Here is a 72,089-nt window from a genome sequence, read left to right on the forward strand (position 1 = left end):
CATTTGACCCATTGTGCCCACTCCACCATTCAATCAGGTCATACCTTAACACCACTTTTCCATGCTATCCCCATATCCCTGATGTTATCGATTTCTGTCTTGAACATGCTCAATGATTGAGCTTCCACAGCCCTCAGGGGTAGAGAATTCCAAAGATTCACCACCCTCTGAGTGAAGAAATTCCTCCTCATCTCAGTCTTAAATGGCCTACCCCTTATCCTGAGAATGTGACCCTGGTTCTAGATTCACTATCCTACCTGCATCTACTCTATCTACCCTGTAAGAATTTTGTAAGTTTAAGCTGGTACCTTTAACCTACCTTGAAGACCAAGCTTTTGGTCACTTATCCTCATCTCCTGGTGTGACCTGGTGCTAAATTGTCTGATAACACTTCTGTGAAACATCCCAAGTCATTTTACTGTGTTAAATGTGCTATATTGTACTAGTTGCTGTTGTTCCACTAGACTGTTGAGTTAGCAATGCCCCTTTTTTGAAAAATCTCTTATCAGGATTCTTGCAGTGACACTACTTTATGCAAGTGATTAGTAAGAGAAAATGAAGCATGTATTGGCAATGGAAAATGAAAACCAAGAACTTGACATTGAACAACACTGGAACGGTTGCATGGGGTCCTGACTGTTTGAGAAGGATGAGAGCAATCATCTTTAATCTCGCTTCACTTACAAGAGTAAGTTTGCTTGACTCTGATCTTGGTGTGGGATTTCAAAAATCAATGGAAACACAGTTTGGAGACTTGGATGCAGCGATTATAAGCCTTGAACTGAGGTGGCCCCCAACTTTCTGGCATCCGATTCTCCAGTCTGCACAGCTGCCGCATGAGTTTCCTTACTGAGAATGCTACAAAACTTACCTCATGGACTTGATGAATAATCATCGTGCATCAATGTTCTATTTTCCTTACTGCTTTGCACTGAACAAAATGACTCATTCAAGGTTACCAATTTGTCAAGTCCTTAACCCTTCTGGAGAATCCTGGACTTCTGAATGTACCCCGAGCTGTCAGTGAACTGGTAAGAACAACGTTTAATGATCTGCAAGAGTGGCAGGTACACTGGACATCTATCTGTTTTTTTAAGCTACACCAAATAGACATTGCATTTATAACAACAACATACATACATATATACATGAAAGGGTTGCCAGAATGATATCAGGACTTCAAAGGGTTAAATTATGAGGACAAGTTGCATAAGCTTAGTTTGTATCCTTTGAGTTTAGTAGGCCAAAAGGTGTTTGTTTAAAATGATAAAAGGATTTGATAAAGTAGATACTGGGAAACTATTTCCGCTGAAGGGAATGCAGAGCAAGAGAACAGAATCTTAAAATTAGAGCCAGGCCGTTTAGGATTAAGTTAGGGAAGCACATTTTCCCAGAAAGTGTAGTGGAAGTCTTGAATTTCCCAAAAGGCTCTTGATGCTGTGGCAATTTAATACGGGAGATCAGAGTTTTGGGTGAGATGGACAAAAGGTGGTGGGGGTGGGGGTGTATATGGAATTGAGGTGCAGATCAGCCATGATCAAATTGAACAGTGGAACATGTTTGAGGGACAGAATGGACTAGTCCTTTCCCCTCAACTGGCCTATTCCTTTTCCTGCCTTAGTCTCGGAACAATGAGGGCCAGGTCTGATGTCACCTAGCGGCACTTTGTTGCGAGGAGGACACACAAAGACTGCAAAGGAACACAGACAGGCTAAATGATTGGGCAAGAATGTGGAAAGTCGAGTATAATGCGAGAAAATTTGAAATGATCCACTTTGGTAGAGAGAATGGAAAAGCAGAATATGCATGAATGTTACTTGCCACTTGTCAGCCCAAGCCTAGATATTGTCCAGGTCTTGCTGCATTTGGACATGGACTGCTTCAGTATCTGAGGAGTTGCAAATGGTGCTGAACATTGTGCAATCGCCAGCAAACATCCCCATTTCTGACCTTATGATGGAAGGAGGGTCATTGTTGAAGCAGCTGAAGATGATTGGGCCCAGGACACTACCCTGAGGAACTCCTGCAGTGATGTCCTGGAACTGAGATGACTGAACTCCAACAACTATCTTCCTTTGTGCTAGGTATGACTCCAACCAGCAGAGAGTTTTCCCCTTTATTTCCATTGATTTCAGTTTTACTAGGGCTCCTTGATATTACACTTGGTCAAATGCTGCCCTGATGTCAAGTGCACTTTGTGCTCCTGCTTCTATTTCTTATGTTCTACTGATACCCTGTCAGGCATCATATAATACAGTAGAGACTAGGCATTAAATTTGTAAGGACTGTCCTATTCTGTTGGCTGTTTACCCACCTTCTCAACCCAATGGTTGACACTTGACAGCCTTATTTATTGTGCCTTCCCAGGAGCCTATTATGATGGCCTTTGCCATTAGCAGAACATTCACACTAACAGCTGTGTTAGCTTGGAGTGCTTTTGGCACAGTATTGGTGCTAAATCTGTCTGGCGTAGACTGGTGTTAAAGCCTAAACTCACTCTCTAGGAAGTGAAGTGGGTGAGACTCCCATTTGTAGGAGGCCTTGCTTCCCTTCTCTCCAGTTTCAGGTTGGCCTCGTTGCTGGTTAGTACAATAACTGCATTGCTGGATAAGAAAGAAAGAACTTAAATTACATAAAGTACCTTTCATCACCTCAGGTTGTCCCAAAATGCTTTCCAGCTAATGAAGTACTTTCAACTGTATTTGGAAATGCTGCAGCCAATTTGCACACAGCAAACTCCCACAAACAGCATTGAGATAATGATCAGATAGTGTTTGTGATGTTGATTGAGGGATAAATATTGGCCAGAATATTGGGAAAACTCCCCTGTTCTTCTTCAAAATAGTGTCACAGGATCTTTTATGTCCACCCAAGAGAGCAGACGTGGCCTCAGTTTAACATTTCATCCAAAAGACACCACCTCTAACAGTGCAGTACTCCCTCAGTGTTACAGAAAATCTAGGCTAGCACAAATGCCTGGAGTGGGGCTTGCACCCATAGCCTTCTGACTCAAAGAGGTGAGTGTTACAACTGAGCCGTGGTTGATACCACAATGGCAGTATAACAGCAGGCCATAGTTAAACAAGCCAAACCTCATAATCTAGAGCTTGTATCAATGCACAAGTCTTCTATGTTAGTCAGTATTAATTGTCTCCCTGAATCCAATGTTGTGTGCCTTTGTGATTGGCTTTTTGTTGGAAGGATAGTTGGCAGCCCTCCTTTGACAGGGGCTGTGTGTGTCTATCTCCACCAGCTCTGAGGAGTGAAAAACAAACAGAGGCACACAGTTCAAAGCACAGTGTACAATGCAGTCATTTAAATGGAAGGTTACACATCCAACTATGAAAAACATCTTTTGTCTAAGAAGGATGGCACTAAACACTGAAGTGATGGAAGGGAGAGTAACCAACAAGCACCAATACAGTTCAGAAACCCAATCTTCTGACAAGGCCCAGCCTTCATATGGGCATCTGAATACAATTATGATCCTGCATTGTTTCACGAGGACATTTAATTAAACAAATGAAAAGCATATTTTCTTTCCCTAGCTATTTTGCACAGATAAAACACAAAGAAAACCTGTTGCAGGTTACACAGGATCTGAGTTATATTATATAGCTCCTTAATCTGTTCACCACCTGTATTTGTTTGCTTCTACCACATATTGATTTCAATCATAAATGAGTTCCAAAAGATTCTAGTTTATAACTGAAGCTCAAAATGTGTCATCGACTTTGTTAATAAAATAATCTATGACAGGCGTTGCTTTTAGAGTTTTAAACGAGGAGCAATGAAAGTATAGGCACCAGTTTTAAACCCTCAACAGGGGTGCACACAAACAGCAGTCAGCCTACCAATTAATAGGCATTCAATCTATCTGTTAAATGGATTTCACCTAGAAATTTGAAAATCAGAGCTGCTGCCTAAGTAAGCTCCTCTTACTCATTTCACATACATTTATAAACAATAACTTACATTTATATAGTGCCTTTAACATAGTAAAACGTTCCCAGATGCCTCACAGGAGCATAAACAAACGAAAATTAACACTGAACTAAAGAGGCAGACCTGTGGACAGGCAACCAAAAGCATGGTCAAAGAGGTTTGTTCAAAGGAGTATCTCAAAGGATTGACAGGCAGAGGGGTTCAGGGAGGCAGTTCCAAAGTTTAGGGCCTAGACAGCTGAAGTCAGAAACTCAGTTTGTGAGGCAAAGGAAGTCAGGATGGGTGAAGGCCAGAGTTAGAAGATTGTAGAGATCTGAGAGGATCGTAGGGCTGGAGGAAGTTCCAGAGATAGGGAGACATGAGACCATTGAGGGATTTGAACACAAGGATGAGAATTCTAAAAATCTGGGTGCTGGTAAACTGCAAGCCAATGTGGGTCAGCGAGCACAGGGGTGCTGGGTGCAGGGGACTTAGGGAAAGTTAGCAAATGGATTAATGTCTTTTCCATGTATTTTTGGTTCTTTGCATCACATTGTTACATGTTGCTGCATCACCTATTGAACTACTTGTCAAACCATTATGAAAATGCATTTGGAGAAATGTCAGCATGTGATATTTTCGGTTAATGAATTCAGTGGTCGAGCATTGTACAATGCTTTAAGACATTAAAGATTATTACGTTTGCAGGATATCATGGTTTTTGATATATCCTAAAAGGAGTGCACTTTGAATCAGTTGCGAATTCCAGGCTGACATTTCAATGCAGTACAGTGGGAGTGCTGCAATGCCCAGCTTGTCATATTTCAGATAGAGCATTAAACTGAGGACTCCTCTGGTCTCTCAGGCGGTCACAAAAGAGGAAGAGCATGAAGTTCTCACTGGTGTCCTGACTGGCATTTTATTCCTCAGTCAACAGCACTAAAAAAAGAACAGATCATCTGGTCATTTTCATATTGCTGATTGTGGGATCTTGCTGTGTGCAAATTGTCTGCCCCATTTCCCAACAGTGACTATCCTTCAAAGCTATTTATTAGGATGTTCCAAAGTGCTTCACAGCCAAAGGTCATGCAAGGTGCTATATAACTGCAGGCTCTTTCTTTTCAAACAGATCTCCAGCATGACTCACTGAACACTCTGCACCCAATCCCTTGTCCAGTGATCTTCTGATCTCTGCTGGCCGTGGACCAAGTTAGGTTAGGCTAATTGGGGATGGCTGGAACTCGATTTTTGGCCGACTCGGCGTTAAATGGGGCCGAGCTAGGAACTGAGGAATGCCAGAGTAACTGGTTCCAAGCCTGAGCCGGGACCCACACAAACCCGCAGGTCAAACATAGAGGCTGAAGATTGGTGAGGGAGCTTCCTGGGAGTGAAATGAAGGTGATCGGCCAAAGCCATGTTGGGCCAAACACAAAATGATTCAGGATCATGACCTGCCCCTGACCCAAACCCCACCAACTGGCTTGATGTCAAACAAAGCGGCTGCTCACAAAAAAGGAGGGGGTGAAATCTAGAGAGGCAGACAGCGTTCCCAGGTGGCAGGTTTCAAGAGTGGTTTTGGTAGAAGCTTGGGGGCAGAATTCCTGTTAGCTCTGCCAGACAAGGATGATACTTGGCACAAGCCATCCTAAAGTGATCAGAGAAAATAAAAATATAAAACCAATTCGCCCTCTTTTCCCATGCTATTTGGGCGGCACTGTATATAAATATTTTATAGAAGCTCTTCCTCTTGGCCCACACCCAAACATTGCAATGTCACACAAGTATGTTCAGATTAACTTATGCTGGCTTCTCCAGCACTGATCATGTGAATTGGTGCCCCAGACATTTCCTGATGCCCTCACATATGCCAGAGCTGTTCATCAACCTAGGCTGATATTCCACTTCAGTACTGAGGGATTGCTGCACTATTGGATGTCTCTTGGCATTATTTCTAAGAAGAGCAGAGGAATTATCCCTGTGTCCTGGTCAATTGTTTATCCCTCAACCAACATCACTAAAACAGATGATCTAATCATTATCACATTGCTGTTTATGGGAGCTTGCTATATACAAATTGGTTGCTCTGTTTTCCTGCATTACAACAGTGACTGCCCTGAAGTTGTGAAGAGTGTTATATAAATGCAAGTTCATTATTTCTTTACTATTCTTACTGCAAATCATCTGTTGAACTCTCAGCTCTCTCTCTCCGCTCACTGCACTTGTATATTTTTTTTATTCATTTACGGGATGTGGGCTTCGCTGGCTAGGTCAGCATTTATTGCCCATCCCTCGTTGCCCTTGAGAAGGTGTTAGTGAGCTGCCTTCTTGAACCGCTGCAGTCCATGTGTTGTAGGTACACCCACAGTGCTGTTAGGGAGGCAGTTCCAGGATTTTGATCCAGTGACAGTGAATGCACAATAGTGGATAAATGCCTCCTAAATGTACCACTTTTCTTACTTATTTTATTTAGGTGTCTGGTTTATTCTGAGGAGGTCTTGTGGTGCAGTGGGTAGTGTCCCTGTCTCTAAGCCAGAAGCTCTGGGTTCAAGTCTCACTCCAGGACTTGATGGCCAAGACTAAACAGATTTAGTGTCAACCCGTAAATCCTGTCAATAGCATGTTGTAAGAGCAGGAGAGGTTCCTGGTCAGCCAAGTGATGGAAAGAAAGTTGAAGCCTCTACCATCACTATCCATTGCTCTGGACTACATTGTGCATATAAAAGTGTATGATGCCTCAGCAACTTGGACTCCCTGAGTGAACTGTAACTCACCAGGACCATCTGGTTTCTTCTGCCTATAGCTGCTGATCGATACACCTAATCCTTGATCTTGCATCACCCCCACTAATCCGATATGACATCTCTTGAAGGCTGTTTGTAAAGTTGTCAACATGAGTTCAAATCCTACCATTGGCAGTTTGAGAATCTGAATTTCATGTGTTTATTTAAAATCTGGAAACAAAAAGCTGTCAAAAGTGACTGGGAAACAGTTGGATTGTTATAAAAACCCAACTGCAAGTATTTCTTTAGGGAAGGAAAGCTGTCATCTTTACCCAGTCTGGTCTATATTTGACTCCAGTCCCATGCCAAAGCACCCGAGTTATAACTGGCCTCTAAATTGGACTAGCAACTCACTCAGTTGCATCAACACGCTACTGTGGTTAAAGTAGATAGCACCCTCTCAGCACATCTAACAATGGGCAATAAATGCCAGTCTTACCAGTGACACCTGCTTTCCAAGCACGAATTAAAAGAACAGTCATTTATGTTTTGAGTTCTACAGCTATTCACACTGAGCCCTCTTAGAGTTTCACTCTCTTTGCCATGTTAATTTTCTTAAATTTTCCAGCAGGTTGTGCCAGGCCCATCAGCAACCCTTCCTTCCCATGGCACACAACCACGGTCAAAGTTACCCGGCCCGCAGGAACGTTGGACCCGGAGATAATTTCTCAGGGATTATCATCCTACTTACAGGAGTAAACAGTTTCAGCTGCCTCTGGATACATCGAATAACCAGACTTGAAATTCAGCAGACCCTTGCCACCCACCATAATATAAGCAACCATCAATTGGAAAAGTTCCAGTCCAGGAGCTGCTAGTTTATTTCCTTTAAAGTTGGCTTATCTAACTCATAAATAGGTTCACTGATCTGTCAGTGCTACATGTCCTTTGTAGTAAAGTACTTTGGGATGTTGAGGTCATGAAAGGTGCTATATAAATGCAATTTAAGAGCATAAGTAATAAGAACAGGAGTAGGCCATATAGCCCCTTGAGCCTGCTTCACCATTCAGCGAGACCATGATTGATCTTTGACCTCAAGCCCACTTTTATACCTGATCCCTGCATCCCTCGATTCCCTCAGAGTCCAAAAATTTATCTCAGCCTCAGATATACTCAACAACTGAGCTCCAGGGTCCTCTGGCACAGAGAATTCCAAAAATATTTTTCCTTCACTCGTGTCCTCACTGCAAAGCCTACAAAAAGGAGTGAAACCAGACGGACCACCTCGCACAGAACTAGGCACTGGAAATGACAATGGCAAACCCAGCCCTATCAACACTGCAAAATCCTCCTTACTAATATCTGGTGGTCAGTGCCAAAATTGGGAGAGCTGTCCCACAGATTAGTTAAAGCAGCAGCCCAATACAGTCATACTCAGAATCACACCTTACATACAATGTCCCTGACATCACCATCACCACCCTGGGTATGCCCTGTCCCACTGACAGGACAGAGACAGCAGAGGTGGCAGCACAGTGGTATACACTCGGGAGAGAGTGCTCTCGGGAGTCCTCAACATCGACTCTGGCATCAGGTCAAACATGGGCAAGGAGACCTCCTGCTGGTTACCACCTACCACCTTCCCCCCCCCCCCCCCCCCCCCCCCATCCCCCACCCCCACAGCTGATGAATCAGTGCTCCTCCATGTTGAACAACACTTGGAGGAAGCACTGTGAGTGGCTAGGTCACAGAATACACTCTGGGTGGGGGACTTCAATGTCCATCACCAAGAGTGGCTCGGTAGTACCACTACAGACCGAGCTGGCCGAGACTGGATCTGCGGCAGGTGGTGAACGAACCAACAAGAGGGTAAAATCTACTTTACCTCACCCTCACCAATCTACCTGTCACAGATGCAGCTGTTCGTGACAATGTCGGTAGGAGCGACCACCACACAGTCATTGTGGAGACAAAGTCCCACCTTCACATTGAGGATACCCTCAATTGTGTTGTGTGGCACTAGCACTGTGCTAAATGGAATAGATTTCAAACAAATCTAACAACTCAAAACTGGGCAATCATGAGGTGCTGTGGGCCATTAGCTGCAACAGAATTGTGCTCAACCACAATCTGTAACCTCATGGCCTTGCATATCCCCAATCTACCATTGCCACCCAACTGTGGGATTAACCCTGGTTCAATGAAGAGTGCAGGAGGGCATGACAGGAGCAGCACCAGGCATACCTAAAAATGAGGTGCCAACCTGGTGAAGCTATAACACAGGACTACTTGCGTGCCAAAAAGCATAAGCAGTAAGTGATAGACAGAGCTAAGCAATCTCACAACCATTGGATCAGATCTAAGCTCTGCAGTCCTGCCACATCCAGTCATGAATGGTGATGGACAATTAAACAACTCACTGGAGGAGGAGGCTCCACAAATATTCCCATCCTCAAATGATGGAGGAGCCCAGCACATCAGTGCAAAAGATAAAGCTGAACATCTGCAACAATCTTCAGCCAGAAGTGCCGAGTGGATGATCCACCTTGGCCTCCTCTGGAGGTCCCCAGCATCACAGATGCCAGTCTTCGGCCAATTCAATTCACTCCATGTGACATCAAGAAAGGGCTGAAGGCACTGGATACTGCAAAGGCTATGGGTACTGACATCATGCTGGCAATAGTACTGAAGACCTGTGCTCCAGAACTTGCCACACCCCTAGCCAAGCTGTTCCAGTACAGCTACAACACTGGCATGTACCTGGCTATGTGGAAAATTGTCCAGGTATGTCCTGTACACAAAAAGCAGGACAAATCCAACCCGACCAATTACCGCACCGTCAGTCTACTCTGCATCATCAATAAAGTGATGGAAGGGGTTGCTGACAGTGCTATCAAGTGGCACTTACTCAACAATAACCTGCACATTGATGCTCAGCTCCTGACCTCATTACAACCTTAGTCTAAACATGGACAAAACAGCTGCACTCCCAAGGTGAGATGAGAGTGACTGCCCCTGATATCAAGGCAGCTTTTCACCGTGTGTGGCATCAAGGAGCCCGAGCCAAACTGGAGTCAATGGGAATCAGGGGAAAACTCCCTCCCTAACAGCACAGTGGATGTACCTACACCTCAGGGACTGCAGTGGTTCAAGGTGGTGGCTCACCCTCACCCTCTCAAGGGCAATTAGGGATGGGTAATAAATGCTGGCCTAGCCAGCGACACCCGCATCCCATGAATGAATATAAAAATAATCCACAATGTGGAAGGGAAATTTCTAAACTGGATCTGTATGGAATAATAAGTTACATTTATCAAACAGTTACTTATTCCAGGGTAGACACTATGTCATCCAATTTTTACATCAGTAAGGCAGCATTTTCCAGTTGTATATGATCAAGAATAGTTTGATTGTCCTTAGTGTGGTCCTGTCCAAATTTCTCCTATCACTATAGTATAGATGACAAGAAGAAAAATAAACGTATTGTACATCCTCTTAATACTCACTGCTTGTTGATGACATTCGACTGTAATCTGACCTGAAATAGAAGCAGTGACAGTTTTAGTACATCATATCAGTCATTTGGAAGCTCTAGGTTACAGGCAAAGAGGTCTTGTGCTGCAGTGGGTAGCGTCCCTACCTCTGGACTAGAAGATCTGGGTTCAAGTCCCCCAGGACCTGTAAGGCTGTGGAAGGTACTTGCATAATGTGGCAAAACAGGTTGATTATCAACCTGTAGATCCTTCCAATATGCCTGATGACAGGCAGTACAAGTGGGAGAGTTTCCTGGTCAGCCATAACTTTTTTTGGGGAAAAATATACTTTATTCATAAAATATTTGAAAGAACATTACAAAACATTTCTAAATGGCCATCACAAAAAGTGCAATCATATTTAACCTTTACACATGGATCACGAGGTGCTTCAATACAATTAATGAACATTACAGACATTTCAATATGGTCAATGCAGACAATCAGACAGTGCAATAGTATTGGAGTTATCAACATACATCATGTTGCACTCTGAGATGCTTCAATACAATTATAATACAATTAGTATTCAATGCAGACATTCATTGTGAGTCATACAGCCCGAGGGGTCTATACCTTTCCCAGCCCCTCGGTGCACTGTAGCAGAAAGGTCTTAGACAGCAACCTTTCCCCATTGTGCCTTTGCAGCGGCTGCCCCAAGCTTTAGTGCGTCCCTCAGCACGTAGTCCTGGACTTTGGAATGTGCCAGTCTGCAACACTTGATCGGGGACAACTCTTTGCACTGGAAGACCAACAAGTTTCGGGCAGACCAAAGAGCGTCTTTCACCGAGCTGATAATCCTCCAGCTGCAGTTGATGTCTGTCTTGGTGTGTGTCCCCAGGAACAGCCCGTAGAGCACAGAGTCCTGTGTCACAGCACTGCTTGGGATGAACCTTGACAGAAACCACTGCATCTCTCTCCAGACCTTCTTTGCAAAGGCACAGTCCACAAGAAGGTGAACAACGGTCTCGTCCCCACCACAGCCACCTCGAGGGCAACGTGCGGAGGGGGTGAGACTCCGGGCGTGTAGGAAGGATCTGTCAGGGAGGGCCTTTCTCACCACCAGCCAAGCTACGTCTTGGTGCTTTTTGGAAAGTTCTGGCGATGAGGCATTCTGCCAAATGACTTTGACAGTCTGCTCGGGGAACCATCCCACAGGATCCACCATCTGTGTTTCCCGCAGGGCCTCTAGGATGTTATGTGCCGACCACTGCCTGATGGACTTGTGGTCAAAGGTGTTTCTCTGCATAAATTTTTCCACGAGGGACAGGTGGTACGGCACGGTCCAACTACTTGGAGCGTTCCGCGGCAGCGTGGCCAGACCCATCCTTCGCAACACCGGGGACAGGTAGAACCTCAGCACACAGTGACACTTGATATTTGTGTACCGAGGGTCTACGCACAGCTTGATGCAGCCGCACACAAGGGGATCAGCCATACTACAGAAGACAACAGCAAACACCTGCAGTACTTTGTCAAGCATAATTGTGGACCAATCCAGCGGAAGGCCATGGTCACCAGCACATCCTAGGACCATGGTACCTGTAGGAGGAAGGGGTGGTTACAGGTACTGCTGAAAGTCAGTTCCTGGAATCCGGGTCAATATGTCAGTGCAAGGGGCAGGGCCTGTTCTGTTGGGTTATTTAAATGATAGCATAATACAGGTGTCAGGCAGTTAAAATACTGCTACTCAAATTAAGCGTAAGCGAGGGATGTTACAAACTGTGAAAAGAAAAGCTGGGGTGGCCAGTGAAGGTCAGCATACCGTTGATGATGGATCACAGTCTTAAACTCGCTCCTTGTCTGTATGTTTTCTTTGATTCTATATAATGAAGCAATGTCTATGTTTTAAATAACCTTGGCCCTATGACTTATAAAAAAAAACAGCTTATGGCTGGGTTTGGGAATGGATTAGGACCACAAGTTTCAGAGTGATACCACTTCTGAAGGCACTGAGCTGACCTCGAGTGCTGCTCTCCTCACAAATTCTCTCTCAAAACCAATGCAGCAAGTTAGTGGGAAACAATATATCCACCTGCATTGTACAATCAGCATGTCAAAACTCTCAACTCAATCAACTGCTATACCCACTGTGTCGCATTATCATTTCTCTCGTCATTTCAGTTCATCATTTCCATTTTTTTTGTTAAATGGACCAGCAAAAACAACGTGCATTTAAATAGCATCGTCAACATTGTAAAGCATCCCAAGGTACTTCACAGAGTGTTTGCAAACAAAATTTCACTCATATAAAGAAATATTACACCAGTAACCAAAGAGGTAGGCTTTAAGGAGTGATTTAAAATGGAGAGTGAGGGGTAGAGAGATGGAGCATTCCAGGGAATTCTGGAGCTTGGGGCCCAAGCAGCTGAAGGCGCAGATGCCAACGGCAAAGTGATTAAAATCGAGAATATGCGAGAGTTCTCAGAGGGTAGTGAGGCTGGAGGAGGTTACAGAGGTAGGGAGGGGCGCAACCATGGAGCGATTTTAACACAAGTATAACAATTTCAATCATTTAGTGAAGTATTAAAATGTTTAAAGTACAACTTATGATTGCCATCAATTGAAGGCATTCATCATATTTAGTATTTTACAAGTACTCAGTTATGCAAGGTAAATTATTTGGTATAGATAACTAACCCTTGATTATATGTACCTATATATGTCCTTCCAAATCCATAGCAGGTAAACATAATGGTGCTATGTTAAACCTGCTGGTCAGGTAATAAAGAATATAAAATACTTAATGACAATTGTCTATCCCTGACCATGAGCAGCTGTCAGGGTAGATGATTTGTAACAGTGCCAAGGGCTTAGGTCAGATATCAAGTCAAATCCTTGCACCAGATCTCAACTTGAAACAAGTCTTGAGGTTCCATTTTTAAGGCAGATACGAAAAAATTTAAGATGTCCTAAGGTTCTTTTTGCCCCTCATTGATCTCAAGGATAATGAAGGGACTGTGTTCAGCAGCTACCGCCAGCACTTGGATCATTAGAAACAGGAGGTGGCCATTCAGTCACTCAAGCCTGTTCTGCCTTTCATTAGATCACAGCTGATCTGTACCTCGATTCCATGTACCTGCCTTTGCTCCATATCCCCTAATACCTTTACTGAATTAAAATCTCACTCTCCAATTGAACCCCAGCATCCGCAGACCTTTGGGGAAAGAGAATTCCAAATTTCCAGTACCCTTTGTGTGGAAGAGCTCTTCCTGCTTTCACTCCTGAATGTCCTGGCTCCAATTTTAAGATTGTGCCCCCTCACTCTGGAATGCCCCATTGAGGGAGTAGCTTCCCGGCATCTATCCAATCAAATCCCTCAAACAGTCGTCCCTCGACTTTCTATATTAAATGGAATGCAAGCCAAATTTATGCAACTTGTCCTCGTAATTTAACCCCTGAAGTGTAAGTGTCAGCTGTGGCTCAGTGCTGTATATCATTTTTCACTCATCCATCTTGCCTCTGAATCAAAGGTCATTGGTTCCAGACCCACTCCAGAAACTTGAGCGTGTAATCCAGGATTGCACTCCAGTGCGGTGCTGAAGGAGTCCTGCACTTTTTTGGGGGGATGGGGTGGGGATGGTGCCGTTGTGGGGATAAGGGTGTCATCTTTCCAATAAGACATTAAACCGAGGGCTGTCTATTCTCTCCGGTGGACATAAAAGATTCCACAATACTATTCAAAGACGACCTGCGGAGATCTCCCCTGGTATTCTGGCTAACACTTATTCCTCAATCAGCATCCCTAAAATAGATTATCTGCTCGTTACTCCATTGCTGCTTGTGGGATCTTTCTGTGTGCAAATGGGTTATGATTTCCCTATATTATCACAGTGACCACACTTCAAAAAGTACTTAATTGATTGTCAAACATATTGGGACATGCTGAGATTGGGGAAAACACCGTGTAAACACAGGTCTTTCCACTTTTTTTTTCATAACTAAGAACTTCATTTTTCAAATTTTTAATGTTAGCCTAGAACCAACCACTCACCACAATCATTAAATTGAATTGGCGTCTGGATGCTGGTGAGAGAGCGCTTCTGTATTGGTGCATGTGGAGTGAACTGGAGGATGTATTAGTTCACTCTGAATTCACTAGAGTGGGTTCAAAAGCTGCAGGGCAGAGGTGCCATGAGAAACCTATAAGCTTAGTGCTTGCTATGTTATTATTATTAAGGAAATAGATACTAGGAAATGAATTCCAAGGATGTAATCTAATTGCTGGGGCTAGATAATGCTTATAGTTGATGTTAGCTTTCCTTCTGACTTATGTCCCCTTATGACATCATCCAAATCCCTTTGTCAGATTCCAACCTTGCACCTCACTCCCAGGTATCCATTATTGTCAGTTTTTTTAAACATTGAACCAACGGGGCTGCTTGCAAACACATACAAATGCATGATCATCAGCTTATTTCATCGGTGCGCCATAAAATGACTCGAGGACAACTTACATTGAGATAGCACCTTTAACATGGTGAAATATCTGAAGGTGCTTAGAAAGTGAGCCAAAGCAGGGGATACAAAAGTTTCGTTAAAGAGGCAGGTTTGTAAGAATTTCTGAATGGAGGAGGAGTGAGAGGTAGAAAGGCAAAGAGGTTTGGGCAAGGAGTTCCAGAGTTACGACATAGATGGGTGAAGGCACGGCCACCAATACTGGGGCAAAGGAAGTATGGGATTCATAAGAGGCCGGAATTGCAGGAACGCAGAGATCTCATGAGGGGTGTAGGGCTGGAGGAAGCTACAGAGACATGAATGGGCGAGGTTTTCCAGGGATTTGAAAATCATGGCACTGGTGGACCCAGGAGCCAATGTCGGTCAGCGAGCACAGAGGTGATTGGTAAATGGGACTTGATGCAGGTTAGGATATGGGCACCATGTGGATGAGCTCACCTTTCTGGAGGTTGGAAGATGGTAAGTCAGCTAGGAGACTACTGGAATATTTTAGAGATAATAAAAACATTGATGCTATTGAACAAAAGCTCCAACATCTACAATAGTTCCATCTCCTTTGTTTTAAGTATGTTGCTTCCTAGTGCCAGGTTACCTTTGAGTTACAGAGCCTGAATTGTGGGGCTCTTATCTGTGAACTGTCGCGGACTACATGTTACCGATTGTATTGTACTCAAGCAGTTGTGCCATTCATTCTTGACAGTGAAATCTAACCCCTATGTTCACTGTGGGCCATCCTGTTTCTCACATAACCATTTAGTCACAGCTTCACTCCATGACATGCTCCAGAGATTACCTAGAGCCCCACACCTGCCAGTGACAGATAGCTGCAATTCTTTTTAACAAGCCTAACTTTTAACAGCTTTCGCAGGCTGGAGGTGTGAGAGACACACTTAGAGAGAGATTTATATAACATATATAAATAAAAACACAAAATCCAATTAAATAAATAAAACTCAAAGACTTTGTTCCCGTGGGCGTGTCGACTGTTATTTACGAGGGAAATGTCTTTCAAGTAGGGACCTCATTTCGTTCACAGCACATGCCCCAGGGACCGGTTAACGTATCGGTTACCAGGACTGGCAATTATTCTGTCTGCTCCTCTCTCTCACTTACAGACACACACACAGTGACAATCTCACAAAGAGACACACAGATACAAACATATAACACTTCCCCCAATTCTAACAGTCTGGCTTTTAGCACAGGCAGACACGCTTACCCTCCGGTCTCTGCTCCCGAGTCCTCCCCTGGATCGTTCCTCTCCATCGCCCCGCTCCCCCTGCGGCCACTCCGCTCGCCTCCCTGCCGCCCCGATCGCCACTCACTGAGGCTCCGCCTCTCCTGGGCTGGGCTGGGCTGGGTTGCGGGGTCTTGAATTGGACGCCCCTGGGGGGGTGGGCTAACCTTGCAAGTCGGGCAATGCCAGAGGAACTGAAGAATAGCGCAGAACAAAAAATAATACAAGTGTTGCATTAAATAAGGACACAACATTGAATTTCTAAGAATCGGAGTTCAGAACTAATTTTTTCACCATTTGGATCCTTTAAGTTAAAGTTGGTAATAAGCTGAAGAGCATTTCATATCACTGGCAGTGACTATTCGACCTCTTGACAAACTAAAAGGCTTCATAGTGCACGGGTATTTCTAAGGAAGAGAAAGTAAGTATTTTTCTCTTCTGTGCACTGAGTTAAAAGTCTAATGATGACCATGGAACCATTGTCAATTGTTGTAAAAACCCATCTGATTCACTAATGCCCCTTTAGGGAAGGAAATCTGTGGTTGACTCTGAAATGGCCTAGCAAGCCACTCAGTTGTAACAAACCTACAAAGACACAAAAAAGGAATGAATCCGGATCGACCACCCGGCATCGACCTAGGCATCGGAAACGACAATGGCGATCTCAGCTCTGTCGACCCTGCAAAATCCTCCTCACTAACATTTAGAGGCCAGTGCCAAAATTGGGAGAGCTGTCTCACAGACTAGTCAAGCAACAGCCTGACATAATCATCCTCATGGAATCATACCTTACAGATAATGTCCCAGACACCCCCATCACCATGTCCCACCAGCAGGACAGGCCCAGCAGAGGTGGTGGCACAGTGGTATACAGTCAGGAGGGAGTTGCCCTGGGAGTCCTCAACATCAACTCCAGACCACATGAACTCTCATGGCATCAGGTCAAACAGGGACAAGGAAACCTCCTGCTGATTACCACATACCGCCCTCCCTCAGCTGATGAATCAGTGCTCCTCCATGTTGAGGAAGCACTGAGGGTGGCAAGGGTGCACAATGTACTCTGGGTGGGGGACAGCAATGTCCATTACCAAGAGTGACTCAGTAGCACCACTACTGACCGAGCTGGCTGAGTACTAAAGGACATAGCTGCTAGACTGGCTCTGCTGCAGGTGGTGGGGAACCAACAAGAGAAGAGGGAAAAACATACGACCTCATCCTCACCAACCTGCCTGCCGCAAATGCATCTATCCATGACAGTATTGGTAGGAGTGACCACCGCACAGTCGTTGTGGAGATGAAGTCCCGCCTTCACATTGAGGATCCCCTCCATCGTGTTGTGTGGCACTATCACTGTGCTAAATGGGATACATTTTGAACAGATCCAGCAAGTCAAGCCTGGGCATCCATGAGGCACTGTGGGCCATCAGCAGCAGCAGAATTGTACTTGAACACAATCTGTAACCTTATGGCCCGGTATATTCCCCACTCTACCATTATCATCAAGTCAGGGGATCAGCCCTGGTTCAATGAAGAGTGCAGGAGGGCATACCAGGAGCAGCACCAGGCATACCTGAAAATGAGGTGTCAACCTGGTGAAGCAATAATGCAGGACCACTTGTATGCCAAACAGCATAAGCAGCAAGCGATAGACAGGGCTAAGCGATCCCACAACCAATAGATCAGATCTAAGCTCTGCAGTCCTGCCACATCCAGTCGTGAATGGTGGTGGACAATTAAACAACTCACTGGAGGAGGAGGCTCCACAAATATTCCCATCCTCAATGATGGAGGAGCCCAGCACAACAGTGCAAAAGATAAGGCTGAAGCATTTGCTACAATCTTCAGTCAGAAGTACCGAGTGAATGATCCATCTTGGCCTCCTCTGGAGGTCCCCAGCATCACAGATGCCAATCTTCAGCCAATTCAATTCACTCCACGTGATATCAAGAAATGGCAGAAGGCACTGGATACTGCAAAGGCTATGGGCCCTGAGAATATTCCGGCAATAGTACTGAAGACTTGTGCTGCAGAACTTGCCGCACCCCTAGCCAAGCTGTTCCAGTACAGCTACAACATTGGCATTTAACCAGCAATGTGGAAAATTGCCCAGGTATGTCCTGTACACAAAAAGCAGGACAAAAAGCCAATTAGCACCCTATCAGTCTACTCTCAAATCATCAGTAAAGTGATGGAAGGGGTCGTCAACAGTGCTATCAAGCGGCATTTGCTTAGCAATAACCTGCTTACCGACGCCTAGTTTGGGTTCCGCCAGGGCCACTCAGCTCCTGATTTCATTTCAGCCTTGGTTCAAACATGGACAAAAGAACTGAACTCCAGAGGTGAGATGAGAGTAACTGCCCTTGACATCAAGTTAGCATTAGACTGACTGTGGCACCAAGGAGCCCTAGCAAAATTAGAGTCAATGGGAATCAGGGGCAAAACTCTCTGCTGGTTGGAATCATACCTAGCACAAAGGGAGATGGCTCTGGTTATTGGAGGTCAGTCATCTAAGTTCCAGGATATCACTGCAGGAGTTCCTCAGGGTAGTGTCCTCAGCCCAACCATCTTCAGTTGCTTCATCAATGACCTTCCTTCCATCATAAGGTCAGAAGTGGGGATGTTCACTGATGATTGCACAATGTTCAACACCATTCACAACTCCTCAGATACTGAAGCAGTCCATGTCCAAATGCAGCAAGACCTGGACAATATCCAGGCTTGGGCTGACAAGTGGCAAGTAACATTCACACCACACAAGTGTCAGGCAATGACCATCTCCAACAAGAGAGAATCCAGCCATCACCCCTTGATATTCAATGGCATTACCATCACTGAATCCCCCACTATCAATATCCTGGGAGTTACCATTGACCAGAAACTGAACTAGGCTAACCATATAAATACTGTAGCTACAAGAGCAGGTCAGAGGCTACAAATCTTGTGATGAGTAACTCACCTCCTGACTCCCCAAAGCCTGTCCACCATCTACAAGGCACAAGTCAGGAGTATGATGGAATACTCCCCACTTGCCTGGAATGAGTGCAGCTCCCACAACACTCAAAAAGCTTGACACCATCCAGGACAAAGCAGCCCACTTGATTGGCACCCCATCCACAAACATTCACTCCTCCACCACCGACACACAGTGACAGCAGTGTGTACCATCTACAAGATGCACTGCAGGAATTCACCAAGCCTCCTTAGACAGCACCTTCCAAACGCACAACCACTACCATCCAGAAGGGCAAGGGCAGCAGATACATGGGAACACCACCACCTGGAATTCCCCCTCCCAGTCACTCAACATCTTGACTTGGAAATATATCGCCATTCCTTCACTGTTGCTGGATCAAAATCCTGGAACTCCCTTCCTAACAGCACTGTGGGTGTACCTACACTACTTGAACTGCAGCGGTTCAAGAAGGCAGCTCACCACCACCTTCTCAAGGGCAACTAGGGATGGACAATAAATGCTAGCCCAGCCAGCGAAGCCCACAACCCATGAATGGATAAAAGAAAAGAATCTGAGGTCACCAAGGAGTTAATTTTCCCTTGCCTTCTGGGGTTAATGTGGCAGTGCCAATGGAAATGGGGTGGCTCATCCTGCTGTCCTGTTACCGATGTGTTAGGCTCCATTTCAAAGAGAGTTGATCACCAGGTGTCCAAAGAGCCCATCCACTTCAGGCAATAGGCCCCTTTTTAATGTGGAAATCAGGGTCCCGTGACACAACTTGGATGATGATTGCCATTTTAGATTGGAACTAGTCAGGGCATGTATGATGTAGGCTTCAACCAGCTCTACAGGCAATGGAAGAAAGAGGGCCAGACAGAGCTGGGCGTTCAATTACTCTTGTGAGCAGTGCTACCCCGGACCCTCCCCCCCTCCCCCCCACCAGCCGGATTCTCAGTCTTCAGTCTGACATGCTGTGTCAGGAACCCTGTTTGGTGCCTGGCCGCTCACCTAGAATATTTAAATGAGGGTCAGGTTCTCAAAATCATGGAGGCCTCTTCTCCACTGAAATGGATGCTTGATCAGTACAGTCCCACTCAGTCACCCAAAGATCATAATAGCTCTATAATAATATTATCCTCTCAACAGGATCAGCCTTTATCATCGCATAATTTTCCAGTCATTGGATCCGCCCAGGACACTGTGTGTTTGCACAGTTTGAACCGACTTAGCCCTGTCCCTGAGAGACACATGATCCACACCCCACTCTCCGCCCTATCACCCATCCACCTCAAACCCTCCCAGTTCACACTGGCACTCATCATATTTTAACGTGGTACTCCTCCAATCCAATCTTATAAGAGTTGGGACTCTCTATTCTTTCTCATAGCTATTTCCTCAGTTCAAACTGACACTCTCTCCCCATCCGATTCAAACTAATACCCTTTCACTCTCAATGTTAGCCCTCTCCTTCCCCACCAACCTCAAAGTTTCTGCCCCTCACTTTCATATCCTCCATTCATTCCCCCTTCATTTTGCCCTTATATAATTTCTCCCCTTCATTAGCATTGTTTTCTTCCTGCCTCTCTCATTTATTACCACCCATTTTCTCATTCCTTTTCAGTGTTATCTGTTCCTCTAGCCCCTCACGTTTATTTCAAGCCATTTTTGTGCTGTCCCAGTGCTGCTCTGAGCTGAGTCCTGGTCGACATTTAACTGACTCCAGCTGTTGCTTGCTGTAGGTGGGAATTTCTGTTCTTGGAAGAATTCTTGCAACAGTATTCCCATCCATCAGCAGCAGTACTGGGTTTGGAACAGGACTGAGGGGGAGGGGGGGCTCTTCTGTGCAGACGTTTTTCCTACTTTTCAATTGGGATACTGTGTCCTTGGTCTCCCAACTCCACTCCTTGTGTAACACCTCACTAGAATTCATGATACAAGGGTGGGCTGTTGATCAGTCTTCAAATGCAGCTTTCCACTGCATGAGTAGTGTGGAATGATTCCCCAGGATATGATGCGGCACCAGTTAAAGTGAACACATAGGGTGAGGAAGAAAGTGCTGTAGATGTTTAGTGCAAATCCTGAGCTGGACCATGTTTTACCTTTATCCTGTGTCCTCTGTGATCCTTCTTTCTTTAGTTTGAGATGCTTTAAAGAAATTGTGAATCCACTCATCACTAAAGGTTGAAACGAGTGTCATTCCAGCCTCCTGTTTTTCCAACGATCAAATATTTCTCCAACAGGGAAAAAGGACTGAGACTGCATTGGGCTGCAGGACTGTTCTAACTGCCTGAGGATTATTGTGGAACCTTTTATGGGTAGAAGGTTTCATTCTGTTGTAGAAATGTTCATTGTTCTGCAGCAAAGCTCCTTCAGAGAGAGGGGGTTAAAGAGGATCAGACAGCAACAGGGAAGCATTGTGATTTCAAAAGGAGGTGCATATGCTGGCTTTTCCACTCACCCCCTGAATGAGAAGGTGTTAATTAATCTATGCTTTATCTTCATCTTGTGCTATAATTGGCAGTGGGGCGTTAACCATTATAAAAACACTCTATTACTGTGCAAATCATATTGTGTATTAACAAGTGAGTGAGGGGAAAGCATGTCATCCTGTACTGTCTGGTAGGTAAATTATCCCTGCTTTTTCTACAAGTAACAGCACTTTGGGACAGCCTGAGGTAATGAAAGGCACTATATAAATGCAAGTCTTTCTTTATATAGTAATGAGAATTGATTTTCTTAAGCAATAGGTGAAGGATTCACGTCATCATCATTGGAGAGGCTGTTTTTTGGATGAGATGTTAAGTCTGAGCCACACAGCTCAGGTGGGTATGAAAGAGCCATGGCCCTATTCATAAAAGATCATTAAGTTTTCGCAGTGTTCTGATTAACAGCCCTCCCTCAGCCAACAAATCGAAAAACAAATTAACCGATTATCCATTCATTGGCTGTTTGTGGGAGCTTGCTATACACAAATTGGCTCTCGTGTTTGTCTACATTACAACATTAACTGTCCTTCAGAGGTACTTCATTGGCTTTAAAGCACTTTGGGGCATTCAGAGGTCATGATAAGGTATAAATATAAATACAAATTCTGTCTTGTTTTCTTCATTACTGAACACAGTCAATGTAGGGGACAAGGAAGTCAACACATTTAGTAAAGACATTGATTTGCTCCCATTTTACTGAACATTCTTTGGTCCCTTGTTTAAAGGACAGATTGCTGTTTGTAAAGAAGCTTAATTTGCAGAATTACTAGTAATAAAGGTGAATTGATAACTTTTACAGTGGTCTTTTTGCACCTATTAATAATCAATAGCATGGATATAAATCTATGAGAATTAGATTCTTTCCACAGTGTGGAAGTTAGAATTAGAGATCTCTGACATGATAAGGGGATCATGTAAGATCAAAAATATTTCATCCAGTGGGGGAATTCAGAAGAAAGGGACATAATTTTAAAAGTAGAGATAAGCCATTTAGGAGTGAAGTCAGGAAACACTTGTTCACAAAAAGGGTAGTGGAAATCTGGAACTCTCCCGCAATAAGGTTATGGATGCTGGGTGTCAATTGAAATATTCATAGATTTTTGTTGGGTAAGGGTATCAGGTTATATGAAGCTAAGGTAGGTAAATAGAGTTGAGATACAGATTAGGTGTGATCTGATAGAGTGGAGGAACAGACTAAAGGGCTGAAGGGTTGAACAAGATCAGAGAATAACTATGGTTCAGTGGTACCATTCTTGCCTCTGAGTCCAAAGGCTGTGGATTCAAATTCCTCTAGGGACCTGAGATCAAAATCCAGGCTGTCACTTTAGCACATTACAGAGGAAGCGCTGTGCTGTCAGAGGTATAGTCTTTCAGATGACAACATTAACATTGTGCCTGCCACCTTGGGTAAAGGATCCCATGGCATTATTTAAAGATTATTTGGCCATCATCACATTGCTTGTTGTGGGAGCTTGCTATGTGCAAATTGGCTGCAGTAATTCTTGCATCACAACAGTGGCCACACCTCAAAATAAATGCATTTCTTTTTCTGTTTACTTCTGTCCTTATGCTCCTAAAATTGAAAGAAACTCAATGTCTCTTAGTGGATCACTGGGGCCCAGGAGCATTTCAGTGAGTAAATTTCTTCGTGCTGCTGGAAAGGTTAATGAGGATGCTAAAGAAAGCAAACATCTCAAACAGAAAAACAATGTTTTCTGGGATGAGGATAAAGACTATCTAGAATGTAAACCTTAAATGCATTGTATCAATGTTGCGTGACATTTGTCAGACATTTGGAATGCAATGATTTAAATATAGTGAGTCCTCAAATAAACACACGGTCTATCAGGTTTCAACTCTTAACCTCATCCACTGAATAACTCTAACCTCTGTGTATTGTGGGACACAGACACAGGCAGCTGTGTTAGTCTGATGCCCCATTCCTTGGATCTTAAAGTAAGTTATCCTATTGTAAGTGAACTAGAAGGTGCTTTTAAGTGCACGACTTTGCTGTATTCTGATCCGTCAACAGGATGGCAAGAAAGATTGAATTCACTCAGCTCTAATATGTTCTTGCAGTCTGGACAGCTAGGCATTTCCCATTATTTGCCTTATCTTCAAATAATGCTGATTTAATAGAAATATATACACTTGATAAGATTTACTGCTGCATTGTCATTGATGTTGGGGCAGCAATCAAGTAGATATATTATATAACACATGAAATCCTGAGGGGTCTTGACAGGATGGATGTTGAAAGGATGTTTCCCCTTGTGGGAGAGACTAGAACTAGGGGACACATTTTAAAAATAAGGGGTCTCCCATTTAAGATGGAGATGAGGAATTTTTTTTCTCTCAGAGGGTAGTGAGTCTTTGGAACTCTTTCCCAGAGAGCAGTGGAGGCAAGGCCATTGAATATATTTAAGACTGAGTTAGATAGATTCTTGACTAATGAGGGAGTCAAAGGTTATCTGGGTTGGTGGGAATATGGAATTAAGGCTACAGTCAGATTAGCCAATATCTTATTGAATGGCCCAGCCCTGCTCCTAATTGGTATGTTTGTAGGAGGGGATGAAACAAAGATTCATGACCATGGCCCAATTTCCTGCCATCATTTCCAATGGGCTGTGGAACTGCCTGTCAATATTTAGAAGTAAGCATGTAAATGAAGTGCTGATGATATGATAAAATCAGATTTCCATCCTTTGTGGTTACCAACTTATTTATATCAGCCTTAATCGCTGAATACATGCCATTCCTTCATCGTCATTGGGCCAAAGTCCTGGAATTCTCTACCTAACAACATTGGGATAGCACCTCCACCACATGGATTACTGCAGTTCAAGAGAAGGCCTGCATAACACCACCTTCTTGAGTACAACCAGAATGGGCACTAAATGCTAGCCTTTCCAGCGATGCATGCTTCATAAGAATAAGTAAAAAAACATTTCCTACTTTAATTCCTTGAGGAATATATCCCATCTGAAGGTTAAATAGCCGCTCATTTTGTGGAGCAAAGCATCAGCTTGGCTCAGTGGTAGCACTCTCATCTCCAAGTCAGTTGGTTATGGGATCAAGACATATATTAGCACATGAGTGACACTCCAGTGCAGTACTGAGGGAATCCTGCAGTGTTGGAGGTGCCATTTTTCAGATGAGATATTAAATCACGTCTGCCTGAGGGGGTGAATGTAAAGATTCCCTCGGCACTTTCTTAAAGGTGAGCAGGAAATGCAGCATTCATCTCTCAACCAACATCACCAAAATTGGTCCTTCTTCTCATTGCTGTTTTTGGGATGACTTTACTGTTATGTTTGCATACCTAACAGCAGCGACAATATTCAATCAGTTGTGAAGCACATCCTGCTCAGAGATGTCCTGATAACATGAAAGGTGCTGGATGAATGATGGGTCTCCCTACTTTCTTTCCTTCCAGTTTCTGCATAGTCATTTTTTTTTAATAACTTCTGTATATATTGAAGTTTGCGTAGGCCCATTTACTATGAGTAGGATCTGTTTACATTACTCTCAGTTAGAATCTGTCCATATTAATCCAGATACTAATTGTGTGGAGGATGAGTTCATTGAATGAGTTCGTGATAATTTTCTAGATCGGTATGTTGAGTTTATTTTAGACACTGTGCAATGAGACAAGGCTATTTAAGAATCTTGCAGTGCCTTTCTTGCAATTTCCCACTATTTCTTGATTTATACCCTATCCTACAGTGTAACCACTGTCAAGAAGTCTATAGACTACTTCCAGCAGTGATTTATTTCCTTTTCTATTTTTTGTCCCCACCCAAACTGATTCTACATTTTGATTCTCCAAACCAAGATCATTTCTCTCTATTAGACTAATCTCATATTTTATTCACAGAGCTAACACACCTCCTTTTCCTTTCTTCCCATCCTTCCAAAATGTCAAATACCCTGGAATATTCAGGTCCCAGCCCTGGTCACTTTGCGACCATGTCTCTGTAATAGCGATCATATCATACTCATTTATTTCTATTTGTGCTATAAATTCACCCATCTTGTTACAAATGCTGTGTGTATTCAGATAAAGAGCCTTTAATTCTGTCTTTTTACCATTTTTTTCTACTCTGACCATATTTGCTGACACACTGTGTGTATGCTCTGTCCCTTCCTCTCATGCTCTGGCATTACCTGTATCGCTCTGTTGCACTCTTGCTTTGTCCTTCCTCTTCAACTTTCCAAATCTTTCCTCAAGTGAGCCCTCCCCCACCCCCAACCCACTAATTAGTTTAAAGCCCTCTCTACAGAACTAGTTATACTGGTCCCAGCATGCTTCAGGTGAAGGACAATCCAATGGTACAGCTCCCACTTTCCCCAGGACTCATGCCAGGGGCCCATAATTTCTCCCACACCAATCTTTGAGCCATGCACTCAACTCTCTGATCTTATTTATCCTATGCCAATTTTCTTGTGGCTCAGGTAGGAATCCAGAGATTATTACTTTTATGGTTCTGCTTTTCAATTTAGCCTGTAGTTGCTCATACTCCTGCAGAAGAACTTCATTTTTAATCCTACCTATATCGTTGGTATCCACGTTGTTATGACTACGTGAGGAGGGGTAAAAAAAATTGTTCGCCCATCCTACCACTCCAGGGCTGACCATAACAACAGGGTTTTTTTTGTGAATTTAGGAAGGATGCGCTTTGCCAATACTGCAGGAGTCCCACCATGTACGTTTTCAGATTGTAAAGAATTAGTCAGACAGGTTTTCTGCGTTTAAATAAAGATACGTTTATTGACACTACTTCACGAATTTAAAAAAACTAGGTAAATCACAACCGCTATTCATACGTCACACACATTCCCCAGGTCCCCACACACAGATGGTAGAGTAAAAGGATAAGCTTAAATGTTTTTAGAGTTTGTGAAGAAGATAAACAAACAAAGGAATATACGGTTGACTGTCCTCTGGCTGGTCTCAATGCATTGATTCCACATTGTGGCCGTTTTGGTTCAGTTGTCTTCCTGGGTGTAGTTGTATGGAGCAGATTTCCACATTTTATTCCCAAAAGATCTCTCTTTGTAGTAGATTGCTCTTCTCAGGATGGCTACTTTGCAAATCCTGTTATATATATATATATATGGAGTTTAACTGGTTATGCTATAAATTCAATAAACTATTTATATCTCTCCAGTATCAGTTTAATCTACTGTCCCAGTTTAGAGAGTGAAAACAAACTTAAAACTCAACAATCAGCTACCTGCTCCTGGCTTCAGCTCTCAGGTCTCGCTGTCTTCAGCTCCCTTTGTTGGAACCACCATTTTTTGTAGAAGACCAGTCTTCCCTCACTACACTGAATTCCCTCACTTACCAAATTCCCAGAGTCAAGCATCTGCCTCACTACGCTGAAAGCTTACTTTGTGCGTCTGCTAAACCTCCAGTATTTATACTAACTGAGATTCAGTGATCTGAGTCAGCTACTTTTGGCTAGGGAACCAGTTCTAACTACCCACCTAATTAATTAACTTTTCAACTGCCTCTCACAGGGGAGTTTGTTTTTCAGCAGGAAATCTTGTTTTCACTGATTAAGCCTGAAAGAAAAGATAAGTTACTGTTACAGTTAACTTCTTCTTGAGTTCTCTGCCTGAAGACAGGGCCAGCCCACAGTGCTGCAATCTCCAGCACGGGTAGGACAAGGCAGTATGCCCTGCATCTACCGCAGCAGGAATAGGAGTTGAACCCCATGCTATTGGCACAAATCTTTGACAGCACCTTCCAAACCCATGAACACAACCATCTGGAAGGACAAGGGCAGCAGACACATGGGAACACCACCATCTGGAATTTCCCCTCCAAGTCAAGCACCATCCCGACTTGGAAATATATCGCTGTTCCTTCACTGTCGCTGGGTCAAAATCCTGGAACACCCTCCCTAACAGCACTATAGGTGTACCTACACCACAAGGACCGCAGGGGTTCAAGAAGGCAGCTCACCACCACCTTTTCAAGGGCAACTAGGGATGGGCAATAAATGCTGGCCCAGCCAGCGACGTCCACATCCCATGAGTAAATTTTTTAAAAACCAATCCACATAGGCCACCCACCGGAGCACCCCACTTCCCCCTCTTTACCCAAGGAAGGGCATAGAGAAAGTGCAATGAAGTTTATCTAGACTGATTGCAGGAATGAGAGGCTGTTCAATGAAAAGAGATTGATGTCTGGTGTCTTGGTCAACGTTCATCCCTCACCAAACACTGTAACAAATAGATTATCTGGCACTTTACTTCATTGCCATTGCTGTGTGCAAACTGGCTGTTGCATTTTCCTATACAACAACAAGGTGTGCAGCACTTCAAAAGCACTTCATTGGCACTTTGGGAAGTCCTGAGGACAGAAAAGATGCTATATAAATCAAATCCTTTCTTTCATTCTAATTTGGTAAGATGCTAAGTGGAGGTGCAACCCTGCGTTAAAAATTCCCTTTGTGATAACCCACCAAGGATTGTGCCAGAGTTCCCCATGGAATAGCCTTTAATGAAACCCCACACAGCATGCTCAAAATAACTTCTCGCTTTGGCTAGAGTCCAGTCTTCTGTTTCCAGAGTTGCAGGACTCCTCAGAAAAGTGAAAATCCTGTTGCTCTTTTCTACTTTTTACAATAAATGAAACCCAGCCCCTTTAGTTCCTGGACTGTGCATTGAGTAACAGGCAGTCCCACACAACGGTAACTTTATCTAATCCCATTCATGATTTAACACTACTGCAGTGCTTTTGAAATGTTCAGTGCTGACATTACCAAGACATAGCTACATCTTATTTCTTTTCAGAATTGGTGCACAGAGTTGTGTTTTTTTCTAAGCCTATTTGATCCAGTATAAAACAGTATGCCACCTCCTGCACCTCTTATCCTTTAATACCTGTCAATATTGATGTTTGAGCTACTCATTACTGTACCAGGCCGTGCCCCCATTTTTCCTAATTGATACTATTTGGATTAATGATATCTGATTGGGTGACATAGGTAAAAGCTTTTGTTTGGGACAGGGAGATACTTGAGCCCAAATGCTCATGTGACAGAGGAGATACTATCAGATTTCAGCTCTCCAGCTTGTGTTACTGGAGAATCAGCTGCCCCCTGGCACTTTACTGAGTTCTACATTGATCCCTACACATGCAGATCTGAGTATATCGGGAGCAGGGACTGTGGAGCACCGTTTTAATGCTGGGCTGCTTCGAGTTCTGTGGGTCTGAATGTCCTTTCAGGACCTTGGTCAGCTCCTGGCCTTTTGTTAAAAATAATAATGGCCAAATATATCTGATCATTGAGGGCTGAAGTTGGAAAAACGATTCCTGGGCGGATGATGTTTTAAATGACCACCTATCCACATTGGGAATGTAAAAAGAAGCCTATTATTAAAAGGCCTGTCGAAATGATAAACCCATCGATGCAAGCGCACTGCCAACTCAGGTTCAGCTACTCCCTGTGAGGATGCCATTGCAGATCAGCCATTGACTCTTCACGCGACAGGGACACTCCAGCAGGACCATGTTGAAGAAACTGAACTCGTTGTTCCGCCCACAAGTGGAAAGAAAACTGGGTGAGTCTCAAGGAAATAAAGAATGGCAAAGAGAAGAGTCTGGCATCAGGTTGGTCCGCAGCACCTCCCTCTACCTGATTGGAGAAAGTCATCAAAACCTGGGCAGCTCTTTGAAACGGAGCCAGAGCGCAGTAAGTGTGGACTCCTCCATCTACCACATCAAGGCTGAAGATCGGGTCTGGATGTTCTCCAGGACACAAGACTGCCTACAATACCTACAGGATCTGATAGTTCTGCGCCAACAATACCGGCCAGTCAGCAACCTCAACAAGCCGAAGGAGAATAGGCCAGATCCATCCTCTGCATCAACAAAACATCTCAAATCTGGCAAGGAAGTGTCAGCCTCCAAACACACCTCCAAAGTAAGTATTTAACATTCCTCCTTACTGAACAAGGATTGAATTTCTAATAACCAATTGAATCCCATCCCAGCTGTTTGAAATTATAATATTGGTTAATAAAATGAGACAGATGGCAAAAAAGAAACTTTGCCATTTTTACCATTTAGCCCTTTTAACATGTACATGAATATTAGATGATCTACATAGAAGGAGATGTACCTGACTCCATCACACTATTCAAAGGGGTCTTCTTCTGGCCAATACAAAACAGACCATCCAGTCATTGCTGGTGTGGGATCTTGTTGTGTACAATTGGTTGCCACATTTTCCTACATTACTACATTGATTAAAAAAAAACTCAATGGGCTGAGTTAGTGAAAGACCTCATATATTGTCACGAAACAATCATATTGTTTATAATATTATTTGTGGGATTTTGTAAAGTAGGCTTGTGTGTGCATATGGTTCTGTGTGTGGCTGATTTCATTAGAGATGGATAGACTGCAAGGTTTAAATTATCAAAAGAGATAGGTGTAAAAGAGCATTTGAAATGCTAATGAGTGAGCTGGGGTTAAAGTCAGCAGATAGGATGTGAATGAAATTTGCATTTTAAGATAAGACATAAGATTTTTACAACTGACAAGATAAATAGGGCAAAGAGATTATGTTGATTTTCCCCAAAAGTGCTGGCCATAATGATAACATAAAAGCTTTTTTATATTATGGGAAAAGTAAATTCCAAAGACATGTTGGTACAATGGTATTTACAGATTAAAGAGGAAGGAATATATTTAAAGAAGGATGGAAGGTTGTGTGTGATGTGGCCATGTAATATCTGAAAGGTACACCGTGTGAAACAGACTTGGAGAAAAGCCTCAAGTCACTTTGCAGAAGTCTGCTGTCTCAGTAACCAAAGTTGTGTTAAAAGCCTTTGGAATTCCACTTCCACGATTGGGTGCTTGTGGTAACCTTGCTGAATTGTCACTATAAATTTAAAATCTATTTTTGTACTGTTGCCTTAAAGGGGTGTATAGTTAGGAGTCTGGTTAATTAGAAATTTTGGGAATTGTTATAATATTAAGCAACTGTAATCTTATGTATGTGCTTTATTCTTTTGTTAATGTTTTAATTTATTTTTAAAAAATTTCTAAAGGTGTTAATGGACTCCTTCTGAGTTCAGTGCACAAGCCTTCTCGTAATAAACACAAATTGCAAAACCATTGTGATAACTTGGCCAAGCTTCCCTTGTGGATTTGGTCAGCCTGGCAAATACCACCTGCCGTATCATAACAATATAAATGCAAGTCCTTCTTTCTTTACTTAACTGGAATTGATGTTGAGTCAGATATGTTTAAAATGTATAGCTGTTTGTCTTTAGGGACTACAGGTTACATGTGCCAAATATTAAAACACTCATTAGTTAGCTTTGTCCTGCAAGATGTATGAGGGTTAAATCACCTTTGCCTAGTGGCTCCATTGATACTTGTGGGTTGCTTCCTTTTCAACCAAATTAAATTACCTTGAGATTTCCAACTGGAAAAAAGTACACACATTTGGAGTGATATCCTGTTTCAGGTCGCTGTGAATATTGGTGCCAATTAAACAACAATGTGAAAAGGACATGAAAAGACCAGCTGCTTCATGGAGTTTGCTCTATCCATCAATTAGAGGAAAAGACAATGGTAAATTTCTTTCCAATGCTCCCAGACAAACAAAGGCCAGGACATCAATGTGACTGTGATCTAGCAACTGCCTATAACAGGAAGGAACTCAGCCATTGGGTAGCACCCTTGTCAACAAGTCAGAATTTTTTGGGTTCAGGCCCCACTGCAGAGACTTGAGCACATAATCCAGACTGATGCTTCAGCGCAGTACTGAGGGAGTGCTGCACCATCAGAGGTGCCTGTTTTTGGGTGCGATGTTAAACTGAGGCCCTGTCTGCCCCCTCAAGTAGGAGCAAAAGATGCATAAGATGCACAGTGGGTTGTGGGGGTGGGAGGGGGTGTGGTCGGGGGGTGGGTGGGGAGGTGGGAGAGCGGATGATGCAAATCAGTAGGCGTAAGCTTTGTCCAGCACTGTGGGTTTACCTACATCAGATAGACTGCAGTGTTTCAAAAAGGCAGCTCACCACCATCTTCTCAAGGGCAATTAGGGGTGAACAAAATTGCTGGTCTAGTCAACGATGCTCACATCCCATGGAAGAATTTAAAAAAATGTCTAGCAGCGCTGCATAGTTCTAATGTGGAGCTAGGAAGAGCATTCCTGTCTTCACATTCAGGTAAATAAGGTTAACCTTAACTGCATCTTTGGGTGGCAGTTCCCAACAGTCCCTTAAGGACACAATAACTTGGCTGCTATGTGCCTGAGGAAAAAGACCACAGCCCACCCAATGCAAGTTGCAGTCAGTCATGAAGCAATATCACAAAGGGGCCTGAAATAGGTGTCAGACCACTGATTTTCCTAGCCAGTGAGTGTAATGCTTGTTTCAGATGAGTGATCTGGATGACTAGAGGCTGCCCTAACCAAAATGGCGTATGAGCCACTTTGGGTATGCCAAATTGAGTTCTGCAGCACCCAACTTTGCCTGAAATTCTAGGCCAAAATCTTTTATTAGATGGTTAAATGTCATTCGGATGTAAAAATAATACAGCTTTCACATTGTAAACTTGGTTTCATTTTAAGGGGTAATTTTGCAAGACTTTGTTCCCAGTATGCAATTTTTCTAAAAGCAAGCACATGTTGAAGATAGCTTTATAATACTATAGGGTCAATCCTGCTACCCACATTCACATTTAGTGAGTTTCGTCACTACGAATGGGGCCGTGTAATATTATTGTTTTGGTTTACAAATCCTTTGCAGCTGCCCTGTATGACCTGGGTCACTGTGTTTCATCTCAGGTGAACTGATTTTAATGTTTGACGTGGTGGTTGACTGTGTCAGGGGAAGCAGTGGCCAGTGGCAGCCTGTGTAGTTTTAATATTGAGTTGACAGGGAGGGACACTCCTGTTCCTCCCAGCTCCATCTTCAAGTATATTTTATTAACCCGATCTTGTCCCTTTAAGAACTGCCCATTAGGCCACATAGAGATCTGATTTCCCTGAGTGCAGCTGGCAGAGGGGCCCTCAAACAGGTTGAGGCTCCTTATTTTGAAGTGTGGAGGGTCTAATGCCTGTTTCAGGCGTGGGCACTCCTCACTGCTTTTTGACTTTTTCACTTCTGCCTTGTAATGAGTATTCATTTCTTGTCCGCCATTTTGGAGCCTCAGGAATCTGTTTAACGCCTGAAAAACAGGCATCTGGATGGCTAATTTCCTGCATCAGAGTTTTCAAAAGTTACATTCTTTAAGATTCATTTCTGGGATATGGGCATTGCTAGCAAGGCCAGAATTTATTTTTTATCTCTAGTAGCTAACAAATACATAACAAATTAAATAGTTCTTATGAATTTATTTCACTTCACATTAGAAAGGGGAAATAGTACATTAAAAGGGATATACTCTATGTATCCAAGCATTTTGTACTTGGCATTGTACACGGAGCACAGTGCTCATAGGGTGCAAGGAAGTGTTCAACATCTCTTTAAGTAGCAAGTTGATTGGTTGTTATTTTAGTAACGGTAATATTAAGGCTAATCAAAAACCACTTTGTTCCAGCTATCTCTTTAAACAAAATATTACTTTTCTAGATTTTTTTGAACAAAAAAATAATCAACGGACAACCATCAATAAAGTAACAAATCAAATCCCAGAATTTTTGTCAACTATCACTGAGTGGGTAGCACTCTTACCTTTGAGTCAGAAAGCTGTGACTTCAAGTTTCACTCCAGACAGCTGAGCACAAAACACAGACTGACACTCCAGTGCAATACTGAAAAACTACTGCACCTTCAGACGAGACATAATTTAGTAAAATCGGACTGGAAACAGCCACTTGAGTGTCAGGGTACTGGGGGAAGGGTGGCAATTGAAGAATGAAATAACGAGGATTCAGAACAAATATGTTCCCACAAGAGAAAACGGTGGGACTCCCAACTCTAGAGCTCCTTGGATGTCAAAAAGCACACAGAGTAGGATAAAAGGAAGCTTATGTCAGATATTGAGAGCTCAATACTGCAGAAAACTTAAAGGAGTACAGAAATTTCAGGTGTGAAATTAAAAAAAAAATATAAAGCAAGGAGAGGGAATGAGTAAATATTGGCAAGTAAAATCAAGAAATATGCAAAAATGTTTTATAAATGCATAAAGAGCAAGAAGGTAACTAAGGAAAGAGTAGGGCCTAGTAGAGACCAAAATGATAACCTGTGTGTGGAGGTGGAATATGTGGGCAGGATTCTTAAAGAATATCTTGAGTCTGACTTCACAAAAGAGAGGGACGGTGCAGAAATTGTAGTAAGGAGGAGGACGATGAAATATTGGATAAGTCAAACGTAATATTAAGGCCTTTATATCTTGAGAAGTATATAAATTGTTAGACCTGAATGAAATGCACCCCAGGCTGGTAAGAGAAGCAGAGAAGAAAATTATGGAGCTCTAACCATCATTTTTCAGTCCTCTCTGGCTACAGGTATGGAGCTGTCATGCTGGAGGACTGTAAGACTGCTAACTTTGTACCATTGTTTATCGAGGGCAAAAGAGATAGATCGAGTAATTACAAATCAGTCAGCCGAACCTTGGTGGTGGGCAAATTATTGAAAAATATAGTGAGAGTATTAGTTGTCATTTAAAAAGACAGATTAATCAAGACAGTCAATGTGGATTTATTAAGGGAAGGTTGTGTCTGACTAACTTGAATGAATCTTTAGCGGCGGTAACCAGGAGGACTGTGAGTCAGCATATTTGATGTATTTTACATGGATTTTAACCAGGCTTTTGACAAGGTGTCACACGGCAGACTGGTCAGGAAATTAAATACTCACAGGATCCAAGAAAAAGTAGCAAATTAGATCTAAAATTGGCTCAGTGGCAGGAAGCAAAGGATAATGGTTGACGGGTGTTTTGTGACTGGGAGATTGTTTCCAGTGGTTTCCATAGTCCTCAGTATAAGGTCACTTTCTTTCCATGGTTTATATCAATGAGTTAGATTTAGGGGCATGATTAAGAAGTTTGTATAAATTGAACGTGTGGTTGATAGCGAGGAGGAAAGCTATAAACAGCAGGAGGCTATCAATGAGAGTCACGGAGTCAGAAAACTGGCAATGGAATTCGTTCTGGAGAAGTGTGAGCTAATGCATTTGGAAAGGGTGAACAGGGCAAGGGAGTACACAATAAGTGATAGGATACTGAGAAGTGTAGAGAAGAAAGGGCCTTGGAATGCATGTCTGCAGATCCCTGTAGGATCTACCCCTAGGTAGATAAGGTGGTATAAGGTAGAAGGGATTCTTTCCTTTATTAGTCGAGGCATAGAATATAAGACCAGGAAAGTTATGCTAGGAATCAATAAAACATAGTTAGGCCACAGTTAGAATAATGTGTATAGTCTGGTAACCAGATCACTGAAAATATGTGGTTACACAGGAAAGGGTGCAGAGGAGGTTTATAAGAACATTGCTAAGACTGGAAAATTTTAGCTGTGAGAAAAGATTGGATAAACTGGGGTTGTTTTTCTTCAGAACAGGCTGAAGGGAGATTTAATAAGTGAGGCCTATAAGTGTATGAGGGGCCTAGATAGAGTGGATAGGAAGGAATTCTTATCCTTAGCAGAGAGATTGATAACTAGGGGACATAGATATAAAACAATTGCCAGAAGGGTTAGAGGGGAATTGGAAAGAGAATTTCTCACCCAGAGGGTGGAATTCACTGCTTGAAAGGATGGTAGAGACACATCACATTTAAAACAAATCATCATCACATTTAAAACAAACATTTGGCTATGCATGCAAAGTGCTATGACCTATAAGGCAAAGACTAACAGCTGTAAGGTGGACAGCTGCCACAAATATGATGGGCTGAATGGCCTCCTTCAGTGCTGTAAATTTCCATGATTTCATGACCCTTTCAGGTGGATGGGAAATAACCCATGGCACTATTTCAAAGAAGAGCAGAGGAGTTCTCCCTCATGTCCTGGTCAATACCCCCCAACCAATGTCACAAAAACAAATTATCTGAGCATGATCACATTGCAGTTTGTGGGAGCTTGCTGTGTGTAAATTGGTTGCTGTGCCTCCTACATTGCAACAGTGACTACACTTCAAAAGTACTGCATTGGCTAAAAAGTGTTTTGGGACAACCTGTGGTTAGGGAAGATGCTATATAAATGCAAATCCTCCCTTCTACTTTATCCCAAAATTTAAAATGTATCAAAACAATCATTAAATCTGAAAGGTCTTTCACCTTTTAATGAGCCCGTCCATTCCAGTGACAGTCTATCCATTACGCACTTCCTGTATACAGTTAGCATTTTTGTTGGCAAAGATGCAATTTTTTCCATACTTATGTCAATAAAGCTGTTATTTATTTATTTAACAGAAACCAAAAGACAAATCTAATCCTGCACCAGTACCAACAGAAGCAGACACACTAGCATACTTTGATTCAGTTATCGCAGATTTTGATCAGGAAAGCAAACTTGAAGTTCAACTTGCAGAGGACACGCACCTTGATGTGGATTTTGTTAGTAAGTATATCTTAGTAGAAAACAAAAGCTACATTACTATGCTTCATAGCCCTATGAATGTGAAGGCCCAAGGAGTCTTGGAGCTGTTCAATAGATCTAAGGCCTCATTTCCAAGTGTATATTAACCCCTTACATGGTGCTACAGTACTAACACAGGAAGGTTTGGTCCATAACATATTATTATGCAATAAGCTTATGAACAATGAAGCTTTAACATGTTTAAGCAAAACAGAGGGAGGAATCATCCTAGATTTGCACGAAATGTGGTAGTGGGCACGCAGAAAGACGTTTTGCCCACTGGCCGTAATAGTGGATTTTTGCACCATGCCTACATGGGAAACATACCGGGTCGCTGGCGGGCAGGCTCCGATTTGCCCACCTCACCGTTACCTTGCCACTTCCTCACTGCAGGTGCCATATTTAAACTGCAGCCGCGTGCACCATGCTTGCAGCCCAGGACTGCTCCAGTGAAGGCACGGTCACAAAAACCAAAAAGAGTGCAGCCGCTCCCACCTCCCCCCCCCCCAATTCAGGGACATGTCCCTGAGACGCCTTTTTGATGCTGTCCTCTACACCCCCATCTGGCTGCAGGAGGCCCATTGGTCTCACCCCTCTGGCTTCAGAGATAGTGGCAGAGGCGGTCAGTGCCAATGCTGCACAGCAAAGGTCGGCCATCCAGTGCAGAAAGAGGATGAATTATCTCATCTGTGCCGCCAGGGTAAGTCAACCATCTCATCACTCTAAACTCACCCACTCACAAGCCCATCACGCATTCACTGGCACCTCACTCACTGCCAGCTCAAGGGATATCACCACGCACTCTCTCAAACACACCCTCACACCTCCATCGGGCCTCATCTCCTCTGGAGACTGCCTCCTCATCCTGTCCATGGCTCCACACAGCACACACGCATGCCTGGCATCCTTCTCCTTTGGCTTGACATGTGCCTTGTTCACACTCTCTCCATCTGTCTTTATGCAGGACAAGATCACATGTAATTGCCGGAAGAGGTCCCAGATCAGGTGTGGAGCGCTGGACAGAGGTCCTCACACTGTTTGAGATTTGAGCGTTGGAGCTGGCTGGAGAGGACGCCGACCGCTCTTGCAGCGATGGTGAGGTTGGCGATGAACGCCCAAGTGAGAATCCTGCACCACAACATCCCTCTCTCAACGCTGCTCTGAGTCCATTTTCCTGTGTGTAATGCGGCTGCCAAACACTAATAATCTCCACTTTCTGTCCTAGGCACATCTGACACATAGCCCTCAGGCAACCTTGACCCCGACCCCAGAGCCGAGAGCGCCTCGGATGAGGACCCTGAGGGCAGCACTGTTGAAGACCCATCACGGTGCTTCCCCACACCCGCCACCAGCACAGAGACACATACCTCTAGGGGTCTAGATGTGGAGCAGCCTCAGGATCACAATCTGGTGAGCACAGCACACAATCTGCTCCACAGCTAGGGGAGGCAGGGACATCCTTGATCACCGGCACTTGGAGGACTGCCGGAGTCAAGGAATCTGCTGAGTCTGAGTCAGATGAGTCAGATGATGAGCCTCTGGACTTGGTCCTCAATCAGTTGTTGGAGCTGCACAGATGATTACAGGAACATCAGGAAGGGATGTCTAGTGTACTCCTCAGATTGCGATGGAGGAGTCCATCTACCTTCAGTCTGAGGTGATAGCGCCGGCATGCCAATGCACCAAGCCAAAACTGGCAGGATGATGTTTCCATTGGAGACCTTGGTCCAGGCCATAGGACTCCATCACTGACACCATAGTTGGCCTCCAGCAGTGTCAATGTGAGAGGGGTAAGGGGTAGCTCAACCTCACTCCAACTTCCCCTTCTCCTCAAGGAGTCAGCCAGGGGCCCTCGGGCACCTAAAAGGAGGAGGACCAGCAGCTCAACACCCCAGGGCCATCCACCCTGGGGTGACTCCGGGAATGTCCGGCCAATCCAAATCCCCTCTTCCTGTGACCTCATCACCTCCAGCTCCACAGGCTCAGGAGGGTGCACCTGGTCCACAGCAGGATACCCAGAGCAGGCCAGGAACGTCCATGTCTTGGCCCTCCAGAGGATGCCCGCCAAAGCCATCAATGGCAACAGGACATAGCAGGCTGCCTCCATCTCCGCTATGGATGTCGGGGGACCACCAAGATGTAGCTGCAGGGTTAGGAAGGTTAAGCAGATGTAACTCTTTTGAGTCAAAACCAAAGAAACTAAATTAACAAAATCAGGGACAAATTAAAAGGCAGCCCCTTAAAGGGAAACTGCAAAAACATCGACAAAATTTAAAGGAAACTTCACCAATATTAATTCAAAATGTGATTAAGGTGGTCATTAACACACCCAAGTCCCCGCAGTGCCCACCAAGCATGGAAGGCCTCGATGGTGCTGGTGGACACCGCATGCTCCCTCTCCAGGGACACCTGGCTGTGAACATAGCCGCAGGAGAGGGTCAGATAGTTGGGTTGGACGACCCTCTAGTTGCACCGTGTGGGCACAGGTGTTAACCACTTGTACATAATGTTCATTATTGTAAATAAACTCCCAAGAATGTCCCCTTACCTATGGCTCTTTGTTATGATGAGCAGTGTTCATGTCATTTGGATGTGAAATCTTGTTTCCTGCACATGATAAAGGCAGGTGTCTCAGTCCAGGGCCCCTTCCCTGTGCAGCGTGTAACCTTCAGACCAAAGTGATGGTCCAGCCTCACACTCACTGGACACATTAGTGATGCCTGCATCTTGTGGAAAGGCGTCACAGTGTTCCATCATTCTCTCTGTGTGCTCTCAGCAGCTTTGAGGCAGGGCTGGCCCCCATCTCTTCAGCATCTGTGTCCGATGAGGGTGTGGTCCTGAATGGGTCAGGTGCTGAAGGCTGACAAAGGATCAGGTACATTTAAAGTTTCATGGCTGTGTCTCAATGATATGAACCTGATCACAGAGCACAAGCGAGCTGCCCTCGGCCAGACAGGAGTCAGACATTCACAGAGGCAATGTGAAGATCTATGGAGTGTCCTCTCTGCATGTCAACATCTTCCTCCTGGAGTCTAGAGATTATTAGGGCCTCCGCTGCATCTCCATGACATGAGCCTGAGCACTGAGGGTATGTGCGCTGCTGTCAGCCACACAGGAGTCAAATGTTCACAGGCGCAAGGTGAGGATGTCAGGACTGTCCTCACTGCATCTCGTCATCTTCCTCCATGAATCCGGTTGCTATGGGGGCCTCCTGAGTGTGCCTGCCAGTGCGATGGCCTCATCGCCAGTATCCTCGCCTTCGAGGGCCTCAGCACTGTCATCCCATTTGATGGTCTCCTCATCGGAGGAGACATGCCGCTCTTCCATCTTCTCCTCAGGCAGGTTCCCCCGCCACCCCACCCTGCTGCAGCACCAGGTTGTGGATGTGCGACACCCTCTGGGGACTGTATTGTAGGGCTCCACCGGACCTGTCGAGGCACCAGAACCTCATCTTCAAGATGCCTATCATTTGCTCCACCAAAGCCTGAGTCACAGCTTGAGCCTCAATATACTGTCTCTCTGCTGCAGTCTGAGGCCGCCACATGGGTGTCATCAGCTGCGTCCTCTGTGGGTGGCCCTTGTCCCCGAGGAGCCAACCCTGCAGCCTCAGTGGATCCTGGAAGATGTCAGGGATCTGAGACCTGCTAAGGATGTAGGAGATGTGGACGGTTCCTGAAAATCATGCGCAGACCTGAGGATGTGCTTGTGGTGGTTGCAAACCAGCTGAACGTTCAGCAAGTTGACGTAGCTGACTGCTTGTTGCCATGGAGATCTAAATACCAAGCAAGTGCTGTCAATGGCATCCTGCACCTGTGGAAAACCAGAGATCTGCGCAGATCCCAGCGTTCTTGCTTCCTGGCTTTCTTGATCCCAGGCAAAATACACAAAGTTCTGTGCCTTTGTGAAGATGGTGTCCATGACCTCCTGGATACACGTGTGTGGAGGCTTGTGAGATCCCACACAGGTCACCTGTGGAGCCCTGGAAGGAGCCACTGGCGTAAAAATTGAGCGCCCCAGTCACTTTCACAGCCACTGGCAGTGGATGCCCTCCATGTCCCCATGGCACCAAATCCTGGTGACCAAATAAGGTGGCAGGTGTGATCGACCAGTTCCCTAGATATGCACGGTCTTCGGTGACTCTGGTTCTTGGTCATCTGCAGGAAAGACAGGTGTCATCTATAGACCCTGGGTCTAGCGAGGCTCCTACGAGCGACGGCTCTCTGTGGATCTTCAGCTGCGTACACAGCAGGCCCTGCTGCCCCTTCATCTTGAGTGAGGTGCTCCTTCCTTTGCTGGGCCAGGTGCCTCCACCACACTCTTTCTTCTCTGCTCCCTGTAAGCCATGAGGCATACCGCTAAATCACCAGGCTCCATACTCCTGATGTTCTCCTCCTGCAGGATCAAAGAGAGAGACATGTGAGTTAACATATGTGCCCTAAGAACCTCTCTTGGTTAAGTCTGAAGGCCCCTTCACGCATTCAGGAGAGTGCTGGCCACCACTTGGATGGCCAGTGTGTAATACACTCATTGGCTGTCCGAAACCTCACCCACCTCCGTCCCACTCTACTTGATCGATTGGTGGCAGCGTCGGCCATTGGACTGCATGCTGTGCTCTGAGCTCAGGCACAGACATTCTCCTAACTCACACTGCAAGGCTGCGCTGTTAGCTTGGACAATAACCTGCTCACTGACACTCAGTTTGGGTTCCGCCAGGGTCACTCAGCTCCTGACCTCATTACAGCCTTGTTTCAAACATGGACAAAAGAGCTGAACTCCAAGGTGAGGTGAAAGTGACTGCCCTTGAAATCAAGGCCGCATTTGACCAAGTGTGGCTTCAAGGAGCTCCAGCAAAACTGGAGTCAATGGGAATCGGGGAAAACTCTCCACTGGTTGGAGTCATACCTGCACAAAGGAAGATAGTTGTGGTTGTTGGAGGTCAGTCATCTCAGCCCCAGGACATCACTGCAGGAGTTCCTCAGGGTAGTGTCCTCAGCCCAACCATCTTCAGCTGCTTCATCAATGACCTTCCTTCCATCATAAGGTCCGAAGTGGGGATGTTCGAAGTTGATTGCATAATTTTCAGCACCATTCATGACTCCTCAGATACTGAAGCAGTCCATGTCCAAATGCAGCAAGACCTGGACAATATCCAGGCTTGGGCTGACAAATGGCAAGTAACATTCACACCACACAAGTGGCAGGAAATGAGCATCTCCAATAAGAGAGAATCCAACCATCGCCCCTTGGCATTCAATGGCATTGCAATCTCTGAATCCCCTACTATCAACATCTTGGGGGGGTTACCATTGACCAGAAACTGAACTGGACTAGCCGTATAAATACTGTGGCTACAAGAGCAGGTCAGAGGCTAGGAATCCTGCGGCGAGTAACTCATCTCCTGACTCCCCAAAGTCTGTCCACCATCTACAGGCACAAGTCAGGAGTGTGATGGAATACTCTCCACTTGTCTGGATAAGTGCAGCTCCAACAACACTCAAGAAGCTTGACATCGTCCAGGACAAAGCAGCCCACTTGTTTGGCACCCCATCCACAAACATTCACTCCCTCCACCCCCGACGCACAGTAACAGCAGTGTGTACCATCTACAAGATGCACTGCATGAATTCACCAAGGCTCCTTAGACAGCACCTTCCAAACCCACAACTGCTACCATCTAGAAGGACAAAGGCAGCAGATAGATGGGAACACCACCACCTTGGACGTTCTCTTCCAAGTCACTCACCATCCTGACTTGGAAATATATCGGTCGTTCCTTTTCTGTCGCTGGGTCAAAATCCTGGAACTCCCTCCCTAACAGCACTGTGGGGGTACCTACACCACATGAACTGCAGGGGTTCAAGAAGACAGCTCACCACCGCCTTCTTAAGGGCAATTAGAGATGAGTAATAAATGCTGGCCTAGCCAATGAAGCCACATCCCTTGAATGAATAAAAAATGCTGGTCTAAACCTTAATAAAGACATTGCAAGAGGCTGTGAGCACCTCCACCAGTGACTGCACCATGCCCACCTTTCACACGGGGATTGTACAACTTGCCCAGTCGGCCAATTGTTCTGCTGCCCCCTGAAATACACATTAATTTGCAGCCTGCACCTGAGGGGTGAAAAGTTCTGGAGCATTTTCATGCTTTTGCATTGCTTGAGTGGACAGAGAAGCTTCAGAGGTCCAAGCATGTTAGTGGAGCTGCTGCCTAATGGTCTCAGCTGCGGCACGATGCTCACCTTCGACAAGCTTTGCGTGGCCACTTTCCTCACTCTCCTTTTCCCTACCCCGCCCCCGACAAGGCATTTGCTTGTGTACTTCCATCAATCTGCCTTGCCCCCTCCATCCCTCGGCCTCACCTGCATGGGATCCCTGGCACCACACTGAAAGCCAGCCGGGAAAAAGCGACTTGTTAGTGTCTCTCCCGAATGAGCGGCACCTCTCTCTTGACGTCTTTCGGGCGATGTGAGGTTGTGTGCACTCCCTTCTGAGTTCCCCTTGAAGTTCAGCTCGCCAAGTGCATGCCTTTTGAAGGCAGTTGTGAAGCACACTGTGCTGAATTCACGGTGACATGGGGGGTAAATTTGATGTTGGGGGGATGATTCTGTCGAGAGGGCACAATAGTGAGATGCAAATGCATTGAAATTAAGTTCCCGACATTGGACAGCATTGACAGGCGGAGCAGACGATTGCAAACCGGTTTCACAATGGCATCAAACCAACTTTTGACCTTCTCGCCATCTTGTCCGCCAATGGGACTGGACGATTCTGCCCTGACTGGTCTATGAACATTATCTGGGCCCTGAGATTTTTTTTTAACATCTTCATCTGATCTGACTGTTGCAATACTCAGATTTGACCCTTCTGACTGTGGCCTCAATTCCAGTTGCATTGCACTGCTTGGGGGCAACACTTTTAGGCCCCCTTCACCTAGATACCAGTGAAACAGAATTGTACCAATGGAAATAGTCAAGTTTCTTCATGTGACTCCGACCCATATCTAATGGCGGTTAAGGCAACAGCTTGGTCTAGAGTGACGTTTGATGTCGGACTCAACCCCTCATTCCTGCTGGATTCTCTGCCCCTGTTGGCCATAGGTGGCGCTGACTCACCCAACCTGGTAATGAAGGTCACCATTGATTATGGCAATTCTAGCAGAGAATGTTGCTGCAAAAAAACAGCGTGGTGGCGGTATTCCAGATCATTGGCAGATCATGGACTGCAGCGGTTCAAGACGGCAGTTTATCAACACCTTCTCAAGGGCAATTAGGGATGAACAATAAATGCTGGTCCAGCCAGCAATGCTTACATCCCATGAATGAATTTTTACAAAAATCACCTGCTCAGGCCTGGAGTGAACGGGGTGTACCACTCTCAAGGGCCCCCTTTCCACATCAGGTGACCCCCATTCCAAAGGGAACTAGATGTGTGTTTTTTAAAAAAGTGTTCAAAGAATACGGGGAAAGGGGCAGGGAATGGAGGAGAAATTCTACCTCTTTGACCACTGTGACCCTGTTCCATGACAAGTCAGAAAGACAGCTGGAGGCTTTCTGAAATGTTGAATAAAACTGCATAGTGGGAAAACCATCATTCCTGTCATTGTTACCCAGCGACTTGTTGGGAATTGGATGGGCGTAAAATAAGTGGTGCTTTTTTTCAACACTTTTATTTATTAGCTATAATGGCATTAGGGATGGCAAAGAAAGGAGCCCTTTGATGAAACCTCCAGCAATAGATCCAACCAGAGTTGGTATCCCTAGCTCTTGTGCTTTTCCATTTTGTCCCAAAGAGAGACACTGCCATTTTTCTGAGGCCTAACTGCAGCTTAGAACAGCACCTACCTCTACCAGTTGTCCACTGGATAAATCAGAGATGCACATGGGCAGGATTTTTTTGGATGGCCTTTCCACTCTGAGCAAGTTAGTTGGTTGGAGACAGGGCTTCTGCCCCTCACTTGGGCAGAAGTCCCACCTCAGAGAGCAGCCAATCTGACTGGCCAACAGCTCTGTAATCCCAGCAGCACCCAGTGGTAGCAGTGGCCAGGACTGAGACTACAAATAGCCCCCAGATGTTAAGCCCCGGAGACCAGGTAAGTGTGAGGAGTCTTCCAGCAGGGAGGAGAGGAGAGACCCGGTGCAGGGGGGGGGGAAGTGGTGGCGGTGGGGGAAGGGGTTGGGGTCTTGATGGAAAGGCTGGGGGTGAAGGGAACACCCATGGGGGACAGGCCCCAGGGGGGTGGGGGTCACCCAATATGGAAAGGGGGCCCTTGAGAGTGGTGCACCCCTTTCCTGTTCAAGGCCTGATATTTCAAAATTAATTCATGGGACATGGGCATCGCTGGCTAGGCCAGCATTTATTGCCCACCCCAAATTGCCCTTGAGAAGGTGTTGATGAGCTGCTTTCTTGAACAACTGCAGTCCATGATCTGCTAGGCTTTCCCCTGTCCCTGAACTCTTCCTGCCAACCACAAAATTAAGACTTGGTAGGAAGTAGCCCTTAAGTGGCCAATAATTGGTCACATAAGAGCCTCAAATGGGGTGAGACCCTAGGCCTCAATTGGCCCTAGGCCTCATCTGCCCCACGTAAAACCGCGCACAGATCGGAGCAGGCGGGAAGGCCACCCAGGGAATTTTGCAGCCCTGACCACACCCCCCCCACCACCCCCAATCCCACCGCCTATAAACCCACCAGCAGGGGACTGTAAAATTCTGCCCATGGTGGCGGATTTGATAGGGCAGCCCAGGAATGCCCACAGATATATCCCAAAATAGCAGTTAGGGTATAATTAGACGTAAAGTGGATCCTAGCCCGTGCCTGGGCCTCAGGCCTCATCTGAGTATTCCACAAGCAACACATGCTTCTGCCGGCTACAATTTCAGGCCACCCATCTCGCTGCAGTGACCACCTTGCCAGGTAAATATGGGCGGTGGTGGTGGGGGTTGGGAGTGGGGGGGAGTGGAAGAAGGTAGAAGATAGGAATAGAAAGACTTGCATTTATATAGTGTCTTTCATGACCACAGGATATCCCAAAATGCCTTACAGCTAATGAAGTACTTCACACTGTAGTCACTGCTGTAATGTAGGAAATGTGGCAACCAATTTGCTCACAGCAAGGTCCCACAAACAGCAGTGTGGTGATCTGATGTTGATTGAGGGATAAATATCAGCCAGGACATCAGGGAGGACTCCCCTGCTCTTCTTCAAATAGTGCCGTGAGATATTTTACATCCCCCTCAGTGGACAGACAGGGGAAGTGAGGGTTGCGGCCTTCAGGAGGACTGGCCGTCAGAAAAATGCAGGAACTTTAACTGGGTCTTCCAGGCTGCCGGGAGGTTTTCCTGGGACCCTTAGATGCTCTGCCGCCACGTGCTTCGGTGTTGATGGTGCAACACTGCCGTAGTCGCACGCTGCATGTGATGTCACTCTGTGAATGCAAGTGGTCTGATTGGCCCAGCTTAGCGCCACACGCTGGTTACAGGAAGACCAGCAGTTGTGAATGAGGAAGATTACAGGGTAGTGCGGCTCTCAGGCTATAATGTAAAAGAAGCTTGGGAGCTGATTACCCGCGACTTCTCACTTAGGGAGCACTGTGTTGGGGAACAGAGAACAGGTAGAAGGGAAAAAATAGCATTCAATAGAGGAAACAGTAATTGAACAAATATTGATCTGATCAAGTGTTTAAGATGGTTAAAAAATTGGAAGCTTTTCTCTGAGCTAATCCATGGTAAGGGGACATTACCTTAAAATCAGAGTTAAGCTATTCAGGGCTGATGTCTGGAAGCACTTCTTCACACCAAAGGTAGTGGAAATCTGGGGACTCTTTCCCTTAAAAAGCTGTTGAGGCCGAGGGTCAATCGAAAAGTTTAAGACGAAGAAAGAGATTTTTGTTTGGTCGGGTATTAAGTGATCTGCAAGCAGAGAGGGTAAATGAAGCTAAGACATAAATTAACTGTGATCTAATTGAACAGGCTGAATGACCTGCTGATGTTCCTATGTTTATCCATGTCTTTGTTACCTCAAAACTTGACTATTCCAATGCTCTCCTGGCTGGCCTCTTACCTTGAAACCTCCATAAAATTAGTGTCACCAATTTCACTGCTTGCACCAAATCCCATTCACCCATCCCCACTGTGCTCGTTGGCCTACACTGGCCTCTATCTGGCAACGCCTCAATTTTAAAATTCTCATTCTTGATTTCAAATCCCTTTACGACTTCACCTCTTCCTATCTCTGTAATCTCCTGTAGACCTACAACCCTCTGAGATATCTGCACTCCTCCAATTCTGATCTCTTTGCTAGATATTCATCTCCCCACCATTGGCAGTCATGCCTTCAACTGCCTAGGCCCTAAACTCTGGAATTCTCTCCCTAAAACTTCCTATCTCTCTCTCCTCCTTAAAGCCTACCTCTTTGACCAAGGGTTTGGCCATCTGGCCTGATATCTTTTAAGTGGTTCAGTCAATTCCTACCCGGTTACTCTCCTGTGAGGCACCATGGGATGTCTTCATATGTTAAAGGTGCTTTATAAATGCTCAGTGTTGGTTTTTTGTAGCAGGCACTTGGTTGTATGTTAATGGAAAATCACCGTGCTTCTCTTTCTATCTTCTTTGTGTCAAGTTGCCACCAGCACCAGTGAACACACTTTGCATTCGAACTGGATCCTTAAGTCACCGAGAAGGCACTCTATTGATGTGGCGCATTTGGCAAAGCTGGATCAGCTGCCTCGAAGGCACAGTGATGGTGTACGAATGAGCTTCAAGAGGTTTGAGCGACGACCGATGTACCTCCCGAAATTGGTTGAGAGCCCAATTCACACACTGAGATTTAAGCCGAAAGGGCGTAATGAAGATGACGAATTTTAGGTCCCTGCAGAGTGTCAAATGCTTTGAAACTTGGAACCTCCTGACAGCGAGCTTCTGTTTAACCTTTCGAAATGCCTTCTTTCACATCAAAAATTCCTTTCGCAACCAAACCTTGCAAAATCATTGACGTTTGGACGCGGCTCCATTGCTATTTTGTTACCCTGTTTTTTTTTCTGCTGCTGATGGAATTTTTAAAAAGTATTTGCAGTATCCTTCCAATTTTAATTGCTTTCTTGGCGGATGGAAAGCCCTCACTGTGTGACTGGCAATCTCAATCCTGAGCTGTGCCCACTTGATGGGATACAGGTAATGCCAATCAGTTGGGAGTTCCTACCCGCGGGGGAAACAATTTACTGTCACGCAGCATCTCATCCAATGGAGGGACTGAGAACCCAACACAGCCCAGCAAGGCAAGGGTAACACTGGGCGGCTCTCAGAGAGCAGTTGCCATCTAATCTAAATAATAGTGATAACAAACAGGGAGGTAGTTGGACATGACCACTGAACCCCTCTACCTGTGCATAATCTAATGGATATGTGGTGTTTGAGGCTTATGCTCCAGTGGGCAGAATGCTGATTGTGCCACAAAGGTTGAAGAAATGTTTACACTGTGAAGGATGAGGATCTCACGCCAACAGTTCCCCATTTGGCAATTTCTTCTTCCCACCAAGGATGAGAACAACAACTTGCATTTGTATAGCACCTCTGACCTGGTAAAATGCCCCAAGCTGCCTCACAGGAGCATTATCAGACACAATGCGATATCGAGCCACATAAGGGAGGTGACCAAATGTTTGGTCAAAGAGGAAGGTTTTAACAAGCATCTTAGAGGAGGATAGAGTACTGGAGAGGTTTAGGACGTGAATTCCAGAGCTTAGAACTAAGGTAGCTGAAGGCATGGCTACCAATGGTGACACAATTAAAACCAGGGATGTGTAAGGGGTCAGAATTGGAGATATCTGGAAAGATTGTAAAGCTGGTGGAGGTGACAGAGATAGGGAAGGGCAGAGCCATGGAGAAATTTGAAATGAAGAGTTTGAGGCATTGCTGGACAGGGAGCTATTGTCGATCAGCAAGCATCAGGACACAATATCAACTTGAGGCAAGGGAACTTCCACAAGGAAAAGGGTTCATCCTGACAAAGTTTCTGGGGTGTCACCACACAATAAATATTGGGAAGCAAGTTATCACTCCATGAATTGAAGACACTGTGCAAGTGGCTAACAATAACGAGAAACAAGGAAGCACAGGGTAGTGACAGAGCCTTACATTGGCTATTTCACATCAGAAGATTTGAGTAACAGTATGCCATTTGATTGGCTTTCCTGGTAAATTTCGTTGCCTGAAGAATGTTGAGTTTTTGAGGTTGAGTAAGTTGGAGCATGTTCACTGTTCCTATAAAAATCATGGATCAGTTGGATGGGTTTGGTAAACAGAGTGCGATGATATTTGGATGAACTGAATGGCTTCCCATTACTGTCATCCACTCCTGTCAGAGAGATTCGGGTACATCTCATGAACTTAAAAGCCCAAGTTGAAAATATGATCTAGTGACTCTGGTGGACAGCGCCAGGGCACTGACCCAGCACCAAGACCCAGTCCAAGTTCATGTTCACTCGAAATCACATACAAAATAATTAAGCAATCCTGATAGCTGTTGACCCGCCTACCATTGGTTCTGCCAATAGTTTCAAACCAGCCCCGTGCTGCCCCACAAGGAATAGTCTTGACCTGTGACTCTTCCATGCTTAATCCACAGAAATGACTTTGCTGAATGTTCCACCTCAGTCCCATGGAGCTGGTTTACTCTGTTGCAGTTAAGTTCTCCAACTGGGAATTAACCTGTGAAACACTGTCCCGTTCCATTGAAAGAAATTGAAACCAATTAATCATTGTGATTCAAACTCATAACTCCTTATTCAATCATGAGGTGTGGCTGTGAGTGTCAGGGGCAGTATTTATTGTTCATCCCAAGTACAACTAAAATAGCCTGTTTCCGAGGGCAGTATTAATCAACCACATTGGTGTGGGACTGGAGCCTCATATGGTCCAGACCAGATGAAGAGGACAGGTTTCCATCTCAAAGGGATGGAAATGAAGCAGTTTGGTTTTTATGATAATTATGCAGCTTCATGGTCACTTTTACTGACACCAACTTGTTACTTCCAGGTTTTGTAAGAACTGAATTCAAATTCTCAAATTGCAATGATGGGATTTGAACTCAGGGTACACAGAATGGTTAGTTCAAGCCTTTGGATTGCTGGACCTGTAGTATAACACGATAACACTATACTACTGTACCCCAAAGTGCTCTTGTATTTATTATTCTATCTTATAGGAAGAATGAAACTGCAATGTGCCTCACATTACATGTTGCATCCTGGGTGTTCGATCAACTAAACAAAACAGTCTCACTTTGCCATTTTTTAAAAAGCCAAAAGTTACCATAAACATGAAAGCTTAGCAGAAATGTGGTTATAATGCAGTTTGTTTGTATCTAACAGGTCAGTTCAGTGAGAACTAGTCTCAACTATCTTTAGATTAGGAAAGATCACCCAATAAGTTTCTTAAAGCCGTGGTTCACTTCTTCTGGCTCAGAGTTAGAAGATTGTAGGGCAGAGACTTGAGCACAAAATGCAGGTTGACAGCAGTGCGGCGCTGCAAAATGCTGCACTGTCAGAGGTGCTGTCTTTTGGGTCAGATGTTAAAGCAAGGCCTCGTCTACCTTCTAATATGGGTGCTAAGAACCCATAGCACTATTTTGAAAGAGCAGGGCAGTTCACCGATGTCCTGGTTATTATTTATCCCACAACCAATAACAATAAACCAGATGATTGGGTCACATTGATATTTGGGAGACACTGCTGTGTGAAAATTAGCAGCCATGCTTCATGCATTACAACCATGACAACATTTCAAGTGCTGTAAAACACTTTGGGATAGTCTGAGGTCTTGAAAGGTGCCATATAAATGCAAGTTCTTTCTTTCCTTATAGACAGGAGCAACAACAAAAAGAGTCTGTTTCTCACTAGTGGAAATAGTGAAGGTGTGATGATTCAATTGAGACAATATATGAATAAGACCATGTTTGACTTTTGATGGGGTGAGAGGAGATATCCTGAAGTTCACCTCCAGTGTAATGGATCTTCTGGGCACAGCAACTGGTGGAGATTTGGATGGTTCACAATATGTGCCTTTCTATTTAAATTGAGGCAACTTCCTTAACAGGTGGGCACTTGAGACAACCCAGCCCTCTGCTATTTGCCACACCCTGGTGAGCCAGGCAGTAGGTACAGCCCCAGAGAATGTCCCCTTTACTCTGCAGCAAGAGTCCAGCATTAATGTTCATGGCATGTATGGGCAGAGGCTTGATGCAATTGCCGATTTCACGACCCTGTCCAGTTTTCTATATTTTTTTTCACTTATTTTCACTTCATGTCTTCCTGTGCCATGGACCAACCCTAACCTGAGAGGGTAACCAGATGATCTGTGCTCATCACCATGCTTTGGCTGACCACTGGGGAGGATGACCCACAAGTGTTACCTCTCACTATTGGTGAAAACACCTGACCCAAAGGCATGGCCGAGATTGGGAACTCATGGTGTGGAAGATTGTGTCAATCCTCAGCATAATGTTCACCAGTAACTATGGAAAAATAGATTGATGGAAAGAAAAGAAAACTGAAATATGATGTTTTTTTTATCAGAATGCATGGGGGGGTCGGGGGGAAGAAACAAACTGACTCTTAGGACTAAGATGCAGGTTTATGAGGCCTGTGTTCTCAGCAACTTGTCTTAGCAACTGTGAAGCATAAGTGATTTACAGCAATCAAGAAAGAAAGCTCAACCACTTTCATGTTCAAAGTCTGAGGCACATTCTGGGCATCTCATGGAAGGACAAAAATCACGAATGCAACAGTCCTCTCAAAGTCAAATCTCCCAAGTATGTTCACACTCATCGAGCAGAGACGACTTCACAGGCTCAGGCACATTCTCGGGATGGAAAGACGGGCACATTCCCAAGGATATCCTGTAATGGAAGCTAGACAGAGCCAGAAGACAAGCAGGCCACCCAAAGTCCCACTTTGATGTTGCTTGCAAGCACGACATGAATGTTTTCACACGTGGGAGACACTAGCTAACAACATAGGGAAATGGCAATGTCGCCTGTTGGCCAGCATGCACCACCATGACGGTCAGTGGCTACAGCAGCTAGGCAAAAGGCCCCAACACTGAAAGTCGCAGCCCACAACACCTGATAATGCATCATGTGCAGCACTTGTGGCAGAACTTGCCTTTTGCAGATTTAATTTCCTCAGCCATCAGCAAAACGTGCACCATATGAAACAATCCCATCACTAATGGATTTGCTGCATGTCCATCTTCTCATAGCGATGCAAGAATGCCAATGACACCAAAATAAAAAAGTCAAGATGGGAAAAGACTGTTTGTAATGTGAAAGATCTCCCCTCCAATACCCCATCATTATATCCAACTGTCTGTTGAACTTTCCTGACTATTATATTGGCTTGTAAATGTTTATCACCCTTTGAGCAAGGAATTTTTCTAATAAATCTTTTTTTATACTTCACCGGTATCCATATAATAATCTACTTTTGGATGAGATGTAAACCTGTGTCTCAGCAGGTGGATGTAAAAGGTCTCACAGCACTATTTTGAAGGAGAGTAGGGGAGTTGTACCCAATGTCCTGGTTAATATTTACACCTCAACCAACATCATTAAAACAGATGATCTGCTTATTATCTTATTGCTGTTTTTTATGATCATTCTGTATATAAATTGGCTACCGTAGTTTCGATATTATAACAATGACTGCACTTCAAACAGTACATCATTACCTCATTGGCTGTAAAATGCTTTGGAATGTCCTGAGGTTGTGAAAGGCACTATACAAATGCAGGTTCTTTCTTTCTATAATCTAAGGTTTAAGCCTTTCTATCTTTCCTCACCAGTCTGCTCTACAAAGCATGGTGATCAAGAATACACAGATATTCCAAATGCTCAACACAGTCTCTGTAGACTAAACTTCACTAATGTAACTATAGAGTAATTTTAACCCTCAAAAATGGGTGGATTTGGACAGGTTTAGAAATTAAAACATTATAAATATGAAACTGCAGCACAACCTAGCTCTGTTTTTAAAGGAATAGGACAAAGGGTGGGCAACCAATCCGCTTGCAGATTGTCAAAACCTTTTAAGGAGGCGATATGTCTCCATTTTATCAGGATATCTATTTTTAACCAGTCAGCTGGATTGCTAGGGCCTCGATAAACCCAACAGGTAAAAGGAGAAAAGAAGGAGTAAACTCATCAGGTAAGTGCCTTTCCAGTGCTGCTTGTGGGCCGAGGAACAGGAGTGTCTCCCAAAGGCACTACATGCTAACCTATGAACACATCCACCTCCACAATCTCCCCCGACATCCCCCTTCATTACTGAACCCCATCTATGATTGACCCCACAATCATTGATCCTCTGCCCATGATCACCCTCTCCCCTCTCGCAATTATTGACTCCCCAGTCTCCAACCAATTTCTCTCCAATCACCCCTTGATTTTCCACCCCTCGTGATCATTCCTGACCCTCCCAAACATGCTGCATGCACCCTTATGATCTCTGCACCCAACATTCACGAAATCTCCCTCCTCCTGGACTGCAGCCTTTTTTTGGAATGTTCACTGGCCCATGGGCAGACAGATCAGCCAATAGGACGGGCTTCCTGACGGAGAGCCGGCTTCCTGATGGAGAGCCTGTCCAGAGAAACCCTGCTTACCATGACCTTTGGGAAAATCCAGACCAACTATAAACCCTCCCCTGTTTCAAACCCTGGCCCCAGTAAATATTGGAGCCCATGAGCCAAATTTCCGCTCCTGGGTCAGGGGTACAGGAGTCGGGAAAATTCCCACCTCTGGAAATCTGACTCAGGGCATGTGCCCCAAATGGTCTGATTTTCATTCCAGGAGAGGAGAGGGTGGAGGGGAGTGTAGATGCGAAATGAAATTGGGCTGCTGAGCTGGGCTGTTTAAAAGGCTCTTTATAGCCCATATGCCAACATAGTGCTCTGGGACCGAATCGAAAACAGCCCTGAACCCCTCATCCTTCACATCCCCTCACCACCCCCTCACACACACACACCATGCCCCATCCATGCCAACTCATGCTGCCTCATGACTCCCACCCTTGGCCCCTCATACTCTTTTTAAAAATGTATTTGTTCATGGGATGGGGGTGTGCCTGGCTGGGCCCTCAAAGGGCTACCAAAAGCGTACTTGGACCTCTCCAAAAGGTTACCCTACCTCCCCAAATGAGTCCAAGAGCTTTAATCCTTTTGCTGAAATGTCTAAAGCACACCAGTCGTGTTTTGGGCATCCCGCTAATGAAAATTGTGTCAAAGAATACAAACTATGACCCATCCTCTTCACTACGTTTACCCCTCCCGCCCCCGCCAAGGGAAAGTAGTGGGTGCTGGGTTCTAGGGTGGGACATCCAGAATCAGGGCTCTGACGCCATTTTGACTAAGTCCGAGACCCTTTCCATCCCCACAAAAATTTGGGCCTGTGTCTCCAACATCTTCTTCACATTGATTCCAATATTGAAGTTATCAAATCTGCTGTTATTCCCTGGCGCTTTGAACATCTCCCTTCTGCTGGTTCTATTCCCTTTATTAGATACCTTCATCGGTCAGAGGGCTGGTGGTTGGCTACCAACCTGTTACCCTGCACTGGTGTAGATCATTTCCACCCCATTTCTTTCAACCCAACTTCACTTTTGCTTTCATCAGTGTTGAACTTCATTTGCCATTTGCCTAATTAAATAATTGAAATTAATCCTTCTGCAAGTTATTGATCATCCTATTCACTTCCTAGTTTTCATCTATTTCCTGGAAAGATAACAAGCCAATGAAAAGGTCTTGCATCCAGGTCATATAAGAAACATCAGGGGCAGAATTATCTCGCTAGCCGGGGATGGGGGGTGGGGGGGTGGTGGGTGGGGGAGCAGAAGCGGGCGGGCGCGGACCCGATCACCACCAACGGTCGGGACCGAGCCACCATTTTACGCGGGTGGGCCAATTAAGGCTCGCCCAGCATGAATCAGAGCTCCCGAGGACAGTGGGAGTGGGCAGGCGGGCGGTGGGACTGCAATGACCACCGGGTCCAATGGTGACCCGGGGGCCTGTTAAAAAAACTGCTGCAGCTTTTCAAAGGCTGTGAATCACGGCCAGTGGAAGAGCGCTACTGGTGAGCAGGCCAGGCAGGAGGGTAGGGCAGGGGGGGCACTGTGCCCCTTGCTTTTCGGACAATTGCCTTGCTGCCCTCCTCGAGGAGGTGGCAGCTCGGTGGGAGGTGCTGGTCCCTGAGGATGGGAGGAGGAGGCCCCCACAACATGACCAAACGTGCCTGGGAGGAGGTGGCGGAGGTGATGAGCTCCCGTGACGTGGTACGGTGCACATGGATTCAGTGTCGCAAGCGCTTCAATGACCTGTTGCGTTCGGGAAGGGTGAGTACCATGTTGGCATTGGTCACTTAACCCAGCAGGTAGGCTTTCCCCCTGGTGCCCACCCCCCCACAACCACCACCCCCCCCCCACCCCCCCCCCCCCCTCCCACCCCCACCGTCTGAGTGTAGTGACTGCATTGAATCATTGACGACATGTGTCCTTCACTGGGTGGGCCAGCAGGTATTGCCCATGCCGAGGTCACCCTGAGAGGGTGGTGAAGAGATGGGTTCTGCCCCCACAGCATGTGGTACACTGAGACCCACATGACTGTTTTGGGGGCAACCTGGAGGAGCTGCACCTGGGCACAGTGCTGGAACTCCAGGACATGTCCAAGTCAGGGTTATGACATCCTGGGAGGGGAACTTCAAGGTGGCGGGACACCGATCGATCTGCTCTCCTCTGCACTCCACGTGCTTGTGCCTCCTTGCTATGGAAGGTTAGACCATGTGGTGCTGAATGTGATGTAGGCAGCATTTGGCCAAGGGGGCGGAGTGGTGTGGGGCAGGCCTAGCAACTTTGTGTGAGTGTTCGGCAGCTGTGGGGTGAGGAGGCACTGGAGCCCTGCAATGTCCCACTCTGGTTGGGGTGGGCCGTCCGTGAAGAGAGTCCACGTACAAGTCGCACGAATCAATGCTCTTCTCTCCTTTTCAGTAGAAGAATGCACAAAATGCCGCCGAGCGGGTGAGGACTGGCGGAGGGCCGGCCCAGGTGGCAATGCTTACCCGCTTCGAGCAGGAGGCCCTAGATCTGGAGAGGCGCCATGCGCCCAGGTCCACTGGTGTCGGTGAGGCTGGGGTGCCATGGGCAGGTATGTTTGCCCAGCACTGAGGTCATCATTGTTCTCCCAACAGCCATGGCAGTGCTGAGTGTTCAGTGATTGAAGTTTGCAACATGGCTTGACCATTGCTTATGGGAGGATGAGCACATAATGTTCCGGGGGACAGGGATGCACATTGACATTGTCTCCACGTTAACTGATCCAATGTCCTTGTTCTTCCTTTCAGCATCAGTGGAGCAGGGCCAGGAGGAGGAGCAGCAGAGGCCCCCTCTCAGACCTGAGGGCCCTGAGGTCTCACCAGTGTCACACCATCTCTGCCAGGCGGGCACCAGCGCAGACACTAGCACCTCGGTGGGAATTAGAACATTGGCTAGTGTCCTGGGGCACAGCGGTGAGGGCACTTCACAGTCGCTGGAGGAGCTGGCAGAGACAGAGAGTGCCCAAGGTGCCAGCCGGAGGACTGCAGGGGACCAGGCACATGCTCAGTCGGTGCCTGATGATGTGCCTCTGGGGTCGTCCGCGATGCAACAAATGCAGGAAATGCGGCCGGGTGTGTGGGAGCGTCTGGGGGAGATACATGGGGCTATGTTTGGCTTGGTGACCGTGGAGGAGGAGTCTACATGGACCATCACCGGTGCAATGAGCCTCATGGCCGAGCGCCATGCGTCCCCCATGGAGAGAGTGGCAACTCTCGTGGAGAGGCTCCTCCAGGAGACCCATCAGGGCTTCCCGGGGATGCGCTCGGACCAGCAAGCCCTCACATCGGCATTGACCCCAGATGGTCAGGGCCAGTGTGGGGGATGGTTTGGGCACCAAGTTTCCTGGCTCGGTGCCCATCCATTTATGGTGAGCAGGGAGGTCCGAATCAACCTCACATCAGTGCAGCAGCTGACTGGCATCTCTCTGGGCTCCTCTCAGGGCGCTCCCCAGATGAGGGCGGCAGCTCCTCCGCTCTCTGCCAGTGACTGTATCATCCGATGAGGCTGCAACGACTGGGGAGATGGCAGCTGTGGAACTGGCAGCTCCCTCCAGGGTGGGGCCAGCACAGGCTCCACGGGCCAGAGGACGCCCGCCAAGGTCATCAAGGCCAACAGGACAGCAGAGTGAGCAGGCTGTCTCAGATGCCAATGCCAGCGAGGGGACAGCACCTAGACATAGCACCCGAAAGCGTAACCATAAGGCACCTTAGGCACGACAGGGGTTTATCACTGGTGCTTTTGTGTTGGCCTGCAATGAGGTCTTTATGAGTTGGTGTGATTTTTAACACCTCTGTCATTCTGTTTCCTTGTTTCTTTGGCTGTAATATTAAATTCAGACATGTCACCATGGCTGAGGGTGCCTCTTTTCTTCTGCAGGTGGATGGTTTCCAAAAATGTAATGAGTGTTTTGTGTGACATTCAACTTCATTAACAAGGACTTTAGTTAATGTTCCTATCCAGGCAGATTTTGCACTCAGGTATCGAGAATAGAGCCTGCAGCCCAGGCTTGTGCTGGAGGTCCGTCTGTGGTGTGCCAGCTGAAGGTTCGTTGGATTAAAGCCTCCCGGGTGTCCCTGCCTCCCTGGAGTATGCCCAGGTCAGCATCTACTCCCTCAGCATTTCCCTGTGCGTGCTCATCCTCGGACTCACTGCTGGACTCATCGTGTGCAGCTGCAGACACTGCGTCGACATCTTCATCGTCCACTGCGTCCCCCCTTTCCAGCGCAAGATTGTGGAGAGCGCAACATGCAACCACTATCACAGAGACACAATCTGGGGGGTACTGGAGTGCGCCCCCTGAGCGGTCCAGGCATCGGAAGCGCATCGTGAGAAGACCGATGGCTCTCTCCACCTCAGCCCTTGTGGTGCCCTGGGTCCTATTGTACCGCTGCTCAGCTTCTGTTCTTGGATGGCGGAGAGGCGTCATGAGCCACCTTCTGAGGGGATAGCCCTTGTCACCCAGCAGCCATCCATCCAGCCGGGCTGGAGCACTGAAGAGCTCCGGCACCTGGGAGTGTCTGAGGATATAGGCGTCGTGGGAGCTGCCTGGGTACCTTGTACAGACTTGTAGAATCAGCATCCTGTGGTCACACACTATCTGCACGTTCATGGAGTGGAAGCCCTTCCTGTTGACGAAGGCACCGGGCTCACCTGCTGGCGCCTTGTTGGCCACATGTGTACAGTCTATAGCACCCTGGACACGGAGGAAGCCAGCAATGGCCGCGAAGCCTCTGGCTTGCTGTGTCTGGCTGGCCTGGTCCCAATGGAAGTGGAGGAAGGTCAATGCCCGTCTGAACAGAGCATTGGTGACCTGCTTGATACAAGTGTGGACAGCTGATTGAGAGACACCGTAAAGATCACCCACCGAGCCCTGGAAGGAGCCAGAGGCATAGAAGTGGAGGGCAACTGTGACCTTTAGAGCCACTGGCATGGGGTGTCCACCCACACAGTTAGGAGAGATCTCAGGCTCAATCATCTGACAGAGTTGACTGTCTCCCTTGAGAGATGGAGCCTCCTTCGGCACTGCACCTCAGAAATATTGAGGTAGCTGCTTCACCGCCTGGTAAACCCTGGCAGCAGGATAGTGGCGTCTTCTGCGGCCCCTTGCACCTTGGACTACCTCTTGGCCCTGCACCCCTTGTGCCTCCCAAAGGTGGCTCCCCTGGAGGCTGAATGTGCACTCCTGACCTCCTCCCCCTTCTAGCCCTCCCTTCCTCCTCAGATGAGCTGCCTCCAGTGGAGAGTTCAGCTCCCATTCCCAGGCTAAAGGAAGGCTTCCTGAAACCTGCAGGCCCAAAAATGATTCTTCACTGCAGAGCACTGACCTGAAGGCTGTGAGTCCAGACCAAGCAGCTGGTATGCGTTTTGAAGTATTGCAGCTCCCACAGGCAAGTATCAGGAACTTTGGAAGCCGCGAGTTGCAGCAGCCACCAAAGAGACATCCTCCAATGAGCTTGGGGCTGCACTGGGCTCCGAGCCCCACCGAGCTGATTGGTCAATAGGTGATGCCTGTTCTGCTGAGTATTCCCAACACCATTTGTTATCATCTTGTGCCACAGCATCTGCAGTGTTTCGCTTTTGCTGTTTAATGAGAACAATTTGGTGCAATTTTCTCTGGCGTTCCTGATGCCAGGTGACCATTCTGGTCATTTTACGCTTCATTTCGCCCTGTGTTTTATTGTCACTCCCGAAAGAATGGGAAGAATGAAATTGCTTGGCTCTTTAATGATGTAAAGTGAGCCCACCGGCTCGGAGCCCAGCCCACCCCGAGCTCATTGGAGGATGTCTCTTTGGAGGCTGCTGCAACTCTCTGCTTCCATTCGAATGGTGCCTGGTACTGAATTTATCACATACCCTCAGAATAATACAGATTGGCACTCGGCATGTGTGAGATAAGCAACTCATGGTCTCATACATCCAAGGAACATAGTGCAGCTACAACGATAACCATTCAAAATCCTATTTCCTAGTTTAGGAATTTTTTGTTCCCCACCATGTTCATCATAGGAGCCTGTTCAACCACTCAGTTAGAACATGACTAATCTGTATTCTAACTCCATTTATCCACCCTTCTTCCATATCCCTTAATGTTGCCTAACAAAAATCTATCTCTCAGTTTTGACATTTTCAACTGACTTACACTCGATAGTTTTTAGGTGGAGAGAGTTCCAAACTTTTACAATCCATTGTGTGAAGAAGTGTTTCCTGGCATCACTCCTGGACTCTGATTTTAGGCTTATGTTTGGGACTCACATGTCTGAGACAGTTTCTCTCTAACTACCCTATCAAATCCTTCTAAATACTTAATTAGATCAACGCTTAACCGGCTATACTCAAGAGAATACAAGCCAAGGCAATGCAACTGTCTACATAATTTAAGTTTCTTTAAGTCCTGTTATCATTCTGGTGATTCGTGCTGCACCGCCTCCAAGCCAATATATTCTTCCTGAACTGAACACAGAGCGCCTGGTGCATTTTAATCAGATCTTTATTCAACTCAGGCATCACAGTTCAGTGAAGTATGAGAATCTCAAGAGTTAGGGAACCATCACGAGACTGTTAATTGTTCACATTTCTACCCAGTGATTTCGAACGGCCATATGAAAGGATTGTGTGTGTACTGAGGGGAATGCTGCATTGTTGGAGGTGCCATATTTCAGCTGAGACCTTAAACTGAGGCCCCATTTGTCCTCTCAGGTGGATGTAAAAGATCCCAAGGCACTATTTTGAAGAGCAGAGGAGTTATTCCCGGTGTCCTGGCCAATGTTTATCCCTCAACCAACATCACTAAAACTGTTTCTATGACCATAACCTCATTTCTGTTAGTAGGATCTTGCTGAGTGCAAACCAACTGCTGCATTTCTTATATTACAACAGTGACTACACTTCAAAATTAATTAATTGGCTGTAAAGTGCTTTGAGGTGTCTTGGGGTCATGAAAGGTGCATATAAATGCAAGTGTTTTTTTTTCTAAATGTACTTAGTCACCATCATACTTTAACTTAAACTATTCAGTGAAATAAAAGATAAACTGCATTTACAGCATCTCCCAGCTGTGTTTCTCCTTGACAGGATGTATCCTATTATTACCTCAACAGGTTTGAAATTGTCTCCTCTTCACAAGGCTGTAAATATCCTATGTGTGTACCCATTAATATTTTACAGATGCGACAGTATTCAGATTACAGTCACAACAAATTCACTAGCTGGCCCGCTCAACTGAGTTCACTGGCTTCAGGCTGACATTTTTCCTTGGGATGTCTGACTATGATACATCAGCAAACTTAGTTTGACCCACCTGAGCAGCTCGCAACACCTACCTGCTAGTGAGTGGTTACCTTGTGCAAAGAACACAGCCTTACCCTGTAGCATGCCAATAGGCCACAAGAGTCATACGGACTCGAAACGTTGACTGTGTTCCTCTCCCCAGACGCTGTCAGACCTGCTGAGTTTTTCCAGCTATTTTTGTTTTTGCCACAAACTCTGATGCAGCATCTGCCATTTGCAATTCCCCCAACTCACAGCACAACCACAGAAAGCACAGAAGCACCGTATTTATGTTACACTGTCAGCTATGGCGCAGTTGGTAGCACTTTGACAGCACCTTCCAAATGTGCAGCCTCTACCACCTAGAAGCGCCAGGGCAGCAGGTACATGGGAACACCTTCACCTGCAAGTTCCCCTCCAGGCCGCTCACCATCCTGACTTGGAACGATGTCACCGTTCCTTCGCTGTCGCTGAGTCGAAAACGTGGGACAGCACTGTGGGTGTACCTACACCACATGGACTGCAGCGGTTCAAGAAGGCAGCTCATCACCACCTTCTCAAGGGCAACTAGGGAGGGCAATAAATTTTGGCTTTGCCAGCAATGCTCACACCCCATGAAAGAATAAAACTCTTGCCTCTCTGTGAGAGGATCATGGGTTCAAGGCGCACTCCAGCAACTTGTTAATCTAGGTTTGACACTCCAGTGCAGTACTGGTGTGGTACTGCCTTTTGGATGAGACATTAAACCAAGACCCTGTCTCAGGCTCATGTGAAAGGTCCCATGGCACTATTCAAGGAAAGAACAGCGGAGATCCCCCCTCTTGTCCGGGCCAAAATTTATCCCTTAACCAACATCTAAAATATATTATCTGACCATTTACCTCAGTGCTCTTTGTGGGAGTTTGCTGTGTGCAAATTGGCTTTTGCATTTTGCAGCATTGCAACGGTCACTACAATTCAAAAGTACTTCATTTAGTAAAGTACTTTGAAATGCCCTGAGGTTGTGAAAGGCACAATCTAAATGCAAGTTCTTTCTTTCTTTCTTAACATGGCCAGTAAGGTCACAGCCAACACATCAGATGAATTAACCTTGTGCAGTATGATTTTCCCCAAAGTATCTATAACCCTGTCAAAAACAACCGAATGCACGTCTTCACCACAGTAATCAGTGGAGTTACTTATCCTGAGCAGCAACTTGCCAGGGTGACACCCACACGGAAATGTTGCACTCTCTAATGTTGCTGCTCAGAAACCTGCAAATAACACAAGTGCTACACTCAATCATAATTGTAATTCTCAGACTGTGGTTTGTCCTGTTAAACAGATGGACTTGTATGGCTGGTTAAACTGACATAACTGGCTGGCAATAGGGAATCATTTACAGATACCCAGATCCATGGGCTCATCGGGCAGCACAGCTTTTCTGAAAACCAGACAACGTTGTACTTGAAATAATAAGGTACATATTATTCATCGGAACATAGGATTGGGAAGAGGCTAATCAGCCCCTTGGGCCCATTTCACCATTCAGTTAGATCATGGCTGATCTGTACCTCAATCCCATTTACCCACCTAAACTCCATATCCCTTACTGAACAAAAATCTATCGAGTTCAGTCTTGAAAACTCTAATTGACCTCCAACATCCATAGCCTTTTGGAAGAGAGTGTTCCAGATTCCTACCACTCTTTGAGCAGAATTGTTTTCACTCCTAACCCATCCATTTTGTAGTTTTGTTCCCTTGTTCTTGATTTCCCCCACTAGAGGAAACAGTTTCTATCTATTCTACTACAACATTTTATCATTTTAAACACCTCGAAGGAATCATCCCTCAATCTCCTAAACTCAAGGGAATGGGTCAAGTGTTGAGTGCAGGTACTTGGCAGTTACCTGAAGGACTAACTGAGCCCAAATACGTCATGCAATCAGGAACAGAATTCTCCTCTTTGCAGAACAGAGCAGAACTTCTGCTAGCCCTCTAGGGTCGTAATCCTGTGCTGAGGGGCTCATCGGCCACACATAAAGCTCCAAGTGACATTCCTGTTGCTGAGAGCAAGCCCGCCAGTGAGGAAACTCTGGGTGCTGCAGCAGGGAAGGAGCTGGGCTGCATCACAAGTGGTGGTGAGGGACCCTCAAGGCACAGGAGAACTCTAACGATGCTGGGAACTGAAGGCAGAGGCAGTGCTAGTTCTGGATAGAGGGGCCTAGCTGGGAAACCAGGAAATGTCGACAGGCCTGGTCTAAAGACTGAGTCAGGAACTTCCCAGACTCGCAGGCTGCACCTGGAGGCTGAACAAGGAGGCTGGAGACTGTTGAGTTCTTCAGTTTATTGCAAACATACCAATCACACAACAAGGATTGGTAAAACATGAATGTGGGTTCTTAATTTGAAGATAAGACTAGATATGCATAATGGTAACTGGGAGGGCAGGTAGACATGTCTGACTTATAGGACTCCTGCTCTGTTGTGTCTACAGAGTCATTATGTATCACATCTTGTCTTGTGCTGGGTAGTGATGGACAGCAATTTAGGATATGCCCCTTTAAGCTACATCGAAACAGAGATGGAGGTTTCTGCAAGTGAAATGGAGATGCTCCGCCAAATGACCTCAAAATGGTTGACAAATGGGGTCATGACCCCTGGCATCCACCCCCAACCTGCTGCAGCACTCTCCACAGACCAGGAGAGCTTGGCAGAGACTGATGCCATCACAGGTAAGTGAGCGGTGGATAAATTAGAGGAAACAGTGACCATTTTTTGCTGCCAATTCAGGCCTTTCAGTAGGTCATACCAGGGAGCGCTGGTAGTAAAGGTTGGTGCAAGGCTAGGCCTCAACCCTTGTTAGCAGTGAGCAGGGAAGGGATGGTCAATGGCAGTCCTGATAGGGATCAAGTGTGGGAGGTCAGAGGTTGAAGTACGATGTGGTGATAGGTTTCGCTGCCATGTGTACCGCCATCCCATCCAACTTCAGTGGAATCGCCGAAGAAAAGTGGTCTTTGTGATTGATGTACATTATTGGAAAAGTACTTGTATCACCATGTGAGTAGAGATCACTCAACACAACGCTCCTGGGAAAACAGCAATAACATCACCTGGGAACCTTGATTGTACGCAACTCATTATTTCCTGGTCAAAAGGTTCAGTGGTTGGAAAGTAGTCACAGCATGAGCCAAAACATCCAGCATTCAACATCCACTTCCTGCTGGCTGCTTAATGTCGGAGGTCTCCCTCAATGCTTATTGCTGGTCTCACCTTCCTCTGATGAATATTGAACTAAACGGTTAGTTTTTGCCAAGTGAATGTGAATCATCTGAATGTGGATTGATTCACTGTTCTGATATACATAAAGGTGAGAGTGACTGCTCTTGACATCACAGTAGCACTTGACCAAGTGCAGCATCAAGGAGCCCTGGCAAAACTGAAGTCAATGGGAATCAGGTGGAAAACTCTCTGCTGGTTGGAGTCATACTTAGCACAAAGGGAGATGGTTGTGGTTGTTGAGTTCAATCATCTCAGCTCCAGGACATCACTGCAGGAGTTCCTCAGGGTAGTGTCCTCAGCCCAACGATCTTCAGCTGCTTCATCAATGACCTTCCTTCCATCATAAGGTCAGAAGTGGGGATGTTCACTGATGATTGCACAATGTTCAGCACCATTCACAACTCCTCAGATACTGAAGCAGCCATGTCCAAATGCAGCAAGACCTGGACAACATTCAGGCTTGGGCGGATAAGAGACAAGTAACAATCGTACCACATAAGTGTCAGGCATTGACCATCTCCGACAAGAGAGAATCTATCCATCGTTCCTTGACGTTCAATGGCATTACCATCACTGAATCCCCCATTATTAACATCCTGGGGGTTATCATTGACCAGAAACTGAACTGGACTAGCCATATAAATACTGTGGCTACAAGAGCAGGTCAGAGGCTGGGAATTCTGAGACAAATAACCCACCTCCTGACTCTCCAAAGCCTGTCCACCATTTACAAGACACAAGTTAGGAATGTGATGGAATATTCTCCATTTGCCTGGATGAGTGCAGCTCCAACAACAATCAAGAAGCTTAACACTGTCCAGGACAAAGCAGCCCACTTGACTGGCACCCCATCCACCAACTTAAACATTCACTCCCTCCACCACTGATGCACAGCAGCAGCAGTGTGTACAATCCTCAAGATGCACTGCAGGAATTCACCAAGGTTCCTTAGACAGTAACTTCTAAACCCACAACCACTACCATCTAGAAGGACAAGGGCAGCAGATAGATGGGAACACCACCACTTGCGAGCTCCCCTCCGAGCCACACACCATCCTGACTTGGAAATATATCGCAGTTCCTTCAGTGTTGCTGGGTCAAAATCCTGGTACCCCCTCCCCAGAAGAACTGAGGGTTTACCTGCACCAAATGGACTGCAGTGGTTCTTCTCAAGGGCAATTAGGGGTGGGTAATAAATACTAGTCTAGCCAGCAATGCCCGCATCCCATGAAAAAATACAAGAAAGACCATCAAAGCCTCATTTTAAAATTCTCATCCTTGTTTTCAAATTTTTCTATGGCCTCACCCCTCCCTATCTCTATAACTTCTTTCAGACCTACAATCCTCTGTCATCTGTGTGTTCCTCTAATTATGGCCTCTTGTACATTCCCTTCTCATGACTTCCTTCAACTGACCGTGTCTTCAGTCGTCTAGATACTAAGCTCTGGAATTCCCTCCTTAAACCTCTCCACTTCTCCATCTTTCTTATTCTTTAAGGCACTCCTGAAAACCAACATCTTTGACCAAGCTTTTGATCACCTGTCCTAAAGTCTCCTTATGTGCTCATGCCAGTTCTTTTTATGGTCCTGTGAAGTACTTTGGGCAGCGTTACTATGGTAAAAGTGCTATGTAAATACAAGTTGTTGTTGTGATAAAAGAGATACCATGAGCTGTTTGCACAATGGTTAATTCTGGATATAGAAATGTGTCCCGGAACTTTCTGGAGCTAGTGGAAAAGTGGGTGAGGTTGGCAAATGAGAAATAAATTGCTGTTGTGCCCTAACAGTGCCTCTAGCAGCAGGATCGTAACAGTGAACGGTCGTGTTTGCCACCATCTTCAATCTTTCAGAAGTGTCATCACTACTGCACACTGCGCTAAAGTTGGGGCACATGAAGATTCTTACAAGGTTTGGTTGGAAAATGGGACTCAAAGCTCCAAATCAGGGCAGGTGGTGACCCAAGTGAGGGTCCTTCCAATTCAGGCGTCAACATTCAACATAACACAGGGATTATCTGTTTGGTGAAGCTAGTCAATCAGGGTCAGATCTTCCTAAACATGGCCAAGTCTGAGGCAGGACTCAGGCTCCAATTCTTCTCCTCTGCTGATTTACACATTGCCCATCCTGCTTCCCTTCAGGACATCTCAGCACTTACTGAGGTCTGCCATTAATGGCCATTTACATAACTTTGACAATCCTGCATTCTCAAGGAGGAACCAGGTGTGGAAGTGCGACTCTGGTGCCAGTTTTGGGACCACATTGGGAGCAGAGAATTGATGAATTTGCCGTTAAACAAATGGACGTCGGTGGCAAGCATGTCATTTCCCACATGCCACAAAGCCAATGCTCAAGTTAGCAACACCTGAGGAAAAGGGCCCAGAATTGCACTGCCCTGCGCTTCCAAACATTGAACACATGGTGGCAGCACATTTGAAAAGTAAAGGGCTCCTGCAAAAATGCAGAATTTTTTGTCACTTGGGGAAAATCTTATATGATCCATTGTGATAAAACAGAAAAATGAAGGTGCTGCTGAGAGCTGGAGCTATATATAAGTTTACTCCGAAGGTTTGGGGAATGAACCATTCACTGTAAGGTGGTATAACCGCAAATGGATGCCAATGCCTTACATCAGATCAATTATACTTTGTATATTGTATTAGCAGTTAATATCGAAAACATTTGCAATTTATTGTATATAATTGAACAATTAAACGTAAAGCATCTTCAATTGATATTATTTCAATTATATAATTGCTACATTAGTAGCATCTGCAATGTGTGACTATAGTCTTGTTCAATTGTAGTTTTGAGGGACTGTAGTAGTGCATTACCATAGCTATATTTCACTAGTATAATTTAATTGATTATAACATTACACGATTGTTGAGTTATTCAATTGCATATTGTTTTACTGTGGTATTTAATTGTAATTGTTCAATTGTAGCTTTTGATTGTATGATTATAGTATTGCATATTGTAACAATGTTTGATTGGTGTTTGGCAGTATTATTGCAGTATTACACAAGTATTTGCTTAGTATTATAATTGCAGTGTTTGAAGATAGCATTTCACTGTTATTACATCCGTGTGATATCTGTAATTGGCTGCATGCTGATAGTATTTAAGTAATTATCACATTTGTTTAGTATTATGATGTTTGATGGCAGTGTTTGATTAATATTGCATGATTTTATATGCTAATTTTGGCAAGAATTGAAGATGAAAGGACCAAGGAAATACTTTTGGGGGGCTGTTTCTTTGATGTAGAATAAAGGAGCGAATGTTAAAAAAAATTCCTCCCTGCTTTGGGACAGTTCTCTCTCAGCTGGGTTGTCCCAGGGCGGGAGTGACAAGCTAAACAGACAGGCTTGAGGGGGAGTCAGAGCTAGTGGGAGCTGTTAGTTCAGGAGCAGCTCCCAGCCACCTAGTGCTGAGCCCTTAAACGGCATTAACACTGAAATAGATAACGGACCCACCGAGAGCTGTGGACATGGTAAGTGAATGGCGACTCTCAGCTTCTGATTTTACCCTTACCCCACATTTCAGGGACCCCTCTTACCTTTTCATTTCACTCCTGATTTCTTCTGTTTTCTTCCACTGCTCCCTCTTTCACTCTCTCCAAGTTGCACTTCTGTGTCTTCCTACATTCGCAGCGAATTGGCTTCAATTGTTTTCCTATCAGGAGATAGGATCAATGTGCTGGTCAAACAGAGGAGGTCACAATGAAAAGGAGAGAGACAGTCCGAAGTCCTGTTCTTCGCCGCGAGCATCGGTCACCAGAGATATTTAACCCACCAGTCCCTGGGAGGAAAGTATGGGAGTTAAAAACTGCACCTACTTCAGCATTTCATGTAATGAAAATTAGAGCTAACTGGAGACCACATTTGCTGTAAATTGGCTTCAGGAAGGCATCTGTGTGAAGTGTCGAAAACTCACATTTGTTCCCACAAGTAAACGGGTTCCTTTACCCTCCTATGGAGAGTCAGTGACATTCTCCCTATTGCTTTATTCACACCAACACTGCAGCTTATGTTTGCTCTGGGATGGCTGTTTATTTTTATTTATTTTTTTTTGTAGTTAATCTCTTTATTGACACAATGAGGTTAATTTACAAAACCAATTTTAGTATTAAAGCCAAGGACAGTTCACAATTTTAATCTGGAAATTGTCCCAAAGTTACAAGTACAAGAATTTGAATGGGGAGCGTTACAACCAGAGGTTTTCACATCAAGCAAATCACGATCACTTGTGAAAACAAAGACAAACTCTTCCCTTGATACATAAACTCCCCACTCAACCAAAGACCTAAAACACTTGGGTTGAATTCTGGTGCAGCCCCTTTCATCAGAAGCAGCATCTACTTTCCAAATATTCCCGTTATCGCCTGTGTGGCTTCCATTACTTATTTTTAAAAAAATTTCAAATTGCCAGCATTTGCAGTTTTTTTCCAAACATATGGAATGAGTCTAGGAACCAGCACACTGCCACTTGAAGGAGCCACACCCTGGGGAGAGCATTGTTGGAGATCCGGGGTGGAACTGTAATACCTACCCCGCTTCAAGTGGAGGGCTTGCTTCATTCAGTTAGGAGGTTATTAGCAGACAGGAACAAGGGGAAGCCATCTAGCCCCTGGGGCATGCCCCACATTCAATTACAATACAGTTAATGGCTACCTCAGCCCCTTTTACCTGCCTTAGCTTAATATCCCCTGATAACCCTTAGGCAACAAAAATCCATCAACCTCAGCCTTTCAAACTCCAGCCGAGCCCCGAGATCCACAGGAGAGAGTTCCAGACTCCCAACACCCTATAAGCAAAGAAAATCATTCAAGCAAAATTAGGACAGCAATGGTTTCACCCCTCTCCTAACTTTACTCAGTTCTGCTGAAGGGTCATGAGGACTCAAAACGTCAACTCTTCTCCGCCGATGCTGCCAGACCTGCTGAGTTTTTCCAGGTAATTCTATTTTTGTTATGGTCCACTCTCTGCTTTGTAGCATTGTTTGGAAAGTTCAAAAGTCAGAATAGCCCTGTCCAGTGGATGGGGGAAGGGGGAATGGAGGCAACAGCAATCAAAAGGTGGAGAGGCCAATTCTTGAATTGGCCAATAGGTGCTCAAAACCTGCAAGAGGTGGCCCAGCATCAGTAGGGTCACCAACTCTGGTTGGGTGCATTCCTGGAGGGCGGGTTTCGCCACTAATCCCCCACCTCCAACTAACCGGCTTCTGCACTCCTGTCATTGGTCGATTTGTCAGCCAACATGTTCATTCTATTGCAGCCAATCAGAAAATGAACAGATTCCTCATTACTCGATTGGATGATTCCTGACTGTCAGTCAAACACCCCCTCCTCCATCTCCAATAAACAACAAAAAAGCACTATTTTATTTTACCGCTTCAATGCTTTTTCTTCAGAGTTGCTCTCTGCAGTGTCCAGGAAATTCATTTTTAATTCCTGGAGACCCAGGGCAATCCTGGACCGTGGCAATGCTAAGCCACAGAACAGAACAAGTCAATGAGATGGCACAGATGGGAGGTCCCAAATAGAAGAGGATCAAGTTCCTGTTGTAAGAAGTGTGGAGGACATAAACAGGAGCTTGGATAAGTGTCAACCCATGGTGAGAGCGGTCAATGCAATAGGTATGTCTCATTCTTAGGCAGTCTTTGGGATTGAGGGTCCTTTGGGTTCAGTGGGTTCTGAGATGGCTGATGAGTCCAGTGTGCAATCTCCAGCCTCTGCCACAGGCAGGGCAGGTGGTGCTTGAAGAGTGCGGCAGATGAGGTGTTTGGAGCTTTGTGTGCTCTCTTGATCCCCTTTTACAACATGAGCAGAGTAATAGAACAGCACTTAAATCTGCTTTTATCTTTCAGTATGGATTCATTAATACCTGCCTGAAATCTCTGGTGGTGGAAAAGTTTGGTGAAGACACCTGGGAGGCCCTGAGGTGTGTATTAATAATTCTGTTGAAGATTTTGAAGGGGCTTTTTCATTGTTATGGGTGTCCATTTGGACTTCAAAGTCAATGCAACTCAAAAATGAGAGTAAGATGTAATGAGGTTGACTGATCCAACATCACTCATTTACACGATCATCCAGTCAACATTACCCCCATACAATGTAGATGAAATATTCCCGAAAAATGGGCTTCCTAGTGTTCCGATGAAATGTTGTTAACTCTGTTTTTCTCCCCACTGCTGCTACCAGACCTGCTTAGTATTTCCAACATTTTCTGGTTTTATTTTAGATTTCCAGTACTTAGCTTTTGTAGATGAGCATATTGTTGGCAACAATACCCAGTATTCAGTTTGGAATTTTTGAGGTGATTTTCTCATGAAAAATCCTTGGGCATAAGTGACGTTAATTTGCATTTTGGGCTAGAATCTTGCCTGGAAGAGAATCATGTTCTCAAACAGTGGCACGATCAGCCAACCATCCACAGGGGAAGGAGGAGTGAATTCGGTGTGGGATGCGTAGTTCCTTTGCACAGATTGCAACAATAGCTGCAACAGGAAGACATTGGGCACCTTGGTGTTTAAAAAAAACACATTGATCCCCGTGGGTCAGGTTAGAGAGAGAGAGAGAGACAGGTTCTTAAATAAATTAGCTCCCAAAATGTCAGTCCAGTGGTGAAAGTGTGTGGAGGGAGTGAGTCACTGTCGATCAAGCTAGTACACTGTGCTTTCAGGGAAAGCTAAACTACCCAACCTGAGTGGTTATTATTTGATTAGTTGTGCAGGTTGTGACAAGTAACTTCCTTTCTGCAGAGTGTTATGCAATGTTTTGCCGACTGAATTAAATTTTGCCCTGCCTAGTGTTACCCTGGTCCGCCTTCACCAGACTGAAGCAGTCCATGTGTGAGATGTGAAAATCAGGTCTAGATTGCATTCTCCTTATGTGGTCCAGATAAATTGTGCTGGATTACACCCCTGTAAAACATCTTGGCATTTTTTTTTCTACATTAATCACAGAATCACAATTTCAGCAGCACAGAAGGAGGCCATTCGACCCATCGTGTCTGCACCAGCTCTCCAAATGAGCATGATGACCTAGTGCCATTGCCCTGCCTTTTCACTGTACCCCTGCACCTTGTTTTTATTCAAATAATCATCTCTTAAATGCCTCGATTGAACCTGCCTCCACCACATTTCCAGGCAGTGCGTTCCAGACCCAAAACACTCGTGTGAAAAAATTTTTTCTCATGTCACATTTGCTTCTTTTGCAAATCACTTTAAATCTGTGCCCTCTCGATCTTGATCATTTTACGAGTGGGAACAGCTTCTCCCTGTCTACTCTGTCCAGCCCCTTCATGATTTTGAACATCTCTATCAAATCTCCTCTCAGCCGCCTTCTCTCCAAGGAGAACAGTCCCAACCTCTCCAACATATCCTCATAGCTGAAGTTTCTCATCCCTGGAACCATTCTTGTAAACCTCTTCTGCACTCTCTCCAATGCATTCACATCCTTCCTATAATATGGTGCTCAGAACTGTACACAATACTCCAGCTGAGGTCTAATTAGTGTCTTATATAAATTCAGCAAACCTCCTAGCTCTTGTACTCCATGCCCCTATTAATAAAGCCATAATACTATATGCTTTATTAACTGCTCTCTCCACTGTCCTGCCACCTTCAATGATCTATGCACATATACACCCAGGTCTTTCTGCTCCTGCACCCCCTTCAAAATTTTCACCCCTTATTTTATATTGTCTCTCCATGTTCTTCCTACCAAAATGCATCACCTCACACTTCTCCACATTGAACTTCATCTGCCATCTATCTGTCCGCTCCATCAACTTGCCTATGTCCTTTTGAAGTTCTACACTGTTCTCCTTGCAGTTCACACCACTCCCAAGCTTCGTATCATTGAAATTGTCCCCTGAACACCAAGATCTAGATCATTAATATATATCAGGGAAAGCAAGGGTCCCAATACCGACCCCTGGGGAACTCCACTACAAACCTTCCTCCAAACCGAAAAATATCCATTGACCATTATCATCTGCTTCCTACTTTTTAGCCAATTTTGTATCCACGTTGCTACTGTCCCTTTTATTCCATGAGCAACAACTTTTCTCTCAAGTCTGTTGTATGGTACCATTTCAAATGCCTTTTGAAAGTCCCTGTGCACCAGATCAACAGCATTACCCTCATCGACCTTTTCTGCTACCTTCAAAAAACTCCAGCAAGTTAGTTAAACGTAATTTCCCCTTTAGAAATCCATGCTGGCTCTTCCTTATCAACCCATATTTTTCCATGTGACTACTAATTCTACCCCAGGTAATTGTTTCTAGAATCTTGTCCACTGCTGAAGTTAAACTGACTGATCTGTTGTTGCTGGGCTTATCCCTACAACCTTTTTTGAACAAGGGCATAATGTCTGCAACTCTCCAGTCCTCTGGCATCTCCCGTGAGTCTAGGGAAGACTGAAAGATTATGGCCAGTAACCCTGCAATTCCTGCTCACTTCCTTCAATATCCATGGATGCATCTTGTCTGGTCCCAGTGCCTTGTCAACTTTAAATATCGACAGTCTATTCAACACTTCCTCTTATCAATTTTGAACCCTTTTAGTGACAGAGTTTCCTCGTCTGTCAGTATGGCCTGGGTAGCATCTATCTCCTTGGTAAAAACGGATGCAAAGTATTAATTCAATACCTCAGCCATGGCCCCTTCGTCCATGTGTAAATTCCCTTTTAGGTCCCTAATCGACCCTACTCCTCCTTTTACCACTCTTTTACTATTTCTATGTCTATAGAAGACTTTGAGATTCCCCTTTATGTTGGCTGCCAGTCTTTTCTCAAAATCCCTCTTTGCTTCTCTAATATGCTTTTTCACCTCCCCTCTGAATCTCCTGTATTCCTCTTGGTTCTCTATTGTATTTTCTTCCTGATACCTGTCATGTGCACTTTTTCTTCTTTATCTTAATTTCTATCTCTTTTTGCATCCAGGGATTTCTGGATTTGTTTGCCCTACCTTTCCCTTTTCATGGAATATACCTTGACTGTGCCAGAACCAATTCTTTTTTGAAGGTAGCCCATTGTTCAGCTACTGTTTTTCCCGCCAATCTTT

At 45.3% G+C, this 72,089-nt stretch overlaps 1 protein-coding gene across 1 annotated transcript; it reads left to right on the top strand.

Annotated features, from left to right (window-relative positions):
• The first annotated feature begins 28,834 nt into the window (after positions 1–28,834).
• c9h13orf42 (chromosome 9 C13orf42 homolog) lies at positions 28,835–46,721 on the top strand. Its single transcript, XM_078560598.1, has 3 exons — positions 28,835–29,248; positions 35,692–35,839; positions 46,477–46,721. Exons 1-3 carry the CDS (start codon positions 28,835–28,837, stop codon positions 46,719–46,721), a joined length of 807 nt encoding a protein of 268 aa, XP_078416724.1.
• The last annotated feature ends 25,368 nt before the right edge of the window (positions 46,722–72,089 follow it).

Source organism: Cetorhinus maximus, chromosome 16 (genome assembly GCF_964194155.1).
Source record: "Cetorhinus maximus chromosome 16, sCetMax3.hap1.1, whole genome shotgun sequence".
Lineage (NCBI taxonomy): Eukaryota > Metazoa > Chordata > Chondrichthyes > Lamniformes > Cetorhinidae > Cetorhinus > Cetorhinus maximus.

Coding starts and splice junctions, on each gene's coding strand:
- c9h13orf42 (XM_078560598.1), top strand. CDS start 28,835: ATGTTGAAGAAACTGAACTCGTTGTTCCGCCCACAAGTGGAAAGAAAA. Junction 29,249..35,691: donor CCTCCAAACACACCTCCAAA/GTAAGTATTTAA, acceptor TTTATTTAACAG/AAACCAAAAGACAAATCTAA. Junction 35,840..46,476: donor CCTTGATGTGGATTTTGTTA/GTAAGTATATCT, acceptor CTTTGTGTCAAG/TTGCCACCAGCACCAGTGAA.